Source organism: Larimichthys crocea, chromosome XII, assembly GCF_000972845.2.
Source record: "Larimichthys crocea isolate SSNF chromosome XII, L_crocea_2.0, whole genome shotgun sequence".
NCBI classification, from domain to species: Eukaryota; Metazoa; Chordata; class Actinopteri; family Sciaenidae; genus Larimichthys; species Larimichthys crocea.
In genome coordinates this window covers 29,334,126-29,405,547 of record NC_040022.1, presented here as the reverse complement: position 1 = coordinate 29,405,547, position 71,422 = coordinate 29,334,126, and the positions used below count along the sequence as shown (strand labels likewise).

The 71,422-nt window shown below is 45.3% G+C and overlaps 2 protein-coding genes across 8 annotated transcripts; both read left to right on the top strand.

The window, feature by feature from the left end:
* Nucleotides 1-5,853: 5,853 nt before the first annotated feature.
* med25 (mediator complex subunit 25) lies at nucleotides 5,854-23,455 on the top strand. 4 transcript variants are annotated; one of them, XM_019256167.2, is made up of 20 exons: nucleotides 5,854-6,007; nucleotides 8,650-8,830; nucleotides 8,916-8,961; nucleotides 9,042-9,166; nucleotides 9,250-9,348; nucleotides 9,607-9,727; nucleotides 9,822-9,978; nucleotides 11,489-11,610; nucleotides 11,760-11,835; nucleotides 12,018-12,277; nucleotides 13,909-14,010; nucleotides 16,565-16,650; nucleotides 16,744-16,801; nucleotides 16,880-16,987; nucleotides 17,564-17,740; nucleotides 20,869-20,982; nucleotides 21,175-21,246; nucleotides 21,743-21,913; nucleotides 22,023-22,143; nucleotides 23,159-23,455. In XM_019256167.2, exons 2-20 carry the CDS (start codon nucleotides 8,685-8,687, stop codon nucleotides 23,260-23,262), a joined length of 2,265 nt encoding a protein of 754 aa, XP_019111712.2. In that variant the 5' UTR covers nucleotides 5,854-6,007; nucleotides 8,650-8,684; the 3' UTR covers nucleotides 23,263-23,455. The 4 variants fall into 4 exon arrangements, with proteins under 4 accessions (XP_019111712.2, XP_019111716.2, XP_027141384.1 ...); XM_019256171.2 differs by having other exon boundaries at nucleotides 20,872-20,982; nucleotides 23,159-23,295; XM_027285583.1 differs by lacking the exon at nucleotides 21,175-21,246 and having other exon boundaries at nucleotides 20,872-20,982; nucleotides 23,159-23,295.
* Nucleotides 23,456-28,414: 4,959 nt separating this feature from the next.
* Nucleotides 28,415-63,406, top strand: lrrc4ba (leucine rich repeat containing 4Ba). 4 transcript variants are annotated; one of them, XM_019255834.2, is made up of 4 exons: nucleotides 30,444-30,625; nucleotides 36,289-36,391; nucleotides 55,865-56,412; nucleotides 59,340-63,406. In XM_019255834.2, exons 3-4 carry the CDS (start codon nucleotides 56,167-56,169, stop codon nucleotides 61,296-61,298), a joined length of 2,205 nt encoding a protein of 734 aa, XP_019111379.2. In that variant the 5' UTR covers nucleotides 30,444-30,625; nucleotides 36,289-36,391; nucleotides 55,865-56,166; the 3' UTR covers nucleotides 61,299-63,406. The 4 variants fall into 4 exon arrangements, with proteins under 4 accessions (XP_019111381.2, XP_019111379.2, XP_019111374.2 ...); XM_019255835.2 differs by lacking the exon at nucleotides 30,444-30,625 and adding an exon at nucleotides 35,397-35,474; XM_019255836.2 differs by lacking the exons at nucleotides 30,444-30,625; nucleotides 36,289-36,391 and adding an exon at nucleotides 28,415-28,544.
* Nucleotides 63,407-71,422: the final 8,016 nt, after the last annotated feature.

Here is a 71,422-nt window from a genome sequence, read left to right as displayed (position 1 = left end):
CGAGTAGTATTAAAGTAGCTTGGCTCTGCAAGGGAGGAAAGTGTATTAATACAGGAGCCCGGGCCCCGGGATCTGACCTTCTCCAGAAATTGCTTTCACGGAAGAACTTAAAGATGTTTCTCCTAACAAACAGAAAGTTCGGTGAAACATCCTTTGACATGATATCTCTGCTGCCGTGGCTTTAAACGAGGAAGAAGGAGGAATTTATGAACGTGGCTTTCTTTGCAAAATGAATAAAAGAATCTTGCCATTTGAATGGAAGCAACAAAAAAAAATCCATATTTGAGCTTTATCCTTTTTCATAACTCACTACTTCTACTGCACAGCACACCCGGTGTCAGACTCAATATAAAAAAAGCCCCAGGGACTGGCAGGGGAGGGTACTACCACAGCATCACGAACGCTCTTGGTAGTTCAGGTAACCCATTTCTGTGGATGTCAGTGTATCAGCATGCTGGCTGTGATTACCTGTTGTGAGCGTACCATCTGGCCCTCAGCATCCCAGCTGGGTACCACTGCCAGGAGACGGATTGTCTTTACCACGCCACCTGGACCTCGCAGACATGGAGCACCAAGGCACAGACCATATTTCTCATTCATATTTTATTATGTCATTCTCGGACCGAACACAAAGCAAAATAAAGAAAAGAGAGAGAAAAAAAAACATTGTCTGGTTTTTTCCAAAGGCACACCCAGAGAGCAGGCTTTCTATAATTGCTTGGCAACTGCTGGCATTGTGTGTGTTGAAGTTCAAAGTAGTGAGACACACAGAACATCCCTCCGAGCTGCAGAAAGCATCAGAGTTGCAAAGTGAAAGGGTGCCTACGCATGCACATTCACACACACACGAACATTCGTGATCTGTTCTGTCAGTTTAATTTGGACACGTAGCTCCACCACAACAAAAACATCTGTAAGGATCACATCTAGGGGTTAGCCTTGGGCATAAGCCGTCCCCTCAGATGAACTTTTCTTGGGTCACTGGATGAGGCCCTGCGTAACGACGCCCCCGAACGGAAAAGCCACTTGAGCACACAGCTTGTTGCCCTCCTTAGAATTTGGGTTAAATTGATATGGAGCATTGTTTCTGTGGGAGTTTTTGAGTTTGATGAGCTCTGAAACCTTTTCGCTGAACGCTGTGCTGAGCTGAGCTGACTGGCTGGCTTGCTGGCTGGCAGGGCCACAGGGGACTGGATGCTATTGTTGGATCCACATACACAATGCGCCAATGTGTTACAACTACAAGTTAGCTGCTGGTGTATTGCGCTAACCTGACAGCAGGTTAGCGCGCTGATGGCTGCTGTAGTAATTATTATGCTCTTGTTTTCAGGTCGGAGGTTTTTTGGAGAGGATGTGAAGTGTTGTGTTAAATGGAAAAACACAGAGAAACATGCACACCGGCTGAACCAGGAGAGCCGGGTTCAGTGTCTCATGTATGAAACCACAAACGTGTAGAAGATATATTTCCCCACAGTGCATCAAGACTCAGTCTAAATATGTACATATAGATACACAACCTCAAGGTTTTCTGGCAGTCGGTGAAGAAAACACCTTTTCAGTTACCATCTGTAACCTTGCCTCTCTGATACACACAGAGCATCTACTGTACTTACAGTAGATATCTGCTGACATCTCCTGGAGAGTTGTTTCAACAGCACTTTTGTTGCAGGGAGCTTTGTTTCAAACGTTAAATATAGACTGGAACACGCCTGAAAAGAGAATGCAAAAGGCTTATATGATGAATTACTTCTATATCTTAGCAGAAACAGCCTCATGAATTCCAGCCATCTGTCAATATCTGAAGAAATGTGGAGTAACTCAAGCTCCTCACCAGCAGAGCTGCCTCACTCTCAAGTCTCAGCTGTATTGGATCAAAGGGATATGTCATGATCTTTTCAAAAGTGTAACATGCTCCAGGGCTGCAGTCATGAAGGCCTACCTGCTTTATGTCAGCACATCTCATATGCAGTATAATAACCATTTACTGACATACATACATCAGTAATAGTCTAATTTTATGCATGATCCATGATGATAAAGATACAGAAAACTAGAAATGCATGACAGAAAATAGCCCCCCTCCTCGAAGTAAATCAGGTGAACTCATGTCTTACTCATGAATGATGATGACGATAATCACGAATGATGTTTCAGGTGTGAACTCACTTTCTATGTGCTCACTGCAAGAATCATGCTGAAGGTCAATATTCGGTTGGAGTCGAGTCTTCAAGCAGCACTAATTCTGCTGCTGTTCACGTAGTGCCAGGAACATGTTCAGGATTACGATTAAGATCTCTTCCCCTCCAGACCGAGCATCCGCCCCGGCTCCACGCTTAAATCAAACATGTTTTTTTTTTTTTATAAGACAAACCTGAAGGTGATCTTTGGCTGATTGTGATATGCTCGTTCTTTTGCACTCTGTCTGTCTGCTGGCTCTCTGCTCTGTCTGCCTCCGGGTGGCCATTAGATGGATTTGAGGCAGATACGATAACAGACGACCTTTCTCACGACTGATGCCACCAGAGGAACAATCGCAGAGAGTGAGGTGGAGAGGTTCAAGTCAAGATAATGTCCGGTGGTGACCTCATGTCTGCGGGCTTCATTTGTTTTGTTTTATAAATAAATAGAAAGCTAGTGTAACTAAATATCTCTCAATAAAGAGTAGGGCTGTCATTCAGAATTTGTGAAACTGTATATTATATTTCATACATATATATTGTATTATAAAACTTTTATCTTTTATAGTCTACTCATCTCTTTACATGTCTCTCTGAAAGCAGTGGTAGAATGAAACTAAAGACTTTTTTTTAAATTCTGCTTCACTATAAATTTGAGGTACTTCTACTCAAGTTTTCCTTTTTACTTCACTACATTTATCTGACACAAGTACAATGTGATCAGTCGATGAATCAGTGATTATATTGGACGACATCAGATGCAGTTTTATGCACAATAAATGAGCTCCACCTCAACAGCAGTATATATTTTTGCATTGAAGTATTCTGAATACTTCCTCCATCACTGCTATAAAGTGGCCAAAGTTGATCAGACAACGAGTCTATTCTCAGATCTCAGATCTTCATGTGTGTCGTATAATTAAAGTTACTTTTGGTTTATAAAGCAGTGACAGCATACATTACTGACTGAGTGCACATGTCACCGGGGACACGTGTTCTTACTCCCCAGAGACAAAAGCAGCATTGAGTTTTCATGCAGCACATATCTGGAACAAGGTCCTGGAAAACCAGAGGTCTGCTCCAACTGTGCTTTCATTTGGGTTATTCATACAGTATATCTTACACTGCACTATATATACGATTTTTAGTTTATATTGGATTTTTGTTTCCTTAATATCGAGTCTCGCTGCAGCGCCTTTTATATGTCATGTAAATAGATGTACACATGCAAATTGTGGAGAGAGATGGTGGAGTGATGGGCAGACACCCAGAGCAGCGCCCTGCCAGCAGCTGAGGGAGGAGAGGGGGGGTTCAGCGCCTTGCTCAAGGGCAGCTCGGCAGTGCCCAGGAGGTGAACTGGCACCTCTCCAGCTACTTTTTTTTTTCCATTCATTTTTATTTAATGGGACAAGTACAGTATTAATAATAAAGGATTACATTTGATGTACCAGAGTTATCTTACAGCTGCTTTTCATCTGCAGACACAATGAAAACATATTACAGCACAATAACAAACAGTACAAAGCAAAAAACACACAGGACACACAACATACACCCACAATGTCAGTGGTAACAGAGCTGAGTATCCTTTAGCAGAGTTTTTAATGTGGTTTTAAATGTACTGATGGAGCTGCAGCTCTTTATATCGTCAGGTAGGACTGTGGCTTTCACAGAGAAGGCTGATCGCCCAAATGCAGAGCGTCGAAATGGTACGGTCCAATCTGTGCAGAGGATATTCTGGAGGATCTAACAGAGCTTACTGAGCGAGTATACACTTATTTACACTATCACTTTTACACTACAATACTTTTACATCATGCCACTTTTTATACCACTTAACTTATCTGTTTTTGAAGGTTGATTGTTTGGGTTTTTTCGTGGTTATTGTGTAGTCATAGATACTTCTGTTCATATCATTTCTATCTGTTTATTGTGTTTTTGTTTTTTGTTTTGGCCTCTACTACTTTTGTTTTTCTATCTTGCTGCTGTTACAAGTGAATTTCCCTGTGGTGGGATAAATAAAGTATATATCTAATCTAATCTAATATCTACACAAAGTTTTAACATTTTATAAACAAGGCACAAATTCAAAGCTCAGTAAATTGTATTTTTCCAGCACAGTGATGGGAATGCATTGGCTTTTTGTTTGTATATGGATTCAAGAGGTCTTCTGGTTGTTTCTCCAGGCTGCAACACGGGTGTATGCTCCTTTTAGCATATTTAGTATTTATTTTGATTTTAATTTTATTTATTTTAGTACATTTTAATGTCTCAGGTATTTTTATTCTTATTTATTCTAGTTATTTTAACACTGACTGGTGACTTTAATGCTAGGATTTTATTGCACTGACTGACTAGAAGCACTTTCAATCTCGTTGTACCTGTGACAATGACACTAAAGATCTATTCTCTAACATGTAATACAATAAGAATCATAGCGTGCATGAATATCTTGGACATAGACATAAATAAATACATAAGTTCAGTTCAGAGCTTTATTGTCCCTCCAGGGGAAATTTGATTTGCAGTGACAATGCAACTTACACAACAAACAATAAACAGACAAACAGTGACATAGAACAATGACGCAAAGTAAAGCACAACCAAAACTTGATTTGAACAATCCTAAATGAAGTTATGAATATAAGTGACAGAAGGAAAAAAAAGTCTATAAAAGATAAAAAGATAAACAAATGCCACAAGAACAGTGCAATTTAAGAGTTGTGCAAATGAATTGCATTGATTGCACGTGGAACAAAGGAGAATTTATACCTATTTGTTCGTGCCCTGGGTAGCATGTATCTCCGTCTAGACGGCAGAGAAATAAATTCCTGCAACAATGTGTGGTCAGGGAGTAGACAGGATGGACCGAGCCTTCTGTAGGACTCGTCTGTCAAAGATCTCTGAGAGACAGAGCTGCTGCATGCCAATTATCTTGTTGGCATCTCTCACAATTTTGAAGAAGAAGAAGAAGATATACTTTATTAATCCCTCAATGGGGAAATTCTTTTTTCACTCTGTTTTATTTTGACATGCATTTTAACCCAGACACACACATGCAGTACAAGGTACAAGGGCTCATAGACATGCAAACGTGGAGAGAGATGGTGGAGTGATGGGCAGCCCCCCTGAGAAGCGCCCAGCGAGCGGTTGTGGGGGATCGGTGCCTTGCTCAAGGGCACCTCGGCAGGTGAACTGGCACCTCTCCAGCTACCAGTCCACCTTCCATATTTTTGGTCCATGAGCTACTGCCGCAAAATTGTTCCTACCTCACATGGACATTAATAACAAATTAAAGTATTTTCACATCTCACTACCTCACCATGGTGTTATACTGTTGTTGTTTTTCTATTTATTGTATATACTTTTTCTTAAATTTAAATTTGCCTTTACTTTTTATATTTTATGTTCTATATATATGTATATATATATTTTTTATTTTATTTTATATTTATTTTATTTTATATATTATTTTATATTTGGATATTGGGCTGCTCCGGGACCAGGGGAAACCAATTTCGTTTCATCCCATGTTTACATGTGTTGTAATGACAAATAAAACTCCTTGAATCCTTGAATCCTTGAATCCTTGAATCCTTGAAAGCTGTTGTTGTGTTTCGAGCTGTAGGGGGCAGCACACCACACCTGATACAGAACAGACGCATGTGACGTCACGCGTCGTGGGCGGGGCCTGCGTGCGTCACTTCCGTCAAAACTACAACAAACGCCGTGTGACGCGGGCTCCGAGCTAACTCACGCCGCCTTTATTTACGGTTTATTCCGGTTTCACGGACCCGCCACGCTTCAACCGGCAGCTGCGTAACCACCAGGTGAGTCCAGGTGACCGCGCGGCCTCACAGCTGAGAGGTAGCTCAGGTTATTTTCACTGTTTTTAAGCAGTGACGTCTGTGCTACATGCGCAGCTAGCTCAGGATGGAAACTCCTGACAGCAGCTGATCGCGGAGCAGCTTTCGGTTTCGGTACACACCGACTTTACCGGATCCGGACTCAGACACAGGCTGATGACTGAAGGCTGAGGAGCTCGGGTCGTTTCAGCTGATCATAATGAAGCCTGTCAGCATCATTTAGTCTCTTTGAGGCGGGAAACAAACCTGTTTACATCAAAACTTCAGATCTCAGATCAGCTGTTTGTCTCCTGGATGCAAACTGTGACAATCAGAGACTTTTATTCACATGTGTGATGCTTTTTCTGTGGATAGAATCAGAAATACTTCATGGGAAATAGTTTCTGTTAAGTGAGATAGTAAGTGATGGCAAAAAAAACAAAACTTTAACACTGTACACCTGTTCAGTATCCTGTTTTAACACTATATACACGTGTATATGTGTGATAGAAGAGTTTTCAGGTGAGGTCTAGAGACAGGAGGCAGAGCTGGAAGTAGCAGAGATGAAGATGCTGAGGTTCAGGATCAGGAATGAGTCCATCAGAGGGACGGCACATGTCCAGAGGTGTTTGGAGATAAAGTCAGAGAGAGGCCAGACTGAGACGGTTCGGACATCAAATCAAATCAAATCAAATCAATTTTATTTGTATAGCCCAAAGTACATTTTCCTCAGAGGGCTTTACAATCTGTACAGGGAGTGACACCCTCTGTCCTTAGACCCTCGGTTCGAGTGAGGAAAAACTTGCCCACAAAAAAAAAAGGTGGAAGAAACCTCAGGAAGAGCCACAGAGGAGGGATCCCTCTCCCAGGACGGACAGACGTGCAATAGAACAAATCAACACAAACATATTGTACGATTACAATAACTGACGAAATGACAATGAATCACAATAAATGATAAAAATGATTACAGTAACAGATATGGTAGTAATAATGCGTAGTGGACGTCGTGCAGGATCACAGCAGCAGCCACGATCCACGAGACATGTCCAGAGGAGAGATGGTTATAATGAAACATCTACTGATGCTTAGCTGGGGCACATCATCAGTGAGTGACCTGCGATCATTGAGTGTTTCGGGCCTTTCGAAACATCAGACACCCTCTCTCAGGTTCATGACGCCTCAGCAGCATTTAACCACGGATCCGCTCTCTTCATCCAGAGCCACCTCGAGGCTTTCTCTGCTGCCTCTGTGTTGTTCCGGATGGCCCTTCGACTTTTCTCTCCTGTGATGCCCAATGCAGTGTCGGCTGTCGGGCAAAGCCTCTGCACCCTACCTCCACAGGCCAACACCTAGCCTTCCAGCCTCGTCTGTGGCAGTCGCTGACTAGGCCGTCATATTTCCCTCCTCCATTCGCTCTTCCCATGGCACAGTGAGCTCCAGCATGACGACGCTCTTTGTTGCCTCTGACACCAAAACGATGTCAGGTCTGAGGGTGGTCTTAGCAACGTGGCTGCCCAAGTCCACTGACAGCTGCCAGTCCTGTGCAGTGTTGAGAAGCCCTGATGTTGCTCTTGATGTTGTACTTAGCTTCTCCCCAGCTCTGACAAAAGTTGATGGCTCTCTTTGTGGGTTTTGACCTCAGACAGCTGGTGATGCCACTATAGACGCTTTCTGCGATGGTCTCGAGCACCTGGTCGTGAGTGTAGTGAATATATGTTGGTAGAAGGATGCTGAGTTTTGAACTGCCAGACAGGAGGAGGCCTAGAGGAAGACCAAAGAGGAGGTTTCATGGATGCAGTGAAAGAGGACATGAAGGTAGTTAGATGCAGAAGACAGGGTTAGATGGAGGCAACTGAAGAAGAAGATACACATGTATAAATAACAGTTGAATAAAATGCAGAATGTAAATCTAAAACCTTCTAAAGAGTTTAGTCTTTGTGAGACTGTACAGAGAATACACTGATTGTTAAAGTGCTGTACGCATGCTTATGTATCGCACAAGCCGGTTCAACAGCTCGTCTGTTATTCTGAGTTGTACAGACTGATGCTCACAGGGAGGACAGACGTCCTGTCCTTGTGTCTCTCTGTGGAGTCTGTCCAGCATCTCATGGACTGGGTGGGAGTCGTAGTCCAAGACAGCCCGACACCTTTTAGACGGCGTCCTCCTTTTAGCGAGTCCATCTGCACCCGCACAACATCACCGGCCTTAGGAAGGAATGAATTATGAATTTTCTCTCTTTAGTACTGCTCGAGTGCCTGTTTTCATAAAAACTTTAACTTTTATAGCAGCTTGTCATCGCTGTTTGTCTCCTGAATGCATACTGTGAGAATCAGAGAGGTGTGGATGCTAAAACTGAACTTTTATTCACATGTGTGATGCTTTTTCTGTGGATAATATTATGAAAAGAGAAAAGCGAGGTCTCATTTCAGCTTGTGTCCTTCTCCGTGTAGCAAATAATGACACCTATCACCGTTAAATTGTAGATTTCCGATGCTGGAAGTTGTACTGACAGCTGCTGTTGTGTTTCTTTGCACCTGAGTTCAGAGCTTTAAACTTGGGAAGTGGTTTTAGTCGCTCTGGTTGTCTCTTGCCTTGGTGATAACAGATCCCTCTCTTCATGCAGGTCTCTTCAGTCGGACCGGATGATAAGTGGCCTCCATGGTGGCAGGTTCGTTGCTCATGGAACCGTCCGCTAAGCCTGGGAACAACCAGGTGGCTGATGTGGTGTTTGTCATCGAGGGGACGGCAAACCTCGGACCGTACTTTGAATCACTGAGGAAAAATTACATACTTCCAGCTATAGAGTAAGAGCGCTTAAACACTCCGAGTCATTATTCCTTTATTATTCACGTCGTCGTTCTAAATTCTTCTTTGTTTTTTTTACCACAGATATTTCAATGGAGGGCCGCCAGCAGAAACAGATTTTGGTGGAGATGTGAGTGTTTCTTTGTCGGTGCTTTTTTTTAAGGATAACTGCTTGTTCTATGATATAAATATTCCCGTTTTTCTGTCTAGTACGGAGGGACGCAGTACGGCCTTGTGGTCTTCAACACAGTGGACTGTGCTCCTGAGTCGTACGTCCAGTGTCACGCACCGACCAGCTCTGCCTTCGAGTTTGTCTCGTGGATCGACAACATCCAGTAAAGCGTGATCAGAGAGTCGACATTCTTGTGGTTTCGCAGTGACTTGTTTTTTCATTGCAAATCTTTTTCGTCTCACGCAGGTTCATGGGAGGTGGAGCAGAAAGCTGTAGTTTAATCGCAGAGGGGCTTTCCGTGGCCTTGCAGCTCTTTGATGACTTTAAAAAGATGAGGGAGCAAATGTAAGTCTTTGTTTCAACACTGATCCCTCGTTCTTTTTCGAAGTATAATCACTGAACACCAACTGAGCAATCTGCTGTCTGTTCTAAAGTGTGAGAGTGATCAGGGTTTTTTGCTTGTTAACACCAAAGTACTGACTGAAACCACTGTCTGATGTCGACCTACAAACTGCCACACGTCTGTGGGCAGTAAACGAAATATCCTCCAAATCCTCAAAGAGTCATTCACTCCGTCGCTCTCACTCTTTCTACCTTTCTCAGAGGTCAAACCCACAAAGTGTGTGTGCTGCTGTGTAACTCTCCTCCATACCTCCTTCCTGCCGTGGAGAGTGTCAGCTACACCGGCTGCACGGCGGACAGCTTGGTCAAAATCATCAGAGACGTGAGTTACTGTCGCTGACGTCGTCTCCATGATTATTAGATATTTGTTTAGTTTATCAGACAGATGAATATTTTTGTGTTTTCGTGTCTCTCAGAGAGGAATTCACTTCTCTGTGGTGGCTCCTCGGAAGCTTCCCGCACTGAGGGCTCTGTACGAGCGAGCGTCTCCAGTAGGAGGTGTGGTTGAACCCCATCCAGACTACAGTCAAGACCCTTTCCACATGGTCCTGGTCAGAGGCATCTCGCTTCCTGGTGAGAATCATTTAACACCTCGTGTGTGTGTGTGTGTGTTTCTTCTGAAAGAAATATGATCGTATCAGCCTGGGAGTATAATTTTAACAATATTTACTGCGTGATTGTTTTTGTTTTTTTACCCTGAATCTATGAATGAGCAGATTGTTTTGTGGTTCACAGGTAAGACAGTTGATCCCTTTTATTAATGCTGGTACAAATAAACAGATTCACTGTTTCACAACCCACAACTTAATCTTTTTAAATGCTCCTGATAAAAATCGGTGCTTGCCATCGTTTAACATCGGCTGAAGTGTCAAGCTGGTGCAGAAAGTCGGATATCAAGTAGCTACAGAGTAAAAAAAACAAAGCTAATGTGGAAATATGTTTTGAACTTGCATCCTGTCTAAATGAAAGCTAATGTCGCTCTCCGTCTGCAGGTGTAACAGACTTTAAACTTTAGTGATAGAATCTACTCCTCTGTATTCAATTTGACTGAATTCTCTTTGAATTCTGTTTATGTAGCTGGTTTTTAGATCCCGGATGGCTGGAATAATGCAGATTCAAACATTTCTACTCAAGCATTTTGTAACTTTTGTTTTGAAAAGTGCTCAATAAAGAAATCTTAACTTGGAGGCAGGGATGGACCGAGACCTTCTCAGACAGAATGCTCATACAGGATGGCATTAAACATATTTTATATGTCGAAACATGCAGAAAAGTATAGAACAACAAAGAGCTGGGTTAGTTTTCTGCAGAGTAACTGAGTAACGAGTTCATCTTCTGTTTCATCAGGAACATATTCTGTCCTGTCTCCCCCGTCACTCTTCTAATAGTGAAAGATTTTCCTCTTTGTGTGTCGCTCTTCCCATCACGGCAGTTTTGTTGGTCATCTCAACCTCGGGGTAAAATGACCTACGGGATAAACATGCTGTGCCTGTGCAGCCTGTGTGCAGCTCAGTGTTCTGGGTAAACAGGACAGAGTTTGTTATTCCATACTCAAGAATATACACTATATATACTGTTGTTGAATTCTGCAGCTTCCCAGTTGCAGTGGCTTCTTATCTCCAGACACACTTTTGATCGGATGTTACACTACGTTTTTTTTTAACGTCATTATCTCTCTCCGTGTATCTTCATCTTTTTTTCTTGGCATTGTTCTTCGAGGTGCCTCCTCCTGCAGCAGAAGACTTTCCTCCAGCTTTAATTGCATCCGTACGAACATATCGGTAGTTGTACAGATACTGGTTGCTAATTTCACTGCCGAGTTATTTAAGAAATTCACACAATTCCTCTGTAAGAAGACGTGATTGATCTTTAGAAGTCATTCTTTAGTTTGTTGTAGCTACAGCAGGCGTAAATAAAGACTTTTTCAGCTCTTCCTAATGGTCCCTCCTACACTTTTCTGCGAGTAGGAGTGAATTCTTTGGTAAATATGTCTTCACCTACACTTTTAGCCCAGTGGGACTTCTTAAATTTACATCCCAGCACTGTGTAAAACCTCTAAGCTCATCCCACTGTCTGTCTCCAGTTTCTTTAGGTGGACCTGGGCCGCTCAAACCTGTCCTCCCTCCTCAGCCGCTGCCTGTCACTCAGCCTCACGGTGGAGCTCCACAGCCCCCTCCGCCCATTAACACAAACCACCCTTATCAGGTAATGGGCAAGCAGCCACACAGCGTAAGGCTGCCTGGAGACTAATTCCTGCCGCTTGCTTTTTGGCTCAGTTTCAGACACTGGTGTTTATGTTCCTTCCCTAAAACGTTTTATCCGGCATTGTCTTCCTTTAATCTGCTTGCTGACAGAATCCGGCCCCCATGACTGCTGCTCTGGCGGCTGCACAGATGGCCGTGGAGGCAGCCAACAACCAGAAGAGTCGCTGTGAGTTACCAGTGGACTGTGTGGGCCTTTGTGAACAATTTCTGTTAGCTGAGCTTTTAGTCTCTGCATACTGTATGTGTGCCTGTGTTACAGTAACGCGGAAAACATTTTCAAGAAAGCAAAGAATAAGTCTAAAGGTCGGAATGACTTTTATTAAAAGTGATATCTCTTCTTTCATCCAGTTCCAGGGTTGGTCAATCCAGGTCCTCCGTTCACCGGTCAGCCAACCATCCCGTCGGTCCCCGGGGTGAAGCACAATCAGCCCAGCATATCAACAGTCACCACAGCGACACAGCCCATGATGCCGCAGCAACCAGTTGCCCCCAATCCTCAGCAGCCAGTCCCGCCCCCGGGACAGCCCGTGCCCAATCAGCAGCCGCAGCCACAGCCGCAACCGCCGCCTCAGCCGCAACCCACGGCGCCTTCGGCACAGCCAAACATGGTGAGTTATGATAACCTGGATAAAAGCAGTAACACCTGTACGGTCTGGGTTTGTTTTGGCCATTTTAATAGACTGACAGTAAAGCTGTGGATGGAGCCGGAACTTAATGAACTTAATGTGTATCAGTCGTCAGAATTTAAAGGAACATTTCAGTGTTTTGGTGATTTAGAGTAGAGGATTGACCGTATATGACACTAACATGAGGCCAGCAGCTGCTTATCTTACCATAAAGACTTCTACAGATTTAATGGTGCTGAAATTAATTTCCCCAAATATTTGTTGTAACTATTCTTTCAGCAACTATTCTGCAGCAGATCATTATCTTTCAGCTTTAAGTATGAGCTAACTGAAAATAAAAACAATTAAGATGATAGCTCATTAACAATTTATTGAATTTAATGGTCCAAGCCGACCCAGAGCCGGTCGCAGCACACCGCCGCGGAGGAAATGCGCCCGGTGGGGGCCGGCCAGAGCCGGGGAGAGGTCCCACGAGGGGATCCCCCCGCACCGTGCGGCCGTCCCTGCCCCGCCGAGTTGAATCCCCCGGGCAGACTGCGCGGAAGTTGCTGGAAAATCGCGGTGATTGGTTAAAATTGCAACAGCCCCCCCCCCCCCCCCCCCCCCCCCCCCCCCCCCCCCCCCCCCCCCCCCCCCCCCCCCCCCCCCCCCCCCCCCCCCCTGCCCTGAATTCACGGGGGTTCACTAAAGTTGCGTTGAAGTTGCAAATCGCAACATCGCGAATTCCTGGAGGGTCTGTGTTATGGTATCATTTACAGTACAGTCAGGCCTGACGCCGATTACCACTACTGCGCATGTGCGTAGGGGTGACGACTAAATTAGTAGTCGACGATTTTGTTCGTCGACTAATCGTGGCAGCCCTAGTGGCATGTTGAAGGAGCTGCAGGCGAGCTAGAGAAGTCTCTTCCCACATGAAGAGAGCTACAGCAGTCGAGACGTAATAATAATAATAATAAAAACACGTCAGGAACAGTCAAAATAGTGAAAGATGACACCCACATCGATGGGAGGCCGACCACACGAGTCATTAGCCTGTGCCTGAATCCTTTAATAGATTTCTTTATGTTTGTTCGCAGACGACATTCTGCTGAGTTTGAGTAACTCACAGCACTCGATGTGCTATTCTCACCCCCCTGTAAACACCATCAATGTTTAAATCATATTGATATTTTCAAATGTAAGTGGCCGACTCAAGTTAGGAATCAGAGAACTTTAATTTGTGATGCGGCAGCAGCAGCAGCAGCCTCGAGCTGAGTTTGCAGACTAACACAGTGTCTGAAGTGTAATATCAGAATGAATTTTAAATGTTGGTACTACTAACAGATGAAAACCAGACGATGTTCCCTTTTCCCGAGAAAACCACTGTGTGTGTAGTACAGTCATTGTTTTCCACTTCATTCATTCATTCCTCTCTCTAATAGTTCAGCAAACTTCTGTTAATATAGATTCAAACTGAGCCAAATCTAACATTTAACGATGTTCCAGGTCTTCAGAAGTACATTTTATATTATGAAGTTAATGAAAATCATCTATTAGTCTGTTTTCTCCTTTTTAAATTGACAAAAACTCTCAGATTTCTGAACATGTGACCCTCTCTCTCTTCTGTTTGACAGCCTGGTGTGTCCGGAGGTCAAGGCGGCGCAAATCAAATTGGACAGCCTCAAGGTGTGGCCAATAAGATCGTAGCATGGACCGGCGTTCTGGAGTGGCAAGAGGTAACACTCTGAACTTTGAACGAAGCTGTGAACTGAAGCAGCCTTAGAAACGTTTAACAGTGTCGTGTTGCTGAAGTGGAATTAGAATCAAACATCTGAACGTTAAGTCACGACAAAATGAACAAATCAGCATTGAGAATTCAAACTCAGCGTTCCAGAGAAGCCCCCAAACATCGGCTGCTGCCCCCAGAGGCTAAATCATCGTGACATCATAGCCGATGTTGATATTTGATATTTACTGCACAGATATAAGAGACTGAGTATTTCCCAAAATATTTCTACTATAACTTGGCTGCTCTGATATCTCAGCTGTCTGTGTTAGACCGATCGCCTCGGGCCGATCACTGTGGCACGTCTTAATAACCACCTGTCATTGATCACTCTGCAGTGTGATTAATTGCGCATCATTTTACCGTCCTACTACTATTTGTTCAGCTCAAGGTCAAATCGATCGGGTTTACAGTTCCAGTGCTGAGCCTGGGAAATGGATGTTAATGGCTTTTATGCGACACTCACGAGGCCTTCGAGTGTTTGTGTTCGGTGGACGGACTCCGATCAATCGTCTCTATCGACTACAGTCACATCCTCCCCCTCTTGTGTTTGTCAAAATTATCTAAGTCAGTTAAATGGACAGGAATGAGAGTGGGCAGCTCAGGAAACTCTCAATCTAAAAGTCTGAGTGGGCAGATTAGGAGCACAAAACATTTTCCTGCCAGCTGCCCATTTCCCTCCTCCTTGTTCACTCATTAGGCTTTCAACTCCGTAAGTGATTCTCTCCTGGAGTAATCTGTAATGTGGAGCAGAATTACACCACAGACACTAAAACTCGTTTCAAGAAATAGTTGTTGATAAAAACTCTCCCGGGGGGGATGCCAGCACGCTTGGCTCGAGTCTCCTCCGAGTAGAGTGTTATCAATATCGCCGTGTTTTGGCGGAATTTCAATCAGTTAATTCCTGAAAGCTTCGGTTGTGTAGAAACGTCGGGGAAAGTCTCCAGAAGGGTTCTGCTAACATACTATTTTTTAAACCCAGCACTAATTTAAGGTGGATCCTGTTTGAACGGGATTGTTTTATTACTCCGGCTCCCTTTCATTGCTGCTTTAGCAAACCCTGGAAATAAATGACCCATTTGTCTGCAGAGAAAGCCCAGCACAATACATTTGTAATGGACCGCACGGGGACTACAGTAGGCCTGACTAATATGTGATTGATTGATCATTGATCTCGTATCGATGGGCTGAAGATGAAGAGTGCTGGCTTCCCCCGGCGGGATTGCTGTATTGATGCGCTTTAGAAAGTAGATCTCGACATTTCGCTAAAGAACGGGTTATCTGCCGGTCTTTACAAGTCCATCCATCCGTCCGTTTTTTAATTGCTTGTCCTGATTGGGGTCACGGTGCCAAAAGGGCGAGCGGGTCTGCCCACATCTGCTTTTCCTCAGCACTATTCTCCGACCGCTCCAAGGACAGCTGGAAGACGAAATCCCCCCAGCAGTTCCCAGAAAGGAGGCGGCAACTATCAAACTACCCGACCCCCCTCACTTGGTTCTTCTTCAACTTTTATTGAGCAAATCGAGCTCGTTCCTTGATGTCAAGCTCTCAGTCCATGAACAGTAGAGGTGACAGTGAGTCCAGTGCTCTCATTGAACATGCTTTCAATGCCAACAGCAGTTTCAGAGGTAGTGTGCTCAATGAAGAGTAGCACATAATCCAGCAGAGCAGCTGTGGACGTGAACAATCACAGTAAGTGAGATCCTCCTGGATCTTTTCTGCCATGCTTAAGGACCGTGGGATTACTGTAAATAACTCAGAATGAACTTCTCCGTCGTTCTTATCTCACAGTGAAATTGTTAATAACTTCCACCTCCTGTCAATCCTGCCGCCGCTCTCTCTCCAGGAGTTTAATCGGTACCAATTGATCGCAACGGCGGCCCGTGCACCCCGTAATCAGACAGCATGTATCCAGATTTAATAAACACGTGTTGACGAAAGTCTGAAATTCCGGCCCGTTGAATGAGTCATGAAAGAGTGAAAGACGTTGGCCGGCATCGCTCCTGAATCTCCTCTCCGGCACGTCGGTGTAGGCTGCGATGAAGAGCACGCAGTCTTTTTTACAAATGTGGAGGTGTGAACGATCTAAAAATATTCATGTGTGAACTAGTTTGTTTTCACCACGCATTGTCTGGTTTTCCTCGAGTTTCCTCATGGCCGCTTTAAACTTAAAGGTGGTCTGAGTGATGCTCTGCTGTGGCGTTACTCGCTGAAACACAACAAGTTTATCCTCGAGGTCCAACAGACACATCAGGTGCATTTTCTCCAATGTTTTTTGGATGTTGCGACATGCCAGCTACCAGTAAATTGCTTGGCTGCCTTTAGTTCTTCTAGTTTCTTCTGATTTACCCTCTAGCTTTGAACCTGAGCCCGCTGCAGCCTCTGATAGACAGTAATGTTGACGAATGTAGACGTTCGAGCAAACTCTAGAGACGTTAGTGCAGTTCAAGATCGGTAAAACAATATGCAAACATATTTTCACGTCACTCTCTCTCTCCCCGCAGAAGCCCAAAGCCTCTTCGATGGACTCGACGACCAAACTGACGCGCTCTCTGCCGTGTCAGGTGCACGTTAACCAGGGGGAAAATCTGTGAGTGGCCCAATCGAACGCCACGCTTCATCTGTGACGAAGAGCGAGTGTGTTTTGTGTGCTCACAGTTTGCCGTCGTGTCTTTTTGAACAGGAACACAGACCAGTGGCCACAGAAGCTCATCATGCAGCTGATTCCACAGCAGCTACTGGTGAGAACATTTAGTGAGCAGCAGAGATTTGTTCATGAACGATGCCTGACTGAATCCTCTTTCTTGCTGTTCCCTTAGACGACCTTAGGTCACCTCTTCAGAAACTCTCGAATGGTTCAGTTTCTCTTCACCAACAAAGACGTGGAGTCGCTGAAAGGCTTGTACCGCATCATGACCAACGGTTTTGTAAGTCTGACTAAAATCTGTCTTCCCTCCGTGTCCCCGGTCTTATCCATCATTCAGCACACCTCAATACATTTTCCATGAGTGGCAGCTGAGTGCAGGTCCCACCTCTGTCCGGTAGTTGGACTGAACAGGGAGCTGCAGTTGCAGTGTTGTGGTGGAGACACTAGAGGGGGTTCCAGGCCATACATTAAGTCACTTTGAAGTGAGATAACATTATTTTAGACGTGCCACGCCAACAACAAAAGTTCAATTGTCGAGTTTCGAACCAGGAGGCTAGCATAATGACAGGGCTTTTGTCAGTGTAGTGCATTGTTAATCAGTTAATAGCACTGTGAATTAGCAGAGGCATTGATAGTGTTGAGTCCAGCTGAGCTCTGCTGCTTTGCCTGGATTTGATTTACAGCCCAGGGAAAGCACATTATGAATTAAGTTAATGCCATTTGCATTCGATTTATAAAACCGATATGTTTGATTGGGCAAAGGAGCCCAGACGTGGGTTACGTCCCCAAGCCAGATCACATCCTATAATTACGCCCGCGTCCAGGTCTTAATCTGCCCCGTGACTCTCTCCTGCAGGCGGGCTGCGTCCACTTCCCCCACACCACCTCGCCCTGTGAGGTGCGGGTGCTGATGCTGCTCTACTCGTCCAAGAAGAGAATATTCATGGGACTCATCCCCAACGACCAGAGCGGCTTCGTCAACGGCATCCGGCAAGTCATCACCAACCACAAGCAGGTCCAGCAGCACAGAGCGGTGAGTGGGGAGGCGGTGGGAGGAAGAGGGGACGGTTTCAGTGTGGAGTGGGTAGACCAAAAGGAGGTGATAATGAGAAGGCATTATCGAGGAGCGCCAGGGAATTGAGGTGCATTGTTTACGGCGTTAAGGTGCATTGTTATTGACATTTCATTTAGCGGGCGCCGTGTCTTCACAGCAGACACTGACGCCGCTGCAACACGTTCATAACATGAACCTCAACACTGTGCACTGACTATGTTAAATATACCAGCTTTTCTTTATACACTTTTAATGTTCAGCTTTAGTTTTTATTGATAAGAGAGGTGTTTATTAAATGATGTTTGAGCTTAGAGGTCATATTTAGAAAGACGTCACCAAAAACTGAAAGTTAGAAACTTTCAAAATGTTGAATTTTTGGGCTGAACTGTTGAATTAATGCAACAGATTGGAGAGGTGTCATCCTCCAGTCATCTGTCTGCTGATTGGTGATTCATTAATGATAGCGAGTGATTCATTAAAAACTAAAACTTGCAGCTTAAATGTGAAATTCTGTGTTTGTTTGTTTTTTTCTATGATGGTGATCAGAATATTTTTGAGTTTGGAATCATTAGTACAGAAAATGTTTCTGTAACCAGTAAACATCATCAGGGCACAAAGAGACACAACGACACCAGTTAACCTGTGAAGTTTGTTTGGACTGTGGGAGGAAAGGCCGAGGTTCATGCACCAACCCGATGTCCTGATTATCTGATCGCAGCCTCAGACCTCTCACACCTGTCCTGGTGATGTCATGTGATACATATATCACATGTTGTTGATGATGTTTCATTGTAGGCAGAAGAAAGTTGTGAGCTTCAGTTTTAAAACGAAGCACAGCTCGGGGCAGATATGAATTTTTCAGTCCGGGCAGCCCAGATGTTCTGAACATCACATGAGACGAGCTGCAGGAGAAGCGACGGAACGTTTAGGGACCGGATGAGGAACTCTGGACCCGAGGCCCCTCCCTCCTCCTTCTCTCCATCCTCTCCGCTGTAGGTGGACCGAGTTCATCTCGTCCACATGACATGAAAACTTCACTTTTCCTCTCTGCTCATCTTCATCCCTGGAGACAGGCTGATTTAAAATGTGTCCTCTGGATTAGCTGTCTTTTCCATCACTGTGTGTGTGTGTGTGTGTGTGTGTGTGTGTGTGTGTGTGTGTCATAGCTCTGAAACAATGTAGCATCCAGCAGTGTGTCTCCATTCAGCCTGTTGTCAGGTTTACATGAGTTCGATTACATTTCTCCTCCTCCTTGCGTTTGTCTACTCACCCCGATAATTTTATGTCTTTGCAAAAACAACGTCGGCCCTATATGTAACTTGTGTGTGTGTGTGTGTGTGTGTGTGTGTGTGTGTGTGTGTAAGCATGAAGGCAGAAGACATGAAATTGTAATGAAGATTTTTCTTTTCCTGCCTCTTGTGTATCATCACACATTCAGTGCTGCATTGCTAATAGGGAAGCGCTACAGCAATCTTAACGTAATTAAAATTTCAATTTGGACCAGTAGCTAAGGTTTCTCTGTGCAAAGCCCCGGAGTGGCATTCTTCTTCGGGAGAAAGATTGCAGTGTGTGTGTGTTTCTGTTTACAGCCAGACAAAAAATTTAATATTTTTCCCTGGAAAAAAAAACAAAAAAACCTGATGCAGGCCCTAAATCGTGATCCGGGATTTTACAGGTTACTGGGTTAAAGACAGGAGATAAATCACCGCGCGGAGACGAGAGGAAGAGGCAGTTGGTTTTGTAAATCTGTGTGCTGCTCGGTCAGAAAACAACGCCACGCGTTCGCACAGTCCCTGGGTGATTTGTCCAGATTCAGGAAGATGGAGATGGATGGGTGGAGGTGTTTTTCCATCACTTCTTTAGTTAATAATTTGTGCCCAGAGGAGGGATGAACACACACTTCATCCCTCCTCGCCCTCGCCCCTCGCCGCGCAGACACACAAAGCCATCTCAGCCTTTTTAAGCAGTTATATTTGTCTTGTCCGATTCCTTTTTTTGTTTTTTAAGTGCAAAGCTGTGCAAAAAAATGTAAAACAGAGTCAGAGTTCTAAGTGTTAGGATGTATCACCGACCTACCTTCCAGGTGTGTTTCCAGACTCTGTTAGCAGGTGAAGCAGCAGCAGCAACAGGTCGCTCCCTCCCTCCCTCCCTCTCTCTTTTTACTCGGATGGATACTGTGTACGACTTTTCGCTCCAGACTTTGCTGACGGCTTTTTAGTCATCAAGTTTCGAGGTTTGTTTTAAACCGTCAAATCCGAAATAGCAAACACCTCGGCAGGTGGTGCACGGAGTCACATCTCCGCCCCGGCGTGTCCGTGTTTGTGTTTGCACGCTCGTGAACAAAGAGAAGGGGAATGTTTGGTTTCAGCCTCAACGCTCTCAAAGTTGTTGGCACGGCAAACATCCGTTACAAGAGGAAAATATGTTGACTGAAAGATTGTAGATCATAGATTCATTATGACAGAATTTATTCATTTATGTCAGATCGATTTGTCACGGAACACGTCTTTGCAGAAAACTGAAGATCGTCACTCACATTAAAACTGCTGCAAAGGCTTAGTCTGGACTTTTTAAATACTTGAAATGTAGCGTACACTCGGGGTGATATTGACTTTTTTAGGTTGCTGAGGTTCGCTGCCTTCTTCCACAGCAATGCATTACTCAGCCTCAGTGCTCGTCCTGTCTGCTTCTCCGATCTGTGGGCGTGCCGGCAGCGTCTCCTGTAAGAGTACACTGACTTTAAAGAACCTCGTACAACTTCAAATAACCTGGACTGCCTCTTTTTTTTTTTTTAAAGAAGGAACTCCTTGGAGCCGGTTTGAGGAAGAACAATTCCAGCCTCCAGCTTTCACTGTTTAAACTCTTTGTCAACATATACAGTACAAACAGAGATTTACGTACACAGTGAACAATGGTGACACATTAAAGAACCTCAAATAACATTCAGTGTTGGTAAGTCGCTCTGTTTGTGAGGAGCAGTGTGTGTGTGTGTGTGTGCCGGGAAACTTTAAGGTGTTAACGCGTGTAGAGGTGAAGCGGCGTTTCGAGTCCACAAATAAACCTGACGAAATGTTCCTCTTGACTTATTTCTGTCTGTTTCCATGCAGCAGCTGGGCGGTGGAGGAGGTCCGATGCAGCCTGGTCAGGTCGCCCCCAACCAGAACTTCCTTAACAGGCCCCCTGGCCCCATCCCCGTCTCCCACGGCAACGTCCAGCAGCAGGTAAATGAACCCACACTGCGCTGGCATGTCTGTTCCTCCCTCTCTCTCTCACACACACACACACTGCCTGTTGTTGACACCTTTACTGCTCCCGCGTGCCCGCTGATTTCCGCATGCCTGATTGGTAACCCTCTCCTCCACTGTCCCCCCCTTTTTTTACTCCTCCTTCTCTCTGATCTGTCCTGTGTCCAGTCTGTGGTGGTGGGCATGCCCCCTGTTAGTCAGGTCTCTATGATGGAGGAGCAGCAGAGGCAGAACAACATGGTGAGACCTGCGGTAACATACAAGGGTATCAAACTTCAAATATAAGAGCTTTAAAGGAACATAACATCACCGTTTTTTATCTTTTTGCTGCGTAGATTAGCACGCAACACATTTTCCAAGTCAGAAATAAATATAGATATGATATTTCAGTCAGTTCCTGTCAGGTACAAACACACACACACTGTCGCTCACATCTCACTGCTTAACGTCAGGATGGACAGTTTCCTATCAGCATGTCCGCGCTGAATGTTCCTCTCGCAGCATGGCGTTGGAAAAACAGAATATTTCATATTAACGTGCATGCATACGTTTGTTTTTGTCGAATAGGAGCGAGCATGAGGTGACACAAACATGATGGTTTACATCCACCCTGTTTATTCTAAAACAAATAAACTTCAGCTTCACTCCTTTATTACGTAAAAATGATTTCAGCATCAAGTCAACTCTTAATGCGCTCATTTCCTGTTTTGGTCTTACATCCTAAATCTTCCTTCAGATGACGATGAGAGCAGCCGTACCAGCCAACCAGCAGCCGCCGGTCAGCGGCGCTCCACCCAACCAGGTCGCGCAGAGCGGACAAGCCGCGCCCCAGGGTCCCATCCTCCGCCTGTCAAACCCAGGAGCCAATCCGCAGCTTCGCAGCCTCCTCCTCAGCCAACAGCAGCCAGTAAGAGCGCGACAAGCGAGCGAATCAGCCGCTCAGATAAACGTCTCGTCACTGCTCTTTTTGTGGAGGTTCTAACGCGGCTCTTCTGTCTGTGTCTGTGTCCTCGCAGCAGGGTGGAGTGCCTCACATGTCAGGCATGATGTCTCACCAGGGTTTAGGGCAGCAGTTGGTCCATCCGACACCAGGAGGGGGGGCTCAAATGCAGGGCCAGTGGAGGCAACCCTTGGCAGGTCAGCAAGCGCTCCCCACTGAGGTGGAAGGAGTTCAGAAACATCTGACTGAAGTACACATGAAATTTTCGAATATCGGTCTGGAAATTTACTCCTTACCGATTAATAAAGATGATCTGAAAGATGAAAGATGATATCTGAAAGGACGTGAAGAGTTCTCACGACTAACATCAACACTGAATCTAGAAAAAACTGACAGCTTTAAATTATCACAGACTTATTACAATATTTTTTATTTCAGCTTTTCCAACTCCACACGCAGCCGTCTGTGTCTCAAACTAAAGTTAGATATTCCATCCCAGCGTGTGAACGCTGCCCAAATTTCTATTTGTCAAACTTAACTTTGTGCACATTGATTGAAAAAGTTTGCGGAGCTCCTGGTGCATGTATATATTGATCTGAAGCTTCAACTCTGAAGATTTCCAACGTTAAAAGATTAATTTCCTCGCTCCCGTTCAGACAAACACGAGGTGTAGGCGCTGTAGATGAGTTACAACCAGGGGAGAGCGCAGACTGCTTCGGTCATTGGTTGCCCTTCGTGTTTTGACAGGCGACTCGTACATACTATTATGAAACATTTTCACCTGAACGACACCGGCGGCATCAATCGACTGGAGCGTATTTGGTTTATTTCAAGCGTCGCCTAACTAGCTTGTTCAAAGACAGAAGCAACAGCGTCCACTTCATCTTTGTGTTCAGGTTTGATTTTCTTAGACTTTAAAGTCCCGGATGTTTGAGCTTTGAGGCAGTACATTCATGCACGACATCGACACTTCAAACCTTTCTACACAACGGTAAAATACCTGAATGTTTACCTGTTGTCATGTTGACAAAATAAATGGAAACCGATGGTTCCATGGGAGTTAGATGTGTCCGGAGTTAGGGGCAAACTGCAGACTAAAACTAAAAGAGCTGAAAATATTCAACACTAAGACAGTAACTCTCTGTGGAAGTTTTCAAAGTTGTCAACATACCTGCACTGAGATTCCTTCTCTCTCCACCCGCCCGTGTGCAGGTCAGATCCTGATGTCCGGAGGTCAGAGAGGTGCCGTACCTCAGCCCGGGATGCCGTCAGTCACCAGCGTGATGGAGGACGAAATCCTCATGGACCTCATCTGACGGAGCGGCACAGATTCATGAACAGTGTTTACTTTTCTTTTCTTTTTTTTGCAGCTTGTTTGGACACGTGCATTGAGCCGCTCTGTTGCTTTACTGCGACAAATATTCAACATAATTAAGGAAACGAATCATGAGTAGTTTCTCTTTTTTTTTTTTTTTTGTGGCTCTGAGCAGCTGAAGTTAATTAGGGGCAGACAATGGCAGCATTAGTTTTTCATGTAAATGGTCAAACCGCTAATCCTCCATGCACGCCGGATGGAGCCAAACCGGTGGAAACGGTCAATTATGTTCTGCTTCCCTATCAGCTTCACATCGCATCACTGAAGTCTGAAATATAAATATTATTTCTTTTTTTTTTTTAAAGTGAGATTTGACATTTTTCTGTTAGATTTCTTTTTTTAAAAATATCGATACATTTGTTTTATGAAGATAAAATAAAATGACGGTGCATAGATGACTGATCCTTGCTGTCGATGCGCGCACGTGATGATGGTGATGTCTCCGCGGTCCTGCATCCGACTGTTTGTGAATGCGGTTTAGACTCTTAAGGTGATCGAGCGACTGAAATAGACACAGTATTAGATAGTTCAGTGTCTTTTACTGCCAAATAGTGTCACAGTGTTAATTTTAACTACTCCAATATGTCGTGGAACCATAGAGGGCCCCCCTCGTGCCAAGTAGTCCTACCAGATGGCATCAGTTGGCCATGTTTCCCTTGGCATAACGTACAATCAGGCTGACCGCATGCGCACATGGCAGAGACTCCACGTATAGCCCACAGTCTGCTTTCCAAACGTGCCCTTGCATGCACACACACACACACACACACACACGCACACACACACACACAAACCCTGCACACCAGCAAACGGCGTCCTGTGAGGTACCTGATAGTGACATGTGTGCTGAGGCTGCAGAGCCGAGCCAGAGAAACACACATGAACTTTGTTGAACCTCGCACGCAACGTTCACGCAACATTCACACATCGGTATTTTTTTTTTTCTTTTTACATTTGGACACTGTATACACACACACACACACACACACACACACACACACACACACACACACTCACACACACTCACCAACAGGAAGTGATGTCAGTCCCTGTCACCTGGGAGACAGAGACGGTTGCTAAGATACCGTGACAGTGGGTTCTTGTTTCTGAGCTTTTTTTCCTCCTCAGCCCCGCTTTCACATGGACTCACACAGATAGACACTAGTCCCTCAGTGGCTGCTGTTCATCCCTCCCATCCCTTAATCACTGGCCGGCCCTCTGCGCCCGGCTTAGCCTCACTTTATCTCCCTCCCTCTCTCACTCACTCTCTCTGCAACTCCATCTATCTGCCTCTATCTCACTATTGAGCTATTAGCGCCTGCCCGAGATCATAAGTTTTTCAGTGTCTCTTTTATTAACAGCAGAATTGTTCGCAGGTCCGTACGATGAGCATCAGTGGTAAATAAAACGGGGGCAAAACTGACCTCCAGTTAAGACGACCGTTTGGCCAACGTCCACCGTAATCATTTTTTAAAAATCAATACTTAACGTGTCAGACTTCAGGACTAGCATCGCTTTATGTTTTTCCATATTAACACCCGAGCCTCATCAGTCTGCCGCTGTCCTCTTTGAAGAAAATTCCATTTTATTATCCCACCGTGGGAGCATGTCATGGTGATACTGTAGGTGTGTCCACGTTTTATGACACTTTATAAACCTGTGCTTCTGGCAAAGTGTCCTGATCTGCTCAGGTTTAGCAAACATTTGCATATGAAGGAGGAGAATTCGATTTTACAAAAACTTAAAATCATTATAACATGACGGAGTTTAGAAATTAGGAAACAACACAGGACTTAATGCATGGCAACCTCAATTCACACTTCAGTTCTTATATAATAAATATTACACATGTAGTATTTTCTTTGGTCTAAGACACAAAATATAAAGATGATATTCTTACAGCTATTTTCCATCAAACAGAAAAATATTAACCGCACATCTTCTGAGTTCAAACTAAAGTTAGCTTCACCCGCCTTGTTAACTCATCATACACACGCTTCATTCATGTGATACGCTGCTGCTCATTTTTTGGAGTATAAACTCGACAGGTGGAGAGCTGTTTCAGTTCTCAGCCATTACGAGCCAACATTTCTCTTCAGGACGTGCGTACGGCTGCATAGAGACACTGCAATTGTAATGCAATAGAAACTTTTGGGTTTAGAAATATAGATGTGTGTTTGATTTAACACAGACCGATAACTCGGTTGGGCAGTGTAGCCAGTGTCATTCTCCAGCCATGTCCTCTCTCTTTTCCTGGGGGATTCACAGGAGTCCCCAGACCAGGATGGGTATGAAATCCTGATCTCAAGCTCCAGACATTAATGTCTTAATTTCCCTTATAACCCAAACCCTGACATGCTTAAATTCCTTTAACTTGTGCAGCTACTCACTGAAACAATGTGAGTAGTTTGGAAAACGGGTAGGATCCTGCACAGGGTGCCACCTGAGGAGTCTGTAGTTTTGCTGAGGAACCTTTGACACTCATGGAGCAACCTTCAGGTGGAGAACGTCCTGCTAGATCTGAACCCAAGAGATGTTCTAATTGTGAATCAGTCCATGCTATAACTACCATGCACCAACACGAGGTGTTGGATCAACTTATCTGATCTGCATCCAGTGTCTGCATCACAATGAACAGAGCTGTCCACAGGTCTCCGTCTGGTGGTGGAGTCGGATCAGACAGAACTGGGAATGTCCCTGTTCACGCCCTGGATTATCATGTGGGGATGCTGGGCTGTTCATATGAAGCATCAAAGCCATCTGATATATATCTCTGGGTGTATATTATACACCCAGAGAGAGAGAGAGAGAGGTTACATTTTCTCTATGGATAGCAGGATTTTCAAAGATTCTCTCACAAATATTAAACCTTTGTTTCAATATTACTGTTAAAAACCTGAATTAGAAAAACCAAAAAGCATCGTTGTAACATCGAGAGTGGGGAAAGAGGCTGTGAGGGGAAATTCTGGGTCAAATGACACAAACAAAGCAAATTATACTGAAATAAAGTCGATATTCCACAACTCGCCATATAACTCGATACGTTTGTGAAAGACGGCGTTAAAACAGCTGAAAGCGGTCAGCCTCGTTCTGTCTGTGTGTGTTTTTAAGGATGAAACACAGAAAAAATCTGAATAAATTCCCCGTAATGATGATTTTTATTCTCAGGAGCTGATGTTTGTCTGAAAAGCTCCGCTCCATTCTGCTCCTGTAACTCTCTCCGTGTCTGCAGCTAATGTTCCCTCCACGTACACCTGCATCCTGTAACGCAACAAGTTCAGGTGGAAAAAAAAAATCAGCAAAACAAAAATGTTAGCAAATTTTTGTATGCGTGTCTGCATTTATATACCCAAAACTGATATGTGCGTGTTGATAGACGAGCGACAAACCACTTGACTTACTAATAACTGGAATAAATTATGAACAGAACAGTAGAAAAATCAATCGTATATGATGTGCATTATTATAAAATATCCACTTATGGAAATCACTTACGGACTGTGACAAAATATGTGTCTTTAATATCTCAATATAAAGTTTCAGAGTATGGACATTTCCTCTTCTAAGCCTCATATAGATTTATGACATTTGCATTAAAAAAATATGATTAAAACGCATTAAATGCGCTGATGATTAGCCATTACATCCCCGATTATATCCTTCAATATGAGCAAAGTCAGAGTGCTCTAAAATTAAAAAAGTGCTCCTGCTCCGTGTCGGCTGTTGTCACCACGAGGAGGAAGGAGGCAGTGGACCGGTTTAAGGGCCAGTTAGAGGAGGCTATGGAGGCCAGAGATGAAGATTATACAGGCTGGTGGCAGAAACGCTGCTCAGCATAATGGGGTTTATAGGCCTGGGGGCAGAGTTTGTTTTAACGCCCTGCCGGAGGAGGTGTTGACAGGAGCAGGCGATGGAGGAGAAGCAGGAAGACACAGTCTTATTATTAAGCCTGGCCACACAGACGGGCGGATGTGTTGTGATGGTCATGGTGGTAGATGAGTTTAGCCTGCAACATGGAGAGATTGGGAGGAGGAGGAGGGTGGTGCAGGTCGGAGGGGCGAGTAACACCTAAAATTGGATTTGTCTTCAGGGGGGCTGGTGGTTGAGGTCCACCAGGCCCGGGTGTGGGAAGATCAATGGTGCTATCGGGCCCTTAATGGATGCTGTTGCCAGATAGTGCTGTTTGTGATAAGGGAGGAGTATTGGCTGCGGCGGTGCAGGTACAAGCTTGGTTAACTCTGTGTTTAGAAGAGCTTCTTCTCCCTCTGTAGGTAAGAACACATTGTTTCAGGGTGTGCACAGGCAGAAGCGTCAGAGCATTCAACCCTCGCTTGCTCGTCACGACAGCCCGAATGTTCAATTTGGTATCACACAGGTTGGAATCTCTGCAGCCGGTGGCGTGCTGTTTCACCATCAGATACGGATCAGGGCTCAGTTAGGGCCTCGGGAGGCTGTGGAGAGTTCAGACTTGAGATAGTGTGTGTGTGTGTGTGTGAGGAGAGAGATGCAGGAACAGTAGGAGGCAGGCGGTGTGTTCTCAACACCGCCGGCGTATCTGCCCCACTTCCTCTCACCACGTTGTTCCAGCACAGCACGGCGACGGCAGAAGTTTTCAGGCCCTGGGACCTGAACAGAACCCAGGGCAAACAGAGAGGGAGAGGGAGAGCGCCTGCACGGCTCTCAAACAAATATGCCAGCACAGCATAACACACAGCAACACGAGGCAGAGAGCAGAAATACTAGACGGCATGCTTTCTGTCTTCATACGAGGCGCATTAATCCTCACAGTGGCTCCCATCTTTATTCATTCATCGGCCTGTGGTGTCCACTCAATCAGTCAGTTAAAGGCTGGCCTGAGGAGGAGAGGAGAGGAGAGGAGAGGAGAGGAGGAGAGGAGGTTATACTCCACACTGTACAGCCCGAGCAGACACTGCAGCACAGAGATACAAACAGAGCGGGTTGGGGAGGAAGAGGAGGAAATGTGAGGAAATGGGAAGGGGGGGGTCTTTTAAATAATGAGGCAAGGGAGAGGATGGGGGGGGGGGCAGGAATGGAAAGAAAGAAGGGGGGAGGATGAGACAACTGGAGGTGAAAAGAGAGCAGCCCTGTATCAAGACTGAGTGAGATTGAGAGGTTCAAAGTAAAGGAGGGGAGAGAACCGTCAATATCAAGAGAGAGAGGGAGAGATCCAGGACGACGACAACACCTCCACAGACTACTGAGGTATGTGTGTGAGGGAGGGAGGGAGGGAGAGGGGAGGGATGTGGTGGAGAGTGTGTGAGAGTTAGAGAGAGGGAGGGATATCCACTGCACTGTTGTGTGACTGGAAATTTAATAGAGAGAGAGAGGGAGGGAGGCAGGAAGGCAGCAGGGGAGGGGAGAGGAGAGAGAGGAAGGAGACGCAATGCAAAAGCACTGAGCGAGAGCTGCTGTTGTTGTTGTTGTTGGAATTTACAGAGGACTGGGACAGACTGGGACAGACTGGGACAGACTGGGACAGACAGACTGGGACAGACTGTGGACCCCTCGCTGCAGAGAGCCGAGCCGAGTGTGGGGGCTGCCGGGAAGGGTCGAGCAAGAGAAGAACATACACGGTGCAGGAAGTGGAAAAAGGAGGCGACGAAGGCCGTGCAGGGTGTGTGTGTGTGTGTGTGTGTGTGTGTGTGTGTGTGTGTGTGTGTGAGAGAGAGAGAGAGAGAAACAGGTTGGACACCCTGTTGCTGCATCCAGACTAAAAATGTTGGGGTCAGTCCCCACTCTAAATCATGCTGCTGCTGTGTGTGTGTGTGTGTGTGTGTGTGTGTGTGTGTGTGTGTGAACACGTGCCAGTGATGGAGAAGCTGGCGTTGAGGTGCGAGGATGTGGGAAAGAGTGATCCTCTGAGTCTCGATTTAGAACGTTATCAATCCAGCACTAATCACCCGTCTGAACATCCCCCAACACACACACACACACACACACACACACACACACACACACACACACACACACACTTCCCTCCACCTCCCTCCATCCCTCTGCTGCTATATCTGATGGACACTCCAACCACCCACCCTCTCTCTCTCACACACACACACACACACACACATCCTCATGTTGATATCCTGCGGAGGTGATTGACAGCTCAACCCTGATCAGACCCGTAACCTTAACCTGACCTTAAACCTCACCCCCTCCATCCACCCCCCCTTTAATTATGTAACACCTCCACCTCCTCCTCCCTCTCCATCCTTCTCCCTCTTTCTTATCCCCGGAGAGTCTCGGCTCTCACTTTGAGATCAATCACAGAATTTCTCACATCCCTCTCTGTAACACAAACACTCCTCTGCCTCCAGCATGTCAATCAATATATATGTATATATGTATATCTATATATATGCCGTATATATGATGGGAGCTGCAATGGCAGGCAGGACTCAGATCCAATGAGGCGGTGCTGTACAGGTGGGGCTCGGCACTGTGTGCTTGAGCGTTGCCAAGGGAACCGGCCAAGCAGCAAATGTTCCCTGTAACAAGCTGTAAACACACACACACACACACACACACACACACACACACACACACCAGCAATCCACATATTATAGAGATTACATGACCATATGGACATGTATGTGTGTGTGTGTTCATGTGGTTGATTTTAATGTCAATCACTCTGATTATTATGATTGGAGCTGATGCTTTTGTTTATTATGTCATCTCATTTTGGGGGTTATGAATATTTAAGCTCGTGCCGTGGGCTGTCTGGGTCGTCTGTGGCAGCGCGCGCGGTGATGTGTCTGCAGGATGCAACAGTCGGTGGCTGCAAAAATATATATATTTTTAAAAAATCAAATAAATATTGGGTGAATAAAGTTCCATGTTTAATGTCTCCATCGGATGCAGCAGCTGCTGCAGCGGCAGAGGCGGTGCACCGTCCCTCCTTCTCCATCCTCGGGCAGCCGGTGGTTGCATCCACCTGAAGATTTCTGAGACAATTCTCATTACCAGCGGTGGCAGCGCAGCACTTGGAGAGGCTGAATCAATCTGAGAGAGAGAGAGAGAGAGGGAGGAGGGAGGGAGAGAGAGGAGGGAGAGAGAGGAGAGAGAGAGAGAGAGAGAGGGGAGGGAGAGGAGGAGAAGAAGACAGCGTCGGCGGCGGCTCTGCAGTGGAATACGCTGTTATTTGAGGGAAGGTGAGGAGAGCTCTCTCTCTCTCTCTCTCTCTCTCCCTCTCTCTTTCTGTCTCTCTCTCTCTCTCTCGGAGTAACCGACCCGAGCGGCCGTGATGTTTGTTTCAGGACTCGGATCATAAAAAAAAAATCAAGGTGAGTCTGCTGTGATGACATTCACACTCATGCAGATTCATGTGCTCCCATTGTGTGTGTGTGTGTGTGTGTGTGTGTGTGTGCGCGCATGCATTTGCGCGTAAACTACTAATGCGTTGGAATGAAAAACATATTTTTTTTTGGGTGAGGTGTCCTCCTCCTCCTGCTCCTCCTCCTGCTCCTCATGTCTGTCTGCGTGGATCTAAAGGTGATCCAGGAATTACATGCATGCATGTATGACGAGACAGACGTGTGTGTGTGTGTGTGTGTGCGCGCGCGTGCGTGCGCGTGAGAGAAAACGAGGCAATAACTGAATTTGCGTGATCAGATTTTTTTTGCACAATCCAAACTTTTCCCGCACCCTCAGCTGTTGTTCGGTTTTTTTTTTTTTTTTTGGTCTAACCTTGGCGATCAGAGCGGAGCATCCACCGGAGCACACGAGCTGTTGACAGGGCTTAATGTTTGATCCGGTTAACGCGCAGCTTCCACTCCGAACACACTACATTAAAGCTCTCTGATCGGACCTGTTCGTGTTTCTTTTGTTGGGCTCTCTGCTCTCCCTCTGATGACCCCAGATTTTTTTGGAAAAGGGGAAAAATGCGCAGGCACCTTGCGGCTTATGCGCGGTGGGTTTAAGCTCTGAGTCAGAGTCTGGGGCCCCTCCAGGCTGAGAGAACAAGGAGCAGATAGATTAGGGGCTGATGAATGAAGATCTACTGCCTCTATCTGCAACACAATGATACGGTTATGAGAGGATTTAAATGCTAATGTGCACTGTTTTCAGAGAAGAGATCCTGAGCAGGGACCGGGACTGCATGGCGGGAGGAGATGGTTGGCTGTGTGTGTGTGTGTGTGTGTGTGTGTGTGTGTGTGTGTGCAGGACCAGCTGGATGATCTCCTGAGTTTTATGATGAAGAGAATAAGTTATTAATGGGGTGTTGGAAGGTGAAGTGGGGCACTGGGGCAGGATTAGACAAGAGAGGGAGACTCTGACAAGGGAAAGGAGGGTATGTGTGGAGGTGGAGGTGGAGGTGGAGAGCCCTCCACCCAGCACCGCATGTGAGGTGTCTGTCCTGTGAGATGGCTGGTGTCATTGAAAACATTTTGTCAGCCCCACAGGCCGGTTAAGCACTCCTGTTTGGCTGCTTGCATTTTATATCCTGTGATTTTTATTCATGCACCCATATTAGATTTAATGCTTATTACAGCACCTGTAAACCTCGACACCGTCAAGTGAATGACCATGACACATACCCTTTATGAGGCCCCTGTCCTCACAGCATATTGTTTCCATTAGATCCAAAATAGGCCTACAGGCGTAAAACTTTAAGAGGATGGTAAGTTTTTTTTTTTAATGCTGCCTGTAAAAGTATGTATTTTATCCACTTGTGTTGTAGCAGAGGAAGAAGTGAGTAATCCTTTTTCTCTCAGCTGATCATGGACTGTGTGCCGTCACGTGATCGCTTCACACCTCAAAATATCAAGACGCTCTGGCTGCTGCAGGAGCCGGGGCCAAAATGTCAGTGGAATTTGTTTGCTGTTGAACTTTGTCGCGGCGCCTCGCCTCCCACTTACCAAACAGACGCGTTACCTAAAGCCCGAGGCCGCTCAAACGCAAAGAAAGCAGTCTGTGATGTGTCTCTGTGGGTCGAGGGAAGTGTCATCGCTTGACTTAGGTCAAGTATCCTTTTAGGTCCTGAAGGATGTCACCAGGATGCAGGTGGAATATTTTATGCAGCTTATTCAACCTTTAAAGGTCCGGTGTGTAAGATTTAGGAGTATTTGTTGGCAGCAGTGGAATACAATATTTATTACTCCCCCATGTTGAACCATCATTTTTCTACGGTGGCAGACTTTGAGTTTTTCCTACATGCTGGGAAGGAGAGGGTGAGGCGTGGGAGTGTATTCATTCGGTTGCAATCTGCAACTTCACCACTAGGTGTCCCTAAATCCCACACACTGGACCTCTTAAGGTTTCTGCAGGTGTAACCGGTTACAAGCTCTTCATTGTGGTCGAGCAAAGGAAAATGAATACAGCCGATCCACTTTGAATTCCTGAGCGGCTGAGTTCCTGTAGAAAAACAAAAAACAAAAGATACTTTTTCATCAATCTGATGACTTTCAAAAGCGAGCGGTCATCTTACTTATTTCAACCGTCAGACGTTCATTTCAACACATTCAGGCGCACGTGTCCCACAAATCCAAGCGCCGACTCCTTTCCCGTGCCGCAAATTAAACGCCGGCTGAGCGATTTCAGTCATTTGAGGAATCAGGCCAGGCTGCTCTTTAATTTCCGAGGCACACCACTTATGCATGGCCGATGAGCTTGATGAAAACAAGCAAGCGGGTTAACAGGGACATGGTAAATTACACCTGCACACCTGGCCTAGAGGGAAGGTGTGACTTTGAGATAATGTTCAGCCCCCTACTGCTCCGACGCTGTTGGAATTGTGGAGCCGGTGCGGATTATTTCCAGAGGAGATGTGGGAAAAGTCAGAGCAAATCCTCAGCCCAAAAAAAACAAACACACGAGGCCGCGAGAGGAGTCCGGCATATAAATGATCCCCCCTTAAAATATTAACCAATGTCAACCATTTGTGCGTCTCACAAACGAAGCCAGCTTTCAATCTGGTTTAAGTGTACTTAAAGTTAAAGTGCCTTTCCTCGTCCTCTTACTGTACATAAAAGGACAAAGAACTGCATTAATTCTGAGGGACGTCTCTGCTGCTACATTAGAATGCAAAGAGAGTAACTGTTGCCCTAAATTTGGTGTCTGTGTGAGTGTGCGTCTGTGCACGGCATGTGTGTTTATGCACATACACTCGTTTCTGTGTAGCGAGAGGGAGAGAGACACAGATTATGGACGACACTAAAACTGCTCTAATCAGGGCAAGCTGGTCGCTGATCTCTTCATAGGGCGAGGGTGTCATTGATTGATGGGCTGCACGACTTGCTGATGTACACAAGTTGGTGAGGAGAGAGCTGCTTGAAAATTGTGGGAACGACCAGTGCATGCCGTCTCTTAATAATGCAGCATGACCACGACGACCACGACGAGCCCCCCCTCCATCTGAGACGTCGCCACGTGCTCACGCTGCGCCTGAACCCGGAGATTAGAGATCAGAGATCTGAGATTCTGTTTTTTTGCGCATGATATAGCACAATTTAAATCTCAGTGGCCGGGAGATTGGTGGGGGTTGCATGAGCGCTGACCCATGCACAGCAGAAATGCTAAGCTGAACACGATGGAGGGGTGGATATAATTAGCCATGATTGGTTTGATTGAGTCTCCAGTCCAGGCCTGGGTGTCGGCCCGCCGGGGATCATGATGACTGTCCGGGCATTAATTATTGAATAATAGTTGGAAGAATGGCAATGGTTAATGACAAATTGAATGCTATAATCCATTGAATTGACATAATTAGAAATGGTGAGATTTCCCCTGAGGAATATATTCTCATCATGACCTAAAGTGGAGAGGGATGCCTGGAAAAAATGGCGAATCCTTCCCCTTCCCGTCCTCGCGAGTCCACGAACGCGCCATGGGAGAGCTGCTGTCTGGCCAAAATATCCAATCATGTGTCGGTAAAGACGGCGGAAACGTAGCACGCCATCGCTGGAACTCGTAAACGCTCGACGCCGTTCAGGTGATTGGAAATGAGCAGAGCGGTCAGCGTCGCGTGTCTCATTTGAGTTTGGCAAAGAGAAGCGATCTCATCTTCCTCTGGTTGGATTAAGTATTAGTAAATGTGATTGGCTAATGAAGGCGGTCAGGCCTCAGTGACCACCATGCTTTGCAACCACCGCCGGCTTGGCTGCATCCAGGCACAGGAGTCTTGAGGGAGTTTGTTTCGGGTCAGTGACGGCATAAGAGCTCAATACAGCATTGCAGAGTCAGGCTGGGGCCTTTCCTCTGTCTGCCTCGCTGACTGGCTGCGCTGGCTGGAAGCACAACAGTAGTGGCATACTGATGCCGATGATGCTGACAGTATAAATATTGATGATGTAGATGGCAACAGAAGCAGTAAACATGAAATTATAACCCTGATGACCAAAGTGCGATGCTTAACAGTTTTTTTTTTAATCTCCTTGTTGTTGTTGTTGTTTTTTTTTCACTCCTCGTGATTCAGGCCTGACACCGACGGGTTCGGTTACCATGAGACGCCTGGAGAGTCGCGTGGGCGCGCTGTCGCACAAGATGACACGTAATCAAACGTCCCTTTTGGATCTTGTCGGGAGGGGGTTGTTGTATTTTGGTGCTGATGGTGGCGGTGGTGATGTCACGGTGAGAGGGTGGCTCCAGAAGAGGGCAGGGCGACCTGCCAGCAGCGGTCCCCTGGGGGCCGCTAACAGCCACAGAGGAGGTAGTTAGTGGAGCTGCGCGCCATCGCTGTGATAAATCACAGATCCGACCGTGTGGTTAGGACGATTACTCTGTGCCATCACGTGAACCTGTACATGCCTTCACTGTTTGTTTTCCCGCTCCCCAGACTCTCCGCGATGATATGTGTAGAGTGTTGACTCAGTTGTACTAGTTTATTTATATATTTTGCCCCTCTTGCAGTTTTCTCTTGTGGTAGCTTTGGATCGGGTGGTGCAGCGGCGAGGCGTGCAGGCTCCAGTTTCCCTGTGTGGAGTCCAGTGTGGAGGATTTAGTGGCACCTAGCAGTGAAGCTGCAGACTGTATGTAGAAAAAACTCACATAAAAAGCTAAAGGCCATCAGTGTTTGGTTTGTCTGTTCTGGGCTTCTGTAGAAAAATGACGGTTCAACCGAGCGGCAACCTCCGGTTTTGTGAAAGTGCCGAAAACTGCAGTTCCTCAAACGTCCACTTGAGGCTGGCTCCAGAAGTGAGTAAGTCCCCATGTCCAAATGTCCAACTTCACAGCAGAAATAAACATGTTTACAGCCTGGTACAAAAAACTGTTTTGGTCTCTGTAGCTAATTTCCCCGTTCATGACAACTGTACTGAGGGTGAATTTATATACAACTCACCTGTTCACATTATATTAAGGCTTAAAGTTATGCAGGATTAAGAGCGTGGACGCTTTGATTGACAGGTGGGTGCTGTTACAGATGGCTTATTAGACCACGCAGATCTCAATCGACCCCCCTCAGGTCTGATGATGATCCACGTCTGCCGACATGGTGGCAGCCAGTGCTTCTGAAAACCTACGGGGTGACGTCACTCATGCTCCGTCCATCTTTGTACTGTCATTGGTGTAAAGGAGAAATAACGCTTGAAAGGCCTGTGTAGAGTCAGAATGTAGTTTGTCTGTTCCAGGCTACTGTAGAAACACGGTGGAGGAGGACCCGCTCTCAGTGTAGATACAATACAAACAAAAAACTTATTACATACTAATGAATATTGTTTTCCATTCCTGCAAAGAAAACTCCTTTAATTGGTGTGGTCAGGTGTGCTGTTTGTTGGAAACCATGAAAGCTTATTTAGAACGCTCAGAAACAATTTGTCCTCTCAGCTGTGTGTCTGTGGGGACCCGTGTCTAATAATACACAGGCCTGACCTGCAGATGACAATTGTTTTGTCACTTATCTGTCGCCGCCTCCCTCAGAAACGTTGTCGTTGGGAAGTTTTTGTGAGGCAAAAAAAAAAGAAAAAAGAAAAATCAGAATCGATCCGAGGACTTTTTTTTTTTTTCCCAGCACACTGCAGGGTTTACTTGAACTGACGCCCCGCTTTGGGAGCTGCAGAGCAGGGCCGCGGACGCCCCGAGCCCCCGCCGACGTGACGGAGACACGCAAGATGGTGAGTGGTTACTATGGCAGGTTACTATGGCAACCTCAGGTCTCTGTGAGAGCTTCCATTTCGCACAGCGTGGGAGAGAGAGAGAGAGAGGGAGAGAGAGAGAGAGAGGGGTGGAGAGAAGAACCCGCAGAGAGGAGAAGGGTGGAGAAATCAAGCAAAGAGGAGGTGAGGTGTGGAAATAAACATGCCTTAGGTGTAGGGGAGGAAAGGGTGCAAGGGGAGGAGGGAGAAGGAAAGATGGGGGGAGATTGTTAGATGAGAGGGAGTGCAAAGGAAGAAAAAAAAGTGATGGAGAGGTGTGAGTGATGGGGTGAGACTGAGGTGTGAGAGGAGCAGAAGGGCTTCACCCGTTAGACCAGATCTGCACTGCATCCGCTGGAATATTTCCGACGCTGCTTTGTAATGATTCTGCTGCTGCAACCGCGCGTCTCCACTCTTTATCTCCACCTTTTCTCTCTCTCTCTCCCTTTCCCTGATTCGGTTGACATGGCGCTCCGGCTGCGAGAGACACACCGTGTCAGTCTTGGTGACTGGTCTCCATGGAGACGTCCATCAGTCAGTCCGTGTCAGTGTTTCGTGGGCAAAGCCTTATCGTGTTTGTCAGCGTGAGTGTTTATCTGTCTGTGTATTAGTCAGTGTGTCACTCATAGCGAAGGCTGGGGCGAGGCCTGAGCGGATGAAGGCCAAAGAGAGTGTTTCTTATCACGCGTGCACACGCACAGTTTGTTTGGAGGAAGCATCATTTAAACATGAAACCGTTAAAAAGGTCTGGTGTACGGTCACGGAGCAGGAGATGCGCAGACGCATCCAGCTCTGCTCCACATGTTGCACCACACCGTCTGAATGTTCAGGTCCTAATTAAACGCTGAGCCGTGTTCCAGTGTGAAATCTGTTGCCGTGCACTGCAGAGTACTGCTGATGTTGCACAACTCTTCTCCTGCATGTCTTTAATGTTATCTCGTCCACTCGGTGCAACGTGACGCTGTAACAACACGATGTTACTGATTCATCCCGACACGCGTTCCTTTATCCTGCGCTCCCGTTGTCTTTGCACGGCCTCTCTCTGACAGATGTTTGCTGTGTTACACCTTGACAACTGTTAGTCAGCTGCATTGTTGTCATGTTTGTATCAGCTGTTCTTTATTTTTCACATCAGCTCATACACGTCTTTGATTTTTCTGAAAGACGCAGCACGACAGGAGGCCACGACTCCACCTGTGCAATCCTACATTGGTGACCTTGACCTTGACCTTGAGCAGTAAAGTAATACTTGTGATGCCGTTACTTTTTCTCACTGCAAACAGGCGTTTCAGGTGGAGCGGTTAGGTGGAGTGTGTGTGTGTGTGTGTGTGTGTGTGTGTGTGTGTGTGTGGAGGTGAGAGAGACTTGACTTAACTTTTAAAAACTTCACCTGTTAACTCCAAAGTGCTACTGTTGCACAGCGTCGGCGAAGAAGTGACTTCTCCACTCCAATTAGAGAATCTGTGAGCTGTGTCCTGGTACGTGGATGTGCAGCACACCGGCTTCCAGCTGTTAGATTTATATTTCATAATAAGAGCGCACGCTGTCGGGGCTCTGCACCGCCTAAATAGTGCAAACTATAAGCTCCGTCTGCAATCCAAATGGAAAAGTGTGTGACAAATAAATGAAGACTTATGCAGGGTCACGGTAAACACTCTCGAAATGTAACTTCAGTCTGAAATGGTACTGAATATTAATTATTTATCGCACAAACAAAAGTGTCTTAGTCAAATATTTGTAATTGCTGTAATTGCTAAGCCTCTTGTAAACCCTCTGTGTTCTATTGATTTCACTCTGATGTAGAAATCAGGTTGCATTTATGTTTTTAACGTAGTTTTAATTGTCGAGCATAAACCACTGACTTCATGATGCGTTCACGTGCTGATGAGATGCTCCGAAATGTGAGCGCTGCATTCACAAGCGACAGTATTTTGTCAGGAAATCCAACCAAGAAAAGGCATTAGTATTATACACGTATACAGGTATTAATGTAGAGTTTAGAAGTAAATATAAATATATATATATATATAGATATATCTATATATATATATATATATACACCACCCAAAACCACATACATATAAATATTAGTGTGTATATATAGTGTATATTACACATTTATTATTTGCATGTTTAAATATTTACAACTGCATCTTTAAGACAGTTAGAACAGTTAAATCTACCTCTCATGATAACCTCAGTCTAAGTCCTGGCTTCTGATTGGTTACTTCACTCATGTGAGAAGTCCAAACAATGCTGAAGCTGCTGTTTCTTCTTACACCGGACGCGGAACGGCAGCAGAGCGAGCCGGCCGTATTCACGCGAGATCACGAGATCACGCAAGAATTCTGGCGATAAACAGTGTATAAAGAAAACAACAACAACAAACAGCTGACTTTGCTTCTCCGACGTGGAGGAGATTATAAAAAGCATCTGTTGTGTCATAAATTATTCTGTGTTGTTCCGCTTCAACAATTAGTCTCTCGTTAAGACCCTTTGATCGATCTTTGATCACCTGGTGCCACCGGTCATGACGTAACGTTGATGTGAAGTTGTAAAAAGCTACATGAACTGCGTGTTGTGTTTTATTTTGAAAGGGGGCGGAAGTTTATTACGTTGATTCTGTGTCGGATTTCCTGTCTGGTGCACAGTGCTCTGTTGAAATTTACGAGGTTTAGCAGCGGCTCGTGGAAAAAATAGAAATGCTACGGAAAGCGAGAGACGCTTCTGAGCCGCGCCCTGTGTGAGTCTCATTGACTAGACTGGCGGCTATTTGCTATTTTGTGGTGCCGTTCCGCTTCCGTTCTGCGTCCGGTGTGAATTGGCCTTTATACTATGTCCTAGATTTGTTGAGGACGCTCACAAAGAAGCGACTCTGACTTGTGGATTCGGAGTTTATTTGCAATGAAACATTCTGCGTTAAATAGTCATCGACATCGACTTATTCCTTCTGGACCTTTGAAACAACACATGATCGTGTTTTTATCATTTCACAACGATTACAACATTAATTCTATAACTAAGCTCATGGGAACTCATGACTTATCTACCATATATTATATTTACCTGCTGTATTTTCCCCCTTCTGGAGGTTTGATAACCTCCAAACAAACAAGTGAGGGTGAAAAAATCTGACATTGATGCTACAACCCAGAAAAACACTTTCTAAGTCAATTATGGGCGATCCCGTTTCCACCTGCATCGATTATAGTCGCGTATACTAAATATGATTAATATAATTCAATCAAACCGTGTTAGAATGTAATGTAAGCTCGGGACAACACATCAAAGTCAGCACTTGCCTTAGTGAGCAGTTATGTATACATCAAAAATATCACACAGCTCCTTTAACTCTGATTACTCGGCGTATGATAAGAGCAGATCCTGCTCATCGCTCTCCGCTCTCTCCCTGGGGTTTGATTTCAAACGAGCAAACAAATGTACGTTTCATATCAATACAGAGCTTTTGTATTGCCAATATGTGATGCTACTACTGTCATAATGGGCTATGAGAGTAAATAGTTCACAGTCTGATGCGTTGGTGGCAATAAACGTTATCCTCACATGCATCAATGAACGTTGTGATGGTGATATCGATCAAGTTCCTGCCGTTTCCTCCTCCTCCTCCTCCTCCTTCGTTCTTGTTTAACAACTGACAAAGCTTCCTGCTCCTCCACTTCCACTGAATCATTGTCCAAGTCATCCAGATAATCAGTGAATCGGGAACACGTCCAGTTGTGCATTCAGCAAGTTGACGCTCCGCCATCTTTGTAGTCCAAGTTGATCTGGTGGATTTCTCAGAATGTTGTCTTCTGTCTCTTTGCTTCCTCGGTTCAGGTTTCGGACTACAGTCGTGTTTGACGGGTGGAGTTGCATCAGTCTTACCTGGTTCATGTCTTTTTTGGCTTCTCTCTGGGGTGGCTGTCATTTTGATCTTTGAGTGTTGCTCCTGTTTGAGCCTTGGTGTAGCGGTTCAGATGGTACCACGGTCGATCTCCCCTCCACTTGGAGACCACCCTTCCCTGCCTTGGGTGGTCGCCTGGCACCACTGGGTTACCAGACTGGACTCTCTGCTCTTTTCCTCCAGACAGACTTTTAACAGACTTATATATTGCAGTTAATTGCCTCATATATATTCCTGCAACTCCATTTGCAACCGATCAGGTGTGGGTCCCCCTCTCATGCAGCGTCAGATGTGTTCTTCTGTTAGCTCGCATGCAGTTTCCATGCAGTTTAATGTGGTGCCAGCACAGATCCGTTAACTCTTTCAACTAATCCTCATGACTCGAGGTGATGAAGCCTGATCTCTGTTTGATTCCTTTTATCCATAAATCCAAGGAGGAGTGTCCGTGAAGGAAAAACACTTTTTCAAACGGATACATGTGAGATAAACTCGGTAAGTACATTTCCTGAACCTCGGTGTGATCTGGTGTGTAAGGGAAGACATTTTAAAAGCAACCTGTCCATAAAGGAAACATAAGACTCAAACACAAAGTCCTGTGTAGCTTGTCCTCTCAGATATGTTACAGTAACTTTTGTTTTTTTGTCCGCGTAGACTGACCCCATCACAGAAATGTCACCAAACACATATCGGATTGAGTCGGAGTTGACACACCACAGTTTGGCCTGCTGAAACACACACACACACACACACACACACACACACACACACACAGGAAAGTGAGGGCAGCGTGAAACACAGAAATGCTGAACCTGGAGTCCTTCTCTCCAAAACAGCTGGGAGCAACAAACGCCCGGCTCAGAAACTGGTGGAAAAAAAAAGAGTTTCAGAGCAACCGCCCAAAAATGTGCATTTACATTGCTCTGTAAATGGCTGAGAGTCATTTTGATTAGCTGCTGGCTTCGCTCCCCCACCTCAGCACACAGGAATGGAGTGTATCAACACACTTAATAACCTTAAATATGAATTAATAGTTCAGGAAATCAGTGTCCCGACCAGGCAGAGCCACGGAACACGGACGGCAATAAGTGGATTTCATTTGAAGTCGAGGGCTGGCGTAGTGAGTGTGAAGATGTTAACATTAAAAGGACTTTTATCGCAGCAAGTGGTATGAAGCCCCCAGTTAGGGATTTGAACATGTGGGGTAAGTAATGTAATGTGTGTTAATGGGAGCGCTTTAGCGAGGGGGTGATGAGCACGGTGACTTTTAATCTGCAGCTCTCGGCCCCTCTGAAGGGGAAGAGGTCCTCGGCTCCTGTAGGAGCAATTCTGAATAGATCAGGGCTCCTCTCTGCATCCTGCATCCTAATGAGAGCGAGCGGAGCGCCGTCTTTGGACATTTTCGAGTGGGAGGGTGAGGTAGGAGACAGATACAGTGCAGAGGGGGCTGCGGTGTATATCCGATTTGACAAGGATGAGCGGTGATTAAAATGTGGAACGCTGCTCCGGTTTAAGAAACCTCATCAGCGCCTGTTTTTCTAAATATAAGCGCTTATTGTAATAATGCTCCAATAACCAAAGTGTTTGTTGTCGAAGCACAGAAAATGTGACAGTGCAGCGGCATCCGAGGCTGCACGCCCTGTCATGAGATCACATTAAGAAGCTTAATAAGTAAACAGGGAGGAAATGAGGAGGAGTTTCTGTCTAATTAATACTTTATCAGACAATCATAAACTCAATTGACCTTCTGAACGTTCAGCTGAGGAGTACGAAATGACAGATTAGCTCAAGTCGTAACAAGACAGCATAAAACATCCAGACTGCATCATGGATATGTCACATTATCACAACAGGAGCAGCTCTATGTGGCGTCACACAGGAAACCACTGTCGACTTCTGAAGTCTGCGCTAATTGTACTTTAACGTGATATCGACGAGCGTCTAATCTTCCTGTAATCCATTATAATGCAATCTAATTCAGGTATTTACAGGAATAAAACTGAACTAGTTTCTATAATTTGACACATTTCCGTTGAAAACTGATTAGAAATGGATAATGAAAGAGGAGAATATTGATAGTTCACACGTGATTACCAGCTGGAGTTCTTACTGCAGCAGCTGCATGTCATCTGCATAGTGTAGCAACTAATAATATAATAATGATCAATAACCTAATCATTTAAAAGTCATAAAGCCAATAATTTAATAAGTTATAGCAGGGGTCTCCAAACTACGACCCGCGGGCCACATCCGGCCCACTTAACGATCCCAAACAATCCTTCTAAACATGGCCTATTTTTCAAAATTGCATTTTCCTATTTTAAAATATCCACACTTAATGATTAAGCTTGGCATTCTAATTAAAATCTACCTTTTTTACGAACTATTTCCAGTACTAGCTAATTTTCATCCCCTCACACAATGGTATATTCCGACGTGACTTTGCTCGTGATCAACTTCCGTGCAGTCTGCCCGGGGGATTCGACTCGGCGGGTCAGGGGCGGCCACGTGGTGCGGGAGGATCCCCTCATGGGACCTCTCCCTGGCGCTGGCTGGCCTCCGCCGGGTGCATTTTCTCCGTGGTGGTGCGGTGGGGTCGGCTTGGAAAGGCTCGGGGTTGAAGGTGCCTCACGGCCGCAAACTTTACAGCGCCCTCCTGCCTGGACCTCGCCGGGTCCGTGGACTTATTGCTCGCTGCGCCCTCTCCGCGACTGTCGAATCGCAACTTAATGCAACTTTACTTCCTCCCGCAACAAAATCGCAACAAAAATGTAAAAAGCAACTTTAACCGCAATTTTTTTTGAAAACCTCTTGCAACATCAGGGATTTTCGGCCGCAACTATTTCAAAAAAGGCCGCGAAATCCTGGTGGGACTGATATCATTTCCTGTTATAGACTGACCCCGGCCTCCCATCACAGAAAGGCAAGTTGATGTGGCCCGCACCGAAAAAAGTCTGAGTTATAGTGATGCAACAATACTCTAAATAAAGATGTTGTGCAACAAATAATTCTCAAATTGCTTCTTACAGCCATAGTTAAGGAGAGAGTGCTGCATAGTCTGTATCCTTGAATGAATATGATGGCTGTATCTATTTATGATGAGCAAACTGCACAAAAATATTTTATTTCCAAGAGATGCAGTCCTATCTATGTATTACTACATTATCAGCTGCAGTTATTACATTGTCAAAGGATTGTTTTAATGCTACATTATGACATTATTGTCAAGTTATTATGTTATTGCCTTTCATGCAGACATGCAGCTTCACAGAGCAAATTATGACAATGATGAATAGAATAATCCGAAAATAAAACGAGGACATACGATTATAAAATGTTCTAACAAATAAAAAAGTTTAAGAGTAACTGTATAAAAACTATAAACCAATTCAGCAAATATAAAAGCTACAACAATAAAAGCAATAAAATGTTTCAGAGTAACAGAGAGGATGATCGAGACTGAAAGGCTCAGGAGTGAATGAACTCAAGTGTTTTTTAAAGATGTCTACAGAGGTGCAGTCCCTCCGATCCACAGGCAGAAACTAAAGCCGGACTCCCCGTGTGTCTCTGTGTGGAGGTCGGTACGTACCTATGTAAGTGTGAGAGGTCGGTCGGTTTAAAAACCAATAAGAGAATCTGAAAATCAATTCTAAAACCAATCGGCAACCAGTGCAAGGACGCCCTGTCTGTCTTCAGCTGTACTGTCAAATAAAGTCAAATAATTAAATAATAATATATAAAATAAATAATAATAATCACACACAGAACCTTTGCCAAGCCACGACAATCTGTTTGTGTAAAAGTTTGTGTCTGCGTGGAGATCCAGATATGAAAATACACACAGTGATAGACGATGATGAAGAAGTCCAGACTCGGTCACTTGTTCTTTGGCGATTTGTTCTTTCCACCAAATGTAATTGGAAAAGTTTCAAATGAACAAACGGGCCTGAACACATACGGAGGCAAACATCTCCAGTTTCCAGGTTTTAGTCATCGTCCTCAACTCTTCATGTTTCATCTCCATGTTTTCACGTTCACAGCCTGAAAATTAAAATACAGCAAATAAAATAGTTTTTGTTCTTGAACTGTGTCGATCACAGTCCTGATCCTGATCCTGATCCGTCCTGAAAGAAAACACACTCAGGAAACTCGTTTTAAAGAGGATTCATGTCCTCGTTATTGTTCAGGCGGCTTGTTAACGGGTTCAATCAAGATGCAGAATAATTAAAGGAAGGTGACAAATGATTTGAAATGAAATGTTGCATATCTGTGCACAGAACTCAGTGTAGTGCCGTGTGTGTGTGTGTGTGTGTGTGTGTGTGTTGCATCGCATCCTTGCAGATACATAACTCTTCTTCTTTGTGTACTTCAGGTCTCACTCACTCCAGTCCGTCCCGTTACAATGCACCGACCTCTTAATGATGCGAATAGGCAGGCGGACTGGAATATGTTTCCACGTGTGCTTCTGTGGGGAAATCACTGCGTGCGATATCAGGGAGGAAAAAAAAAAGTCAATATCAAGTACAATAGTGGTGTTTCCACCTGAGTCTGTGGCGTGCCGGCATAACACACCCCTGTCCTTAAATCCCTGTGGAGGGGGGAGTTATCGACCGGCGCCATTGATTCACCTGTACTAACATCTAACGTCTCTGAATATTTCAATAACCTGGGGGGCTCCCTCCCCTGGGAGCCGGCCATGAATCAGGTATAACTGAAAGCAACACAAAGAACGCTAGTACGCTATTAGTCACACTGCTTCCAGTGTGTGTGTGTGTGTGTGTGTGTGTGTGTGTGTGTGGGCAAGTGACGTCAGGGCTTCATTCACCGGCAAGGCCAGTGCTCGTCCAGCTTTCTTTCAGTGTCAGCGGGGGCGGGAGGGCAAACGCAGCACAGAAGGAGGAGGAGGAGGAGGAGGAGGAGGGGGAGGCCAGCAAAGGAGACAGAGGGAAGGAAGGAAGTGGGGGAGTGCGGGTGCTTCCTCTCTCCTACCCAGCACAATACGAGACAGCGGTGTCCCCCCCCCTGCCCGCCCACCTCTCCGTGGCTCCCCCCATTTAAAAACTATTCACAAGCACCTTCTGTCATAGCCCTGTATCCCCATCCCCGTCCCTCCTCCTCCTCCTCCTGCTCCTCCTCCTCCTCCGCGATCATTAAAAAGAGAAAACCCTCTGCGTGACTCGGCTACTTCTGCAGAATGAAGCTGCCTCTGTGTTTTTTTTTTTTCTGTGTTGTTTTCCATTAAATCAGGGCTTCTGTGTCCTGATGCAGAGTTCCCCTTTTCATTTTTTAAAAGCCCCCCTGGTCTTTTATCCCAAAGTCAATTTAGCCCGGCGGTTAGTCACATGCTTTAAATGTTTATTTGCCTGTGCAGAGTGTAAGCCTAAGTGTGATGGACTACCCTGGGACCAGGACACGGGGCTGGAGTGTGAAGGGAAAAATGAGGCTAGATGAGCAGACTGGGCTCCAAATGAATGCCGGTTGGTAGCAGACTGTGGAAGGTCTGGATGGGATTATAATGGGCTGATTACGGTGAAACTGTCTCCATGGAAGGATTACTATCTGACATGAGTACAGAAGGATGCTGAAACAAATGCAATGTGTTTTTATTATTTGAAATTTGGACGTGCTCATATTTAGTTTGGCCTCTGCACGCTGCTGGATGTTGTTCTCTTATTTCTGGTCGGGACAAACACGATATCGCAGGCGTGAGTGAGGAGAGCTGCCAAGCGAAGATGTAGAGCTTGTTTTATGTTAACCAGCACACACTGAGGGTATCATATTAGCGCTGATTTATCGTATCCTAAATTTGTCTGCTCCTTATGAGCCACGCAGAGCGGAGATCACACTCACAGTGACAGAGCAGCTCTGCCTCGGCCTTCCGGGGGGGAAAGGCCTGGAGAAATGAACGTCTGGGAGAGTTGAGGAGCTCGCAGCCTGCAGCCTCTTGTGGTCCGTCATATTCCCGTCTAATAAGAAGCAGTGAGACGAGACTGATTTGGTTTGGTGCTTTGTGTTCAGATACAGTTCACTGGAGGACCTCTTTGGAAATCTGACTGAGCTGATCTGGAATAGATGACGTCTGTCTGCTGGTCAGCTGCTAATTCACAAATATTAAAACTGAAAGCAGCTATAATCAATATTTTTTTATGAATTCTGCATCACACTCGTGATGACGAATCTGACCCGACTCCCTGGAGTTCCTCTCAGCTCTGCGGAGCTTTAAAGCGACACTATACCATTTTTTTTGACAGAGGAAATAACACGTTCTTCCTCTTACAAATGAAAAGTTGAGTTCATGAGCAATAAAGCACACTATTGCTCAATTCAATGCACCCGGGAGCTTTACTGCTATAACCTTACTCGCTGTGGTATGACCATGGATGTATAAAGTGGCTGAGTTTGTTCTTCTGAAAGTTCCTCTGTGGTGCATGGAGCCCAAAAAGCCATTTCTTCCCGTAGATGAATCCCCGGATGAATGCATGCTGCCGGCCATGGAGACACTTTTGGTTCAGCCCTCCGCAAACTTGAACGGGAAGTTTTTTAATCAAGGAACTCTTCTCGATTTTTCCAATGGGATCAGAGCGGATGGATCGGATCCTGAAACGAGTCGGCCTTTTCTATTACGTTTCCGCTTCTTGCACTTTGGTTTTAACCATCGGCACCTCGCCTGAGTCAGTTCACTAACTTTATAACACCTTTCTACTCCAAACTACGGCCCCTGGGCCACATCCGGGCCGCCAAAACAATTGGAGTGGCCCACTTAACGATCCCAAACAATCCCTCTAAACATGGCCTATTTTTTTTTAAATTGCATTTTCCTATTATAAAATATCCGGACCTCGCCGGTTCCCGGGGCCGTGGACTTTATTGCTCGCTGCGCCCTCTCCACGACTGTCGAATCGCAACTTATCACAACTTTCACTTCCTCCTGCAACAAAATCGCAACAAAACTGTAAAAAGCACCACAACTTTCATTTTTCTTTCAATTTTTTGAAAACCTCATGCAACATCAGGGATTTCAAAAAGGCCGTGAAATCCTGGTGGGACTGATATCATTTCCGATTATAGACAAAAAGGCAAGTTGATGTGGCCCGCACCGAGAAAAGTTTGGGGACCCCTGGCTTAGCATTTAACGTGAATAACAAACAGTCTCTTTGCTTTTTATGCATAAGTTGCATCGTCTCCTTTGAGGTGTCTTTCAGCTCATTCTCTTGGTTCTCTGATCTCAGATCTGCGAGCTGCAAATCCACCGTGCTCGGCACCAAATGACAGACAGTCGTGATAATAGTGAACACAGTGGAGCATTGAGTAAATCTTCAACATGTATCCTGATGCCGCTCTGCATCTGCTGAACGAGTCAATAAGTGACTGTTTGCTAACAGCCGGGAACACACGGGAGATGAAAGGTATCCGGATTCTGCTCCTCTGCTCTTTTCTAATCACACATAGAGCTGATCTTTATAATAACTTCATGAATTTATAATGTAAAGAGTTATATGTGTCCCTGGATACATCGCTTACTCTGCAACAACAGTGAAGTTAAAATAACCATCGCCTTGTGTGATGATCTGTGGTTAGAGACTTCTCTGAGTGTCGCTCTGAGAACTGACGAACGCCTGAAATAAGAACATAATAACAACAGTGATGCTCTTTCTAATAAATATCGTGGATGTGCAGATTTTAGAGAGTTGAAACTCCCCCGATTTATATCGTATATATCATTTATATAGTTTATAACAGATCATCTGTGTGTTTTCTTGCCAGACGCGGAGAAATCGCGATATTTTTCTCATTTAAGTTGAGACGCTGCATCATTCTCAGGATTATTTCTCTGTGTTTCCTCCTCATGTGTTTCCGGCATTAGTCATATCAATTTAAAAGCTGATCACATGTCTCTGTTGCAGCTTGTTCACTGCCCGCAAATGTCCAAACAGTCACTGAGCTGCTCTACTTTGATAGAAAGTAAGCTTCACAGATTATTAAACTTCTATCATGTTGTTATGTTGCTGATTCACCCTCTCCTGCTATCTCCACTTTAAAACAGAGACGGTTCACTCACACACTCAATCACAGTAAAACTGGATTGCCAAGGGACACAGTCAGTGACCCAGAGAGTTGACCATTGGGATTAGGACCCGTAAATGTCTTACAAGCGGGGATGATCCTCTGTTCGACATGAGAAATTCACTTCTCCCCCCTGAGACTTCGCCCCCTAGCGATGCCCCGAGGTGCCAGGACTGTGTCAGTTTGCGAGGAGGCTGTCGGCATTCCTGCTGAAGTGGGAGACAGAAAGGTTTGAGGGGAACAAAGCAGGAGGTGGATTTGGGTTTTTCCCTCCTGCCCTCTTCATCACCCCGCTGTACCAAACTCGCTGCCAGTTGTAAGCAATTAGACGAACACGAGCGCTGTTCCCGTTTTACAGACGTCAAAATTCTGCAAGATTGTTTCTGAATCGTTTTTTTATTGGTTACAGTTACGTGGCCTGTTAAGGCCAATATCGATGCTGTTTAGATCGAAGGAGCCAATTTCCACCCAGAATTTTATTTTTCTCCAGGCGGTAAAGTCCCTGAAACAGCAGTTACTGTAGAAAACTAAAAGTCTGCAGCGAGACACGAGATAATAACCGAGCTCTGCCTGCTTCCTGTGCCATCCTGATCGCTGAATCCAGCCTAGATTAAGACGTTCAGACGCTGTCATTGATCGATATTGATATTGATCAGGAAAACCTCATCATATCCATCATATCGGGCATGGATCGCCCGCAAACTGAATTTTAATAGGAAGTAAATTGATTAAATTGATTCAAGTAAATTGACTGAATCAGCAGCTGCCGTGATGTAACAGACGTATCAGCAGTTCTGGTAAACTCTGCTGTTTGGGGATAAAAATCTGTCGTGGCTTATTATTTTTAATTACCTCCATGTCTCAGAAATCGGGCTGTGTGGGAGCAGATCCTCCACCGTCCTGACGCCTCACAGGCACCACCCTGATTGCCGAGATGTCACCGCGATCAGGAAGGGTCATGGCTCTATTCCCACCGCACACAACCGACATGATGAGCTCTTCTCCCTCTCCCTCTCTCTCTCTTTCTCTTTTTTCTTCTCATGGCTGCATGAGCTGCCATCTTGGTGTGTGCCGAGTCATTATTGATGGGCCTCCACGCTGGTGCGCAGACAGGACGCCGGAGAGAAAGAGCGCGGTCCTGTCTGTTCGACTCGCCGCTTGTTCGACTGTCAGCACATGTCGCTGGTTATCTCTCCACCTGTCTCTTGCTCTTTGCATCAGGTAGAAGAAGCGAGCGTCGAAGCCTCTGCTGTGCGGTACGCTTTACCGACGATCAATCGCTTGTGATGGAGAAAGAAGAGAAATCTCACGCTCCTCATTCTGCGACCCTCCACTCTTAAATTACGGCTCTGTGGTCACAGGTACAGATGTAGTGGAGGGTAAAATTATCCAAACTCAATTACCCGACCTTTAGAGGCTGACATAAATCTTTATGAAATAAAATTCACAGGATACGTCAGTTCGACTAGGATCAAAAACGTGCAGATGGGGGTCTTTTAACCTCTTTAGCCCTGCGGAGCCTCTGGCAAATGAAGCATAGTGAGCAACCGAGCGTTGCTCAGACACACAAAACTTTAAAATTCCTGTCAAGAGCCTAAAGAGATCAGATGTGTCGGACTGAATTACAGAGAAGTGCTGCATGTGTAAAATGATGCACGGGACGATTTTCATTTGATGTGATCAGACGTCTTTAAAAAGAAGGTGTTAATATTTTATGGAGGCTACTATAGTGTATATGTAAAGTCGTCTAACCGTGTGGGGAAAATGTTTTATTTAAACTCAAAGCTGCTCTTTGAAGCTCAGGGGAAATGGAAGAGGAACTTGGGAGCATCCTGGGTTGACGGCTGAAGGGAGAAAAAGCTTGAATTCATTTCTTTCTCATTACATTTTAAGCACCACATCAGTCGTTTTGCATGTTTGAGCTCATCCACTAACGAACTTCTAGACTTTACATCCCAATTAACCGCTTTACAAGATGTGTTTATTTTTAATGTCCCGAGAATTTCCATTTATTCCTGTAGTAAAATATCTACGCGTGCTCCAAACTTGTTTACAGCGCTCGCCGTGTGTAGTCCATCAATTCTGCATTCGTTATACTGGTGTGAGGTAAACCAGTGCGGACTTTTCAGTGCTAATGTAGACTCGATGTTCACGCTGATAGAATACACAACACATGATAATGTGAAATGATAAACTAACGGCGGCTACCATGAGCGGAAAAAGGAAAAAAGTCAGCAAAAATGTACAAAGTTTATTTTAGTTAAAAAATGTTCAATCTTAAATATCTTTAAATATCTGTGAATGCAAGAATTAAAGATCCTATTTAGACATTAAATATAGTAATATTTATGTATTTATGTATAATACAAAAAATGCTCTGTGTAATAATCTGCCTGATTAAACATTGACTGTAACAAAATGTTTTTAGTTTTATCTGAAGTAAAATTTAAGTTAATTAAAGTTATTCAACCTACACAGAGTAACATTTTGGCTTGTAATTTAAAATAAGTTATTGACTAAGGTATGATTAAAAATTATAGTTTGTACTGAATCAAATTGTAAAAGTTGTTCCATTATAATAAATAAACTTTTTATTTTGTGTTGGGTTAAATAAATATTTTTTGATTTAAAAATCAAAATTCATGGTTTTAACCTAATCATAAACTAATTTAAAAAACTAATAAATTTAGCTGTAACACTTTTTTTTTTCTCCTTTCACAAAAACCCATAAAAATCCAGAATCTGTGAATATGCAAATATGTTTTAAAAGTCGTTTTAAAAGTTGAATTCAACACACGATGTCCCCGGCTTCACTCAAAAGTCCATTCTCGGTGTGGACCGGAGTTTCTACATCACTAAGCTACACGCTGATGTGGAACATATTGGACTGCAGCTGGCTCCCAAACTAAATAAAATCATGCTCACGTATTTAACCGAGAGAATTTTTCCTCCTTCAGCAGATGAATGAAACCAGAAACTCGTACTGCACGTTTATGACTCAAACATCCGAGCGAAGGAACAGGCAGCAAAACACATTTTAAATGAGGAGGCACTTTAAAGAGGAAAAACTGTGAATTTACTATTTAATTATTTAAGTCAGGTGAGGATTTCACAGCTTTCCGATCGTTCGCCAACTTTAACCACGTGTTTACTGACGATAAAGCTTGAAGTCTTTGAACCTTTAAATCCACCCGCTCCACCAGGTTAACCGATCCTGGTCTGTTCTCAGTTAATATAATGAGCCAACGACGCGCCAGTCGGCATCACGGGGGGGGACTAAAGCCAGTGTCAAGCTGTGTGACTGAACCAAGGAGGACAACGGTGGCGATCGCTATAGACGGACGCTGCTATCGTCACAGATGGAAAAATCAAATCCTCCTACCACAGAAATCTGTTAGAGTGGAGGCAGTGTCAGGCTGGAGATGGAGTTGACAGTTCTGTCTCATATCAGGCAAATCTTTCTTTAAACCTCAGACTAACCAAACCTTAACCGGAGCCTTGTCACCTTCATCCTTCATCTTAGCTCAGGAGGCTCTTCATGGACCTTGAAGAAGCTAAAACTTTCATTTGATTTTCATTCATTTGATTTTATTTTTACCTCCCAGAATGTTTTTATTTTTAATTTTTTTGCCACTAAATCATGACTCACAGGAAACACGACCCTGACCTTTGCACCCGTGATTTGTGGCCGCTTGTCACTTGTGGCGACACACTGGCCAAAATTAAAGTGTACTCTCCTTCACTGTAAATCACTCCGGATCATCGTCGTCGCCGTGGAGCGGCCCCGGCTGTAATGCAGCCTCTTCTTTTGGAGTGTTGATGTCATTCATGTTCGGTTGGTGCTCATTTGTATATGAGTGTGTATAGGGTGCTAATGAGGGAGGAGGAGGAAAGGGGTGGATGTGGAATTGGTGGGATACAGCTGGACGGAGTGGGAGACTGTGGTGAATAGGTAACCATGGTAACTCTGTTGGCTAAGATTTGAATGCAGAGAGAGAGAGAGAGAGCTAAAAAGAGGGGGGAAAGGAAGCTGCAGTGTGTTTGTGTGCAAGTGCAGTGGAAGGAGAAAGAGTGGAGGGTTGGGTGGAGGAGGGGTTAGGGGTTAATATGCATGGTTGCAGCAGGTTAATCTTTCATCAAACTGCGAGGTCAATGCAGCGTTTACCCCCACCACTGGACACTATAGTGCGGCGTGCAGGGTGGGGGGGGATAGAGGTCCAGGAAATAAGTTGTAGTAGGGAGGAGGAAAGAGGTGGAAGGCAGCTGGGATGGGAGGAGGTGGAGGAGGTGGTGGTGGTTGAATGAGTTCACAAAAGAGTTTGCAGAGAGGAAGCGAGTGTTCTTACTTTTATAGAAGGAGATGGGAGATATCAGGGGAGATGGAGGATGGAAGGAGAGAGAGAGTTACAGGTAGAGACAATCGTAACATGTGGATGGTGACAGCGGCGAGGCAGAACACAATCAACCAGCCTCTAACCAGCTGTCAGCTCCAACTAGTCTCAGTCTCCTCTATGGACTACACCACCACCACCACCACCACCCCAACATCTGAGCTACCATCTTAACCTCCACCGTCTCTCTCTCTCTCTCTGTCTCTTTTTTTTTCTTGCACCTTGCGACTCTGCTCAGATGCTGTCTACCTGAAATAGCTCTGGCACTTAGTTCTCGCTGGCAAGGAGGAGAAAAAAAAAAAAAAAAAGGTGGCTGGAAATTAAAATACATAAAAAGGTGAGAGTCGATCCAAAAATAACACTGAGTGCCTCTTTATCCATCGGCGGCGGCGGCGTGTGAAGACACGGGAGATGAGGAGCAGTTGTTCTGTCCGTCCGTCCGTCCCTCTTGACTGTTGCACCGTTGCCCCGGCGCTGCAGTTGCAGTTGCCGTCGTCGTGGTTGTTGTTGTTGCAGTTGCCGCTGGTTGTCCTGCTCCGCCTGACCAGAGATGCTGCTGCCGATATGATTTATCGCCGTGTCCTTGTGTGTGTGTTTTAATGTCATTGAACTACCGCGTACACGTTATTGATCAATCTCCACCCACCCTCCTCCTCCTCCTCCTCCTCCTCCTCTCTCTCCACCTGTTTCATATTCATCTCTCTGTATTGTCTTTTGCCTCCATCCCTCCGTCGCTCTCTGTTTTATATGCGTCTGTGTTGTCATTCCCCTCCCTCCATCTCTGTCTGTTTTATATTCATCTCTCTATTGAGCCTCCCTCCCTTCTCCCCTCTTCCTCTCTCTCTCTCTCTCTCACTGAGCGAGAGATTATTAATATTAATGTCTCCTCTTCTCTCCCTCCCTATTTTCCCCTCTTCTACTTTTTTTTTTAATCTTTTCTTTTACTACTGATCTCTCTTTTTTTGCTCTTCCAACTATTTATACCTCTTTATCCCTCATCATTCCTTTCACTCAACCTTCCCTCCATCTGTCTCCATCTCTATCTCTTTCTTTCTCCGGCCCTGCTCTCTGCAGCTGTTCAGTATTCATCTATTACTGTAGTGTTGATAATTCCTTTCTCTGCCTGCAGCCATACAGTCATCTATCAGATTAATAATCCTTCTCTCCTCCTTCTCCGTCTCCCTCCCTCCCTCCTCCCTGTCTCCTTTCTTACTGTGCCAAGTGAGGATGCTCGGCGTGTCAAATGAGTTTGCGTGTCAAAGTCCCATCATTACAACCATCATCATTAATAACCATATCTAGATTGCTGGATGCCCTTATTAAGGTTGTTCAGGTCTAAATAACCTGCAGAGGGGGACGCGGAGCCTCTCCCTCTGCCTCTCCAGGCTGGTGGAGCCTGACTCCAGCCGGCCATCTATTAGTGTTAATGTAGACTGCACCATTCGCTACCATTCTCCAGCCCCGAGAGCATGTGATGCTGCGCTCGTACAGGAAAGGAATTAACATTTTAGTCCCACCGCCGCGTCCGTGCTGCTGCACGAAACCAAAAAAAACAAAATACAAGTGCCGCCGCTCGCTGGATTCTTCTTGTTTTCAGCGTTGGAGTCTCGCTTTGATGAGAGTTTACTTAAGGGTGCCGAGGATAGCGTCGAGCATCAGTACATCAATGTCGTATTAATTGTTATATCTCGGTGTAATTAGCGTTAACAAATGAGACCATTGCTGAGATGACTGGAAGCCGCTATCTCACACCGGTGGAGTTATTAATGGTTCTCCGAATGAAGACCACCTGTCCCATAAACCCTGTTGCTTCCTCTCGCAGAGTTGATGTTGTTGTTTTTGAAGGGATTTCTCCTCCCACTCCCTCCATCATCGTTTTATAGCTTCATTCAGGTCGATTATTAACGTTCTTTCACTCTTTATAGACACTGAAATCACACTTTGTAACTTTAAACAAAAGTATTTGAGCTGTGCTCGTGTATTAATGTAGAAATCTTTTATTCTACAGCAGGGGTGTCGCGATATAACTGTGGTGTTTCTAAAAATGAAATATTGACATGTTAATAATACACATTTAATAAAATAGTGTAAATAATCCAGCAGCTCTTGAATCTCTTCTGCTTCTCTCTGTTCTCACTTTGCGCTTCACGCGCAGTGTAATTCTTCTTTTATGGCTTTTATACATTTGTGATTACTCAAATCAGATTTTGAGTGTGAGAAAAAAAGAGGGGAAACACAATAAAAGTAAAAAAAAAGTCATAATTAATTCACATGACAGCATTTATTTGACTTATTTTTAAAAGATAATATTGTTGTTGTGAAAGTCTGATATGGTGACAGTCTACAGATTCTAAATTACACGTCTTCATATCATTACACTGACATGTGGAGCGCTGAAATCACTCAGCAGAGAATCCATCTATGACTATTTCATTAATGAATTAATCACGTAAGTCATTTAAATAACTTCAGACTCATACATTTTAAGAACCTGCTATTTAATTTCTTTTATAACTTTCAACACTTCACTAAAGTTAACACATGTATCTGATCGAGCTGATTTCTTACCTGTCTGAACACAGGTGTGCAAAATGCGTTTTTTCCAGCAGTCAGTAAATCACAAAACTTTTGATAATAAGAACCGGCTGAATCCTTTTTGAAATCTGCCCTTTAACCCTCGAGTGAATGTCATTTAAAAAAACACATCTGATGATTTATTTTTCTGATTCCTGATGTTTTCATGCTAAACACAGGAGAACTGCCGTGTTGTCTTACCTTTGATTGCATGTTTCCATATTTCCGTACCACCTCCATGAACCTGTTAATTACAGAAATCGGCTTGCACCTGCCCTCGGTGTAAGGATTTGATTTCTGACAAAACGTCTGCTCGGGGATTATGGTGGGATTTGATATGAGCGGTGACACAGAAGTTCTAATGCTTCTCAAAGACTTTTTGACAATCCCTCCCGTGATAAGCCGTACTGTAGACGTCTACCTGTTATTTGTTCTGTTCAGTCTGTGTTGGTGAAAACACGATTCGCAGTCTGTGTTGTGTCTTTAATATCTGCTCTCTCTCTCTCTTTTGTTCTTTCACAGTAACTCCCGGGTTCTTCTCACTTCAACAAAAGCCTCACTCGAATCCCCCAGACAACACGAGGAGGAGGGGGAAAAAAAGGGAATAACATCTGTTTATCTGCATATTTCTATGTTCAAAAAACAAGAGGAAAAAACACAGAGATCGACAGAGGACAAAAAACGTCTCCGAGGATGCAGACTTAGAAAGAACAAATTGCCACTGGAGGACCAAAGGGAAAACAAACCATTCCTCGCAAATCCACCAGCTGGAGTCACCTCACCTGTACCTTCGGATTAAAGAGCAGGGTCATGTCCCAGTTGCCATGCGCATCGCCACGCTGACCTGCCTTCCCGGCCCTTCCCCCTTCCTCTTTCTATTGGCCCAGCTGCTACTGCGGCTCCTCCTCCCTGGGCCGGAGTTGGTGGGAGCCGCCTCTTCCTGCCCCTCCCTCTGCACCTGCTCCAATCAGGCCAGCCGAGTCATCTGCACCAGGCAAAACCTGGAGGAGGTGCCCGAGAGCATATCAGTCAACACGCGATACCTCAACCTGCAGGAGAACTCCATACAGGTAAAGACTGACTGGAGGAAGTCGGATCGTGTTGATCTGTGTTGTGCATTTCATACACTGCATGAAAACACATTTAAAGTATTACACATAAATATCATAGAGACAGATAATATATCTTTTAAGTTCCTGAAAATCAATAAATTTACATTATTTATCGCTGAAAGTTGCAACAAGCGATTCAAAGGTTTTCTGAGGATGAGTGACTGAAGGTCATGGGTTTTATTGACAACCACATCACAGCTAAAAATGCATTTTATCACTTTAAACAAATCCCATTGACACATCTTAATACATGTATTGATGTCGTTTATTATAACCGTCGCTATTTATAGAGTTATTGACAGACGAGACGAGTCCTGTACGGCTCGTACACAAATAAATCCACACATTAGAGACATTATCATGTGTTTTAAACACTTTTTTTTTTTTTTTTTTTTTTTTTTTTTGGCCCATAATCAGAAGGAACATTTGCTTTTCGCAGCCAGTCGAGGATTAACTTGTTGATGCAGGTTTTCTCTTAGAAACTTCTGAGGAAACACAGAAACGTAAGCGGCAATAATGGCAGAAAAAGGCACTTAAGCCTCTGCTGAACTGAGGGAATATTTTATGAATTGAAAGCAAGGCATATTTCCATGACACCGTGCTGCCTTTTGTATGCATTACCAATTTATCTAGAGTCCCTAGACAGCGTTTTGTGGCTTTACAGCTGCAAGGGAAGATCATTTAACCACAGACCATCGATACAAAGCACATGAATCTCCACATTTACAAACAGTGTGGGTTGATTTTACTCTTTGCAGCGGCATTTGAAGTAATTGGATCCCTCCTCGTGTTGCTGACAGCGCTTTGTTCTTTTGTGATTTTTAAATTCATTTCCATTATATTTTATCCTCCCTAATGAAAAGCGACGAGCGTCCTTAACGTTGTTAAAAATTGTCCGGCGCATCTCTTATCATGTCAAACCGTTGGGCGGCCTCCCTCCACGTCCTCTGTTCTTCGGAGAAAACATCTTATTAAGCATTATGTGATGTTAACGGAGCAGAAATGGGACACATGATTTGTGAGGAGGGTTTTTTTTTTTTTTTAAAGGAGATGCAGTTCAGTTTCGTTTTTAGGCTACGCATTCCGATTCGTTGTTGTATCCTGCAGCCCCACTTGAAATGATTAAAAATCTAAAAATGTTTTAACACCTGAAGGCATCCTAGATTCTCTGGCTTATTTTTTCCTTCACTGAGTACCCTGAGAGTAAAGCCTTGACAGCTCCCACCCTCTCTTAACATCCCCATCCCTCCCCCACTCCTGCTCTACATACGGAAGAGGCAGTGGCCTGACTCCAGGACTCTCTCTGTGTGTTTCACTGAGGGCTTTGGCCACACATATCTCAAACAATCACAGATTCGAGGGGCTTTTAGTCTCGCCCGCTCGCTCGCTGTGTGTCTTTGACTTCTCGCCAAATGATCTCCAGTTGGACCACACTGAAGCGAGCCGTCCAGGGCCTGTGTTTCTCTGCAGAAAACATCTCTTGTGGCTGTTCGCTTGTAAAAACAGATTAATAGAATATTTAGACGTTTTTAAAAAACGTGTTAATTTAGTGTCATATTTTCTCTTCTGGTGGTGATTTGCGGTGACACTTTGCCCAACACTGATAATCAGCGTATTATCAAGGGATTATAATGTGTCAGTGAAAAGTCCCCAGAGTCTCAGTCTCAGAGTCAACAGTGTGAAAAGCGCTCCAGTGTCTGCAGAAGGCACTAAAACGAGGTCAGGGTTAGTTGTAGGTTCACCGCATGAAGATGTAGTGAAAGGTTGAGCGTTTAACTTGATAGTTTGTCAACTGAATCGCAGACGCAATGTGATTTTCGTTTAGTAGCACGCAGCAGAATGGGTTCATTGGCAGGTTCGAGTCAGGGATTTGGATTTTACAACCTTTTTAGTGTTTCACCATAACTCTTAGTCAGGGGTTGAAGTGGGATTTGGCAGGTGGGGCAAACCCTTTGGGCCTCGACAAACAATTAGTCTTCCAACATCTGTTTCCTGCTTTGCAAAATGTGAGAATGTTCTGCTTCGATCTGCTTTTATGTAACGTTAAATAAAACAGCATTTGAAACTGTCATTTTAAAGATCAACCCAGGAACTGACATGATGTTATAAAAGTTTATCAGACCATACAAAATATAACATTAATAAATTACGCCGTTAGTGAAATATTTAAAATGAGATTAGCCGATTAGACAGCAAAAAGCTTTCTGTCCAAACTAATGAAAACTTCATTTATTTATCCCCTTTTATAAACTATTTATTATCCTATTTATTTGGCCTTGGCACATGTTTAATTAATATTTGAACAATTATTTCCCCAGAACAACATTTCTTATTTTCATCTTCACATTTCATCACACTGTGTGGCCATTTCAGCAAAGTATTGTAGATAAAACTACAGCGGCCAGTTCAGTTCGTACTTATCGTCATCTTCACGTCACCTGTGTGATCATAAATAACAGCGGAGACTCGTACACTGAGCTGAAAGTAAACGAGTGCACATAAAATAGGTAATTAGTCCATCAATAACATGGATGAACCAACATGCAGACAGCAACAATAGTCACTGGGTTCAGAGGGTCAGCTGTTACCATTATGAGGAGAGAAATTAATCATTTATATTTAAAGTATTTGACCATATTAGAATGATTCACTGACAATGTTTTTAATGCTTTGCACGTCCATGCCATCTCTAAATTTAAATGTTTACTCTTTACTGTATGTGATCCTTAATATTTTGTAATGTTTTTCTGTTCAAAACAAATGAGAGCCAACTTCTAAATGTACAAAGTTTGAACAAAGTTGGGTCATCCAACATATAAACATATAAAACTGATATTCCACTTTGTAAAAACAAATACTTTGTGTCTGTTTGTCTGTCCCTCCAGGTTATCAAGTCCGACACTTTCAAGCACTTGAGACACCTTGAGATCCTCCAGCTCTCCAAGAATCAGATCCGTCAGATTGAAGTCGGAGCATTCAATGGCCTCCCCAACCTCAATACACTGGAGCTCTTCGACAACCGCCTCACACTGGTGCCATCACATGCCTTCGAGTACCTCAGCAAGCTGCGAGAGCTGTGGCTGCGCAACAACCCCATTGAGACTCTGCCAGGCTATGCCTTCCACCGCGTGCCCTCGCTACGACGCCTGGACCTGGGGGAGCTCAAGAAGTTGGATTTCATCTCTGACGCGGCCTTTGTTGGCCTCATCAATCTACGATACCTGAACCTGGGCATGTGTGGGCTGAAGGACATTCCCAAACTGACGGCTCTTGTGCGTTTGGAGGAGTTGGAGCTGTCAGGAAACCGGCTGGAGATCATCCGACCTGGTTCTTTCCAGGGCCTGGTGTCTCTCCGCAAGCTGTGGCTTATGCACTCACAGGTGTCCGTCATTGAGCGCAACGCTTTTGATGACCTGAAAAACCTGGAAGAGCTCAACCTGTCCCATAACTCCTTGCACTCCTTGCCCCATGACCTCTTCACTCCCCTTCACCAGCTGGAGAGAGTACACCTGAACCACAACCCCTGGATCTGCAACTGTGATGTGCTTTGGCTTAGTTGGTGGTTGAAAGAGACGGTGCCCAGCAACACCACCTGCTGTGCCCGCTGCCACGCTCCCCCAGTCTTAAAGGGCAAATACATTGGAGAGCTTGACCAGAGCCACTTCACTTGCTACGCGCCTGTCATTGTGGAGCCACCTACAGACCTCAATGTCACTGAGGGAATGGCTGCTGAGCTCAAGTGTCGCACAAGCACCTCCACAACATCTGTAAATTGGATCACACCTAATGGCACTTTAATGACCCATGGCTCCTACCGGGTCCGGATATCCGTCCTGCATGATGGCACGCTCAACTTCACAAATGTCACCCTGAGAGACACGGGCCAGTACACCTGCATGGTCACCAATGCTGCTGGCAATACCACGGCAACCGCTGTCCTCAATGTCACTGCTGCTGACGCCAGCGTCAACTACACCTACTTTACAACAGTCACCGTGGAAACAGTGGAGACGACGGGAGAGGAAGAGTCTGCATTAGTGGACATCAATGAGACTTTGATCCGTGTTCATCCTGGTCCCACTCCATCGGGCCACCTGTGGCCAGACCGTGTTTCCACCACAGCCTCATCTCTGTCAGCCGGTTGGTCCTCCTCATCTCCTCAGACCACCCGACCCACCTTCACTGTGCCCATCACTGAGCCAGGCTTCTCAGGCCTGGATGATGTGATGAAGACCACCAAGATCATCATCGGCTGCTTTGTAGCCATTACCTTCATGGCAGCGGTGATGCTGGTGGTGTTCTACAAGCTGAGGAAGCAGCACCAGCTGCATAAACACCACGGTCCCGCTCGTGCCATCGAGATCATCAACGTAGAGGATGAGCTGGGGGCCGGGGCTAGCGGACGGGGCAGCGGCATCTCCGGAGGCTCCACCATGACGCAGAGCGGAAGCAGTGGAATAGGAGGAGGCCAGAGCCTCAGGCTGCACCACCCAGAGATAGTCAACCTGCCAAACCTGGCCCGATCGGAGCACCTCAACCACTACTACAAAACCCATCACTTCAACAACAACATGATGGGCCTGGGCATGAGCACGGGTACTGGTGTTGGCCTCAACAACAACAACAACCCCTCACCTTGCTCTCAGAACACGTCCATATCCTGTTCCCAGGTTCCAACCTCCACCAGTGGAGGACCAACCACAGGTGGCACCCTGCCCTCTCCTGTGCCCCTGCCCCAGTTGGGTCTCCACAGTTCTCTGAAAGGCCTTATGGGGAAAAGCCAGAATGAGCCCCTGCTTTTTAAGAGTGGCTCCAAGGAAAATGTGCAAGAGACTCAAATTTGAGTAAAAGTGAGAGTCGAAGTAAGAGGTAAGAAAAACGAGATGCCGGACAGAGACAGTGAGACAGAAAGAGCCCGCGAGACCGAGTATATGAGACTGATTGTAGCCTACTGTCCTCGTGGACAGATTCCAGAAAAGATTATATTTCACATAGTCGCTGCTTTGTGTTGTCAATCAGAAGCAGATAGGAAGAGTGAGGGAGACGATATCTGATCAGTCCCACCAACAGTGTCTGCACATACTTTAAAACTAAAGACACAAACATCCGAATCATGAAGTTACCTGTGCAAACTGCTATACTCTTTGCCAAAGTCCAAGATCAAGCCAACTTTTCTTTCTTTCTTCTTTTTAATTTGCGCCCACAATCACAGTGGAAAGCTTTGAATAACACACGTGTGCATCGAGCCTCTCTAGGTTTTCTACAGATCGCTTCGACTATTTCCAGACACATTCAGTGTATATATTTGGAGGGAGACATAATATTGGCCATTGAACATGTTGTCAGATTAGTGTTTGGAAGAGACGCTGGATAACAAACAATGGGTTTTTTTTTTTTTTTTGGGTGAGCGGTACAGTCCCAGGTTTCCAGGAAGCACTAAAACAAAACAGAGGAAGCAAAATTAGAGCAGAGCAGCAGTTCTGTCCAGACTTTACAGGGAGACAGAGCAACAACTGTTTTTTTTCACAGTGGTTTCACTTTCTCACTTTTTCCCTTTTTCACCTTACTGGCTACTGTCTTTGAAGGAGGAGAGAGAAACAGAGCGGTCTATCATGGGAGAAGAAAACATCCCATGGCGTCAAGGACAATGAGAGATCTAAAAAAAAAAAAAGGACAGAAGTACATATTATATATACCGTAAATATATTTTCATTCAAAGAAATAAATTATAAAGAATCTTTATCAAGCTTCTGACTGAAAACTTCAACGTCTGAAGAATATATATGAGAAAAAAAAATGAGAAAAAACACACGCAGCTGTTGTAGTGGCCCGTCCTTTACGACTTTTCTCCGGACTTGGAACGCGAGTTGGCCGCTCCGACTGTGCTGCGTAAAGGACGCGTGTTGGAGAGCGGCGACGAGCGTTTAGAGGGAGCTAAAAAAAAAACCTAAAAAAAAAAAAAACTGGCAAAGCATTTGCGTGAATTTATTTTGGTCTTGACTTTTTTTGTAGCCACACAAAGTGTTTTCCCTTCCTCCTGTCGCATTCACACAAACAGGGTCATCGGGGAAGGGCGATCTTTAAATATGGAATACGACAGCGGCTCTTTATCGTTTAGTATCGCTACGGTATTAATAATAATGATCGTGATGGTAGTAATGATAACAAGCTTTAGCTTTATTTGTCATAACGGTCATTTAATGATTGACGCGTTGAATGATCGACGATATTTTACTGTACGTTGCTAAAAATTAAAAAAAAAGTTGCCCATGCTGGTTTGGCATGCTCCAAAAACAAATTTCAACATGTGATGTAAGATCCATCGCAATGATAACATGACACATTATTGTTATTATGTTATCATTATTATCATTAATATGACTATTATTATTACTACTCGTGCCTACAGATAGCTGAGAACTTTTTTTTTCATTTGTATATGACACTGAAGTTGTTTTATCCTGTTGGACTTTGGCTAATGAGCGGCAGCGGGACGGACTCGGCGAGCCGCTGAGTGAACTCCACATGCATCAGCAGGAAATAACCCGGGCCCCCTTCAAAATGGCTTCCTCAGTCCCAGCCCTCGCTGACTCGTCTTGCTCTGATGTCTCAAGCAGTCCAGGACCCCCATCCACCCCCACTCCCCACCCACCACCACCACCACCCCTCATGTTATCACTGCATTAAAAAGACAGGACATGAACCTTTTGACGAAGACTGCTCCTTTGCAGGGGGGATTATTTCACAAACTGTATCTCAGTGTTATCGTGTGTGAGTTGGATTTCATGGCAGCAGGGAGCTAAATGGACGACAAGGCATTGGCCCGAGCATTTTTAAAGGTAAGCGCAGCTCGTTCAGGTGAAGGAGGAGGTAACATGCAGTGCAGTATACAGTGGTGGGTGAATTTTTTTCTAAAGAAAAAGGGACAATTCAATGAAAAAAAAAAAATCTAGAAACCTTATAGATCTCTTTAAAAAACAAAAAACAAAACAAAATTATTATGATAAGTGTTTTTCATTTTGGGTTTTTATCTAGTTTGATTCTTTTCTGTTTTTTTTTTTTAAATCAAGTGTTATCTTTATTGTAATATTGTTATTGTTATTATAATTAGCTAACTACACTGGTTATAATTATGAGAGATGTTCTGTTCGCAGAGGTCACTTTGAAAATTAAAAAAACCTGGCACATAAAATGGCAGTTGAAGTCTGTGAAATCTGGTGGCTTTTCTTTTCTTTTTTTTTTATTTTTCTTTTTCATTTTTGTTCTAATCAACTTTAATTGTAGTATCACTGTTTGTATCCCTTTCGGCTCTTGCTTGAGATGAGACATGGCGAATGTGAAATGGTCGGCAACTGGGTCCTTTATTTTTCTGCACAGGGGGACAGGAAAGGCCCTGCTCTGGTTTACAAAGCTCACTCTCACACACACACACACTCTCACACACACACACACACACACACACACTCTCACACACACACACACACACACACACACACACTCTGGCTCTTGTGCTTTTTTCCTGAATGTCATCGCCATCACAGCGTTCAGAGTGTGTGTGTGCGACTGCGCTATGTCAACACCTTGTTGCCATGACAACGCAACTCAGACAAATGCACCAACCCAGCATCACCATCGGCGCCTCGTAAGGCGCCCCCGTTGTGCCCGCCCCCCCTCCCCTGTCAGTCACGTTCCTTTTTTTTTATTTTTTTTAAGGTGCCATATCTCGACTGAGCCGGGCCAGTGTTCCTTCAATGGTAGCAAATCAACCTGAGCATTGTACCCATGTCCCCTCCTCCTCCTCTTCCTCCTCCTCCTCCTCCCATCCATCCATCCATCCATCCATCCACCCCCCCCTCAACCCTCAGCATCCTGCCATCAGGTTTCCCTGGCAACTATTGCCGCTGCGACAGCCCTTATCACAGCGTCTTGATTTGGGTTTCGAATGCTAAACAGACGGGAGCAGACAGTATAGAATCTCACCCGTGTGTGCACGTACATTCATCTTTGAACCATTTCCTCGTTAGTGTGTTTGATTTGTTTACAGCAGCAACTATATTTCTTACGTCGCCGACTTTCCGTCAGTGAATCATGCGATTCACATGCGACCATCCCTTATGCATTTAATTTGCATAGGCCCCACGCCGTTGCTAAACGCATTCATGCACCCAACACTTGTGATTAACACTCATACTCTGCATCAGTCATTAACATATTCCTTTTCCCCAGCACAAGGGATCCATATTCCCCTCACAAGTTATTTACATATTCATCTGCCTGTGTGTGCAAATAACGGAGAAATTATCATGTGGGCATGCTCGTGGGTATGAGTGCTGCGTGTGCGCGTCAGTTTTGTGTACATCAGTGGCTGGAAGCAAAGGACTGTTATACAAAAGCTATTTACCACTTAATTCCTCAGATACCGCGTGCCCTGCCTACTGCCAGCAGTAGCTCATCACTTCTGGCGAAGCGTTGTGTGTGTGTGTGTGTGTGTGTGTAGCCCCCTATAGCTCCTGCGAAGTGGCACAAACCAAGAGGCCATGTTGTACCGAGGCTCTGTGTTCAGGAGGAGAGCGGCGGGTTGAGCTGGAGACACAAAGTCACACTGCTGCAGTGTCTGAGTCACAGAGCACCGAACACACTCCCAACACTCTAATGGAAACGCTGTGTTTACTGTGCAGGAAGGGACCCACTCGCTCACCCATTCAGGGAATAGGTGAAAAACACCGGTACATGGGTGTGTGTGTGTGTGCGTGTGTGTGTGTGTGTGTGTGTTTTGGATTATTAAATGCCTGTTCTACTCTTGTATAAGGCGAAGGAATCAGGACATTTGAAAGCAGTGTGCTGTTTGTGGCAAAAAAAAAAAGATGTTACACCATTGTTGATGCAATACTTGTTCAGTGTGTGTGTGTGTGTGTGTGTGTGTGTGCGGGCATGTGTGTGCGTGTTCAGGTGGGCTTACGCTAGGTTGTGTAAGGAGGGAGGAGGGGCGGTCAGACCTCCATTTTAAATCCCCCAGTTCAAACCAGGGCTGTCTGTCTCGCCCTCCCGCTTCAGGCGACTTTTCTGATCCTGACACTTAAAGTAAAAACATCTTTTTTTTTCTTGCTTAAGCAGCTCCTCTCTCTCTCTCTCTCCAATCTCTCCTTTCCCCAGCTTCTTTGTGAAGCCGAAGGGGTCAAGGGTCAGGTCATCTTCACGTGGTTAATCAAGGTTTAGCGTTCCCGTTTTTTGGAGCGCGCCCATTTGTTTTTATTGTCTCGCCCCGGCTCGGCTGTAGACGAGAGTTAACACCTGTTGGTGAAGCCTAAGTGATTTTTAATGTGAGTTTTCAGTGGCTGTATTTATGGTTAATCGCCTCAACAGTGATGTGACTTTTAGTCATAATCGTAACGACGCGGATGAAATGATTTTCCAGGGTCGCTCTCTTATGTTTGTGTTATCGCAGACATGAGGGCAGTGCAGGTTCAGTCTGGGTGCATGTTGTTGAAGCTGTGGTCCCCCCTTCACCCCGAGGGCGTTGTTGCACCACGTGTTAACCTGCCGTGCTACAAGCTCTGCACGAGCTGCTTCATTTCTCTTTTTTTTTTTAAATAACAGTGAGAGCTCGATGCATTATTGATACACGCAGTGTCAAAGATGCATATGCACAGGCGCCGGTGCTAATTTTCTCCACCGTCGCAGAGGCCAAACGCATCAAACCGTTGTAATTCATATGCATCGTTACTGCTATTATTTTTCACACGGCCCATCAAGACGGTTCGGCGAGAGGCGAGCCAAACGTCGCAGCTTGTCTCCTCACATGATGGCTGCTGTGATTCTGTTAAGTGCAGCAGTGTTTTGTGTGCCACTGTGTCACCGAGCCCCATCCGCCCTCCCTCCATCCTTCCCTCCCTCCACCCAGCAGCAGCAGCAGAAGCAGCAGGCCTGTCTCGCTATGCTTCGCTGTGCCTCTGCTGTGGGATGTTTGGCAGTCAGGGTCTGGTTTCATCACCATCACGCTGGTCCAAGGCTGATTTGATGGCACCAGTTTTTTAAATGTCTGGGTCATTCTGTTCATTCATGTTGCAAGAGAATGAAGAGATTTTTCTTTTTTCTTTTCCTTTCACTGAAACGTTGCTTCTGCTGGCACCGGAGACATGATGTGCACAGGCGTTCTTCTGTGTCATCGCTGTGAAACCCCTGCCCTGCATCACACACACACACACACACACACATACAAGCATGTGCACATTTAAGAATCACACACACACACATGCATGCACACGCACTCTGACACTGACTGAATGAGTGATTTATTGATTGAGGTGGAGCTTTCTTAAACAATCTGCAGCTTTGAGCGCAGTGGAGGTTAACACAAACCTTCTGAGCCCGGCGTGCCGTGCTTTATTTCCTGTGAAGGTTGTCCTTAATTTGAGAAACGGCCGGGACCATTAGCACATGAGCTTATTTCCTTGTTGCCTTGGTAACCATGTCGTTTTTTTTTTTCGGTGGTCACAAGATGTCCGTTTTCGGTCATCTTTCGACGACGAGCTGTGTGGACTCGGGAGGTTGGCGGGCGGCTTGTCAGTCAGTCAGTCAGTCGGTGTGTGTGTGTGTGTGTGTGTGTGTGTGTGTGGGCCGTGACGTGAGAGTGATGAGTGGTGTCTCATCCCCAGATGACTATCTCCTGTGTGTCACTCAGCTGTGGGTCAGCGGGCCCGTGAGCTGCAGCTCGGAGGAAGGAAAAAAAAAGAAAAATCCACACAGTGACTTGGTGTAGTAAAATGGGACACGCTTACAGCCCATGTAATTGTAAAGTACCGATTAATGGGAATAGTAAAGCTGGAGCGCTGCTTAACACGGAGCTTCTCATGAATGCTTTATAAAGGAGGATATCAGTGTCGTCATGTGAAAAAAAACCTTGTAGCTCCAATTCTGAACATCAGTGGAGTGATTACATTTTTTTTTTCCCACTCGCAGCAGTCAGTGCTGGTGAAACCCTTTCAGAGCTCCGCTGGGTGAACTGGAAGAGGAGGGCTGCCTCCTCTCAGATCCTGTAACGCTGAAGGTTTTCCAGTCAGCGACCATATTGCGCCTTTCAATTACAGATTGTGAGAACAATCTCGGGCTCGTGTTGGGATTCTTCTGGAGCGACTTCATGCCCCGGAGCTCTGTGGGAAAACTCCCCTCCAGTTTTTGTGATGATGTGTGCCGGGCTCTGGGACTCGTGTTGGAATGTCCTGAACCATCCATAACTATTAAAGGATGTGCTGACCCAGCAGCTGTGCTCCTCTCTCTCAGGGGGGGGGACAGGCTCACTGTTAAGTTTCCAAACGTACATTCCCTCTACTACCACAGCAACCGGCGCTTGTAGATTTACTGTTTATGGCCCGGCTCGGCTCGGCATCATCATCAACACTCCGCCGTGTCTGATGTGTGTTTGAAGCTGGGCAGGAGGGGAATACGTTTCAGTGCTTTTAAGTGTAAATTCAGGTCTGGTTGGAGCACCGTATGGAGGTGGGGACAGCCATATGGATAATAGAGCCGTCTAACCTGTGTCTGTCTACAGAGGTGGCCGAGGCACAGCAGGACGCAAGGTCAAACTCAGACCAGACATCAGCGGCGAGGGTCAGTTCTTTGGGCTCATAGAGCAGAAATCAGTCCTGACCCAGATAAGCCTCCCATGCTCAGCTTTGCATCAGCATCCTCCCAGAGAGAGAGAGAAGTTTTTTTTTTAAAAGCAGGAAACAGTTGTAAACAGTCATCAATATGAAATAAACTTTTACTGGAGATATTGATTTTTCTTTACCCTTTTTTGTCTCCACCCACACATGTCAGCCAGCGAGGCATGCTGCTTTTTCTCATCGGTGCTGATTTATTTATCCAGTCTGGCCGTTAATACCCTCATTTCATGTCTGCTCTCATTTCTGCTCCCAGTCTACATGAAACCAAGCTCACGAGTTATATTTGTACTCCTCCTGACGCCGAGCGGCTGCGAGCAATGTTCACGACAGCAGCCGCCCGACGCGCTCAGGCTGCGGCGTTTCTTCCTTTTCCCTTTGTGGCTTCGTGGGCCACGTTTTCCCGGGCTCAGCCGGCAGTAGAACCGGCTACACCACGCAGCAGCAGCAGCAGCAGCCTCTGTCACCTCGGGCCTCTCCACCCTCTGAGCCCAAAGGAAATAGAGTGACAAGGGAGGACAGGGCAGACAGAAATAGAGAAAGAGGGGAGCGAGATTGAAAAGAAACGAGGGATGACAGCAGGAATGAAAGATGACACTGAGAGGCATCCTGTCACTCCGTATCTATGTAGGTTTTTTTAATCTACACGTGTGAGCGTGTTTGCATGTGTGTGCGTGTGCATGAGTGTGATATGCCACATGCACAGAGAGGGCCCCAGCTCTGCACACACTCGGTGTGCGGTTGTGTAATGTCTGCATGAGTGGCATAAGTATGCATATTTATGCATACGTCCGAGTGGGTTTATGCCGCGTGTACTTGTGTGTGCCCGAGCGGGCGCCGTATCCGTGTTTGTGTATCTGTGTGAGGCAGAGATAAAGACATGAAGGAGGAAGGGCCGCCGTGGTGCTTATATGTCATCCGGCGCCGGAGGGGAAATGACTCCTCTCTGTCCCCGACCCGGGGAAGGCAGGAGGAGGAGCACGGCTGACTTCTTCTGCTTCTCTGCCTTTTTTTCTCACCCTCTCCTTCAGAAATGTAGCTAAAGCCTCAGTCACGGCCTCTCTGAGTCACACACACACTCGTACGCTCGCTCGCTCGCTGGAGTACATTTTGCATTTTCCTCCTGTTCCCTTCCTCTGCTCTTCTCTATCTACCTCGTGCTTCCACTTTCGCCCCCCTCCCACCTTCTTCTTCTGCCATTTTTTTCACCACCCCTGCAGCTAGATGTCAACTTGTGATTCTTCATTAACCCCTCGATCCACGCAAACACACACACACACATGCGCACAATCCCCCCCGCTCCGATCCCCTCTCAGGAAAACAGAAAACTAACTCGACAACAAACCAAGGCTTCTGATATTTCCTTCCCTCTGTTCAATTAAACATGGCCTCCATCTGCTTCTTTGTTTCGCTTCGGCTTCTCTTCTGCAATATTGACTATGGTTGTTCTTGTGATTGTTTCTTAAGACTGTGTTTTAACCTGTTATAACCACAGATGTACTGTACGTATTAACACTGGAGGAACATGTCACATGAGGGGTGTGTGTGTGTGTGTGTGTATGTGTGTGGCAGTAAGAGAGAGTGTGTGTTTGTGTGTGTGGTGGAGGGAGGATGGATTTGTTCTGCTTCAAGGTTCTGTGCCAAATCTTTTTTCAGAACATTCAATCTCTGTTCATGTGCCATACCGAGAAATTTATGAAATAAAAATAACGTTTTTTCACAAAAATCAAAGTGAGATCGGGGTGCTTCTTTTCTTACCGTACTGTAAGTCTATTCAAAGTGTCTATTAATAAGTATGTTCTCATCAGCTCATTAGTCTCATCGTCTTAAAATGAGCCGTCTGTATCTGCAGAGAGCGGCTCCAGTAGCCCTGACTCTAGATATGACCTTTTGCTTTTTGCAATTTTCCTATGCATGCTTGGAAGGAGAGGGTGAGGCGTTGGCAGTGTGTATTCATTTGGTTGCAATCTGCAGCTTCACTGCTAGGTGGCACTAGATCGTACACACTGGACCTTTAACTCGTGCCAACAAGACGGAAACAACACGAGGTCCACGTGTGCCAAACTACCAGAGCACGACAGCAGGTTGTTTTGAGTTTTGAGTGTGTGTGTGTGTGTGTGTGTGTGTGTGATTTCTTGACGTGCATGTGTTCTTCAGTGTTATTGTTCTTTTCTCTGAGCGCCTCCTCTTCCTTCAGTCAGCATCACTTTTTTCTCAGTGTGCCGCCGCAGTGTGTTGCAGAGAGAGTGTGTGTGTGTGTGTGTGTGTGTGTGTGTGTGTGTGTGTGTCTGCTTCTGAGGCATAATGTCAGTGTGTTAAAGCTGATTTGACACTGAGGCTGTGGACCGGCTGGCTGCAGGGTGTGTATCGTGACCTAAGAGGCTGACCTACGCCTGCGCCCCACGTCTGCCTGCGTGTGTGTGTGTGTGTGTGTGTGTGTGTTCATGTGTGTGCGTGTCTGTGTGCGTGTGTCGTTTCGTAGGATGTTGTTTAGCCTGCGGTGAACACTTAGCTCGTGCAGGCTGGGGGTTTGCCAAGAGGTCAGCTTCTGAATGCTACTGACTCAGGGTTACAATTACTGGCTTACCGTGTGTGTGTGTGTATACGTGTGTGTGTGTGGGTGCAGGATGGGGTTGTTGGGGTCGGTTAACACTGATTCACGCTGTCTTAACAGTAATTCTCCGGTAATGTTTGAGTTTTAGTCAACTCTTTTAATATCGCGGCTCTGCCGGTTAACTGCCTGTCGATCGACAGCGAAGGCATCGAGCTCTAAAAGTGTTGGTGAAGCGTCTTTCAGAGCCAATCGCAAAACTTTGCTGAAAACCTCCTGACAGCAGAGCATGACTAATGATAGGAAACATGTGTGTGTGTGTGTGTGTGTGTGTGTGTGTGTGTGTGTGTGCTCGCGCAAGCAGAGCTTAGTGTCCTTATTGGGACAATGTACGATATTATAAATGTTCCAGGTTGAAGCTGTTCAATAATGTAATCTGGAATGAAACATAATCAATGGCTCTCAGGCGGAGCTGTGCACACACGGCGTGTGCTGTGAGACTTATTCAAGACTTGACTGACTAAAGCAAAAACAAACAAATAAAAAAAAGTTGAATTAATCAAGGTTTTGAATATTTAATAGTCTGGCCTACAACTGACTCAAGGTCTCAGGTATAAGACTGATGCTGCGCCTCAGTTTGGATTAGATCACTTCTATGTGGAACACCGTGTACTTCCTGGCGTAGTGCGCTGATTTCAGCAGGGTGGTGTTGTCTCAGTTTGACTACAGCTGCAACATTTTACTGCTTCTTCTTCAT

Excerpts from the sequence above, each read along its gene's own strand:
- lrrc4ba (XM_019255836.2), top strand. The coding sequence starts at position 56,167 with ATGCGCATCGCCACGCTGACCTGCCTTCCCGGCCCTTCCCCCTTCCTC. Across the intron at positions 56,413-59,339 it reads TGCAGGAGAACTCCATACAG|GTTATCAAGTCCGACACTTT; the intron begins GTAAAGACTGAC and ends CTGTCCCTCCAG.
- med25 (XM_019256167.2), top strand. The coding sequence starts at position 8,685 with ATGGTGGCAGGTTCGTTGCTCATGGAACCGTCCGCTAAGCCTGGGAAC. Across the intron at positions 8,962-9,041 it reads AAACAGATTTTGGTGGAGAT|TACGGAGGGACGCAGTACGG; the intron begins GTGAGTGTTTCT and ends TTTTCTGTCTAG. Across the intron at positions 16,988-17,563 it reads GCATCATGACCAACGGTTTT|GCGGGCTGCGTCCACTTCCC; the intron begins GTAAGTCTGACT and ends TCTCTCCTGCAG.